Source organism: Paramormyrops kingsleyae, chromosome 5, assembly GCF_048594095.1.
Source record: "Paramormyrops kingsleyae isolate MSU_618 chromosome 5, PKINGS_0.4, whole genome shotgun sequence".
NCBI lineage: Eukaryota > Metazoa > Chordata > Actinopteri > Osteoglossiformes > Mormyridae > Paramormyrops > Paramormyrops kingsleyae.
In genome coordinates, this window is record NC_132801.1 from 20,716,914 (window position 1) to 20,788,818 (window position 71,905).

General features: G+C 41.1%; 3 protein-coding genes across 14 annotated transcripts; 2 read left to right on the forward strand and 1 right to left on the reverse strand.

The window, feature by feature from the left end:
- Positions 1-1,358: 1,358 nt before the first annotated feature.
- Positions 1,359-19,761, reverse strand: mylk5 (myosin, light chain kinase 5). 4 transcript variants are annotated; one of them, XM_023809191.2, is made up of 15 exons: positions 19,641-19,710; positions 19,249-19,354; positions 15,883-16,054; positions 9,963-10,090; positions 9,691-9,844; positions 9,165-9,476; positions 8,764-8,860; positions 7,630-7,833; positions 5,993-6,210; positions 5,564-5,687; positions 4,642-4,794; positions 3,606-3,735; positions 3,410-3,497; positions 2,871-3,011; positions 1,359-2,026 (listed from the first exon to the last, which is right to left on the reverse strand). In XM_023809191.2, exons 2-15 carry the CDS (start codon positions 19,267-19,269, stop codon positions 1,821-1,823), a joined length of 2,148 nt encoding a protein of 715 aa, XP_023664959.2. In that variant the 5' UTR covers positions 19,270-19,354; positions 19,641-19,710; the 3' UTR covers positions 1,359-1,820. The 4 variants fall into 4 exon arrangements, with proteins under 4 accessions (XP_023664959.2, XP_023664962.2, XP_023664960.2 ...); XM_023809194.2 differs by lacking the exon at positions 19,249-19,354 and having other exon boundaries at positions 19,641-19,761; XM_023809192.2 differs by lacking the exons at positions 19,249-19,354; positions 19,641-19,710 and adding an exon at positions 16,386-16,474.
- pus3 (pseudouridylate synthase 3) lies at positions 18,438-25,715 on the forward strand. 8 transcript variants are annotated; one of them, XM_023809204.2, is made up of 7 exons: positions 18,438-18,525; positions 22,527-22,910; positions 23,425-23,696; positions 23,881-24,064; positions 24,173-24,282; positions 24,471-24,643; positions 24,983-25,715. In XM_023809204.2, the coding sequence occupies exons 1-7, from the start codon at positions 18,523-18,525 to the stop codon at positions 25,228-25,230; spliced, it is 1,374 nt and encodes a 457-aa protein (XP_023664972.2). In that variant the 5' UTR covers positions 18,438-18,522; the 3' UTR covers positions 25,231-25,715. The 8 variants fall into 8 exon arrangements, with proteins under 8 accessions (XP_023664972.2, XP_023664967.2, XP_023664970.2 ...); XM_023809199.2 differs by lacking the exon at positions 18,438-18,525 and adding an exon at positions 21,882-21,987 and having other exon boundaries at positions 22,424-22,910; XM_023809202.2 differs by lacking the exon at positions 18,438-18,525 and adding an exon at positions 21,897-21,987 and having other exon boundaries at positions 22,499-22,910.
- Positions 25,716-26,843: 1,128 nt separating this feature from the next.
- Positions 26,844-30,639, forward strand: dcakd (dephospho-CoA kinase domain containing). 2 transcript variants are annotated; one of them, XM_023809205.2, is made up of 5 exons: positions 26,844-26,989; positions 28,583-28,695; positions 28,783-28,986; positions 29,078-29,165; positions 29,811-30,639. In XM_023809205.2, the coding sequence occupies exons 2-5, from the start codon at positions 28,584-28,586 to the stop codon at positions 30,094-30,096; spliced, it is 690 nt and encodes a 229-aa protein (XP_023664973.1). In that variant the 5' UTR covers positions 26,844-26,989; position 28,583; the 3' UTR covers positions 30,097-30,639. The 2 variants fall into 2 exon arrangements, with proteins under 2 accessions (XP_023664973.1, XP_023664974.1); XM_023809206.2 differs by having other exon boundaries at positions 29,847-30,639.
- The last annotated feature ends 41,266 nt before the right edge of the window (positions 30,640-71,905 follow it).

Here is a 71,905-nt window from a genome sequence, read left to right on the forward strand (position 1 = left end):
ATGTCATTGTATTTTTTCTTTTAGATTAGTTTAGTATGTTTGTAGGCTGGAGTTAGTGGTGGATTCTGTTTATTTTGGCCTTGCTTACTCCCTGGAGATATGGCTGTGATGCTCCAAATAAAGTAAGTTGATATCAGGGTTTGGTGTAGTTTGTTTGGCCCATTCCACAGAGATAATACCCCCCCCCCCTCGTCTCTCTCTCTCCCCCTCTGGTATGGTATGGTGTGTGTCGGGGCCTAGACTGCTGTGTAACAAGATGCTAACAGCTCATTGAAGGGAATCTGTCACGCATTCTTATACAAGTTTTTTTTCCCCCACCAAGCTACCTCCAGGTCTTGTTCATTCCGTTTCCTTTGGTAACACCACCCCCTGACATCGAAGTGCTCATGACATTAAATGATCAGCTTAAGAAATGAGCTACTCTGCACGCCTCTGGGGGCCTCCTAAGCTGGCCATTTGAGCTATTTTTTGGAGCTGAGGGAGAAATGAGAGGGAATTAAAAACAATGCAACATCAATAATATGCTAATCGAAGCTTGGGGTGCTAGCGGTAAAACTTACTGATCAAAGCGGGAGCATGAGCGCCATCTATAAAATGCACTGATTGCGGGAAGGGGGCATCACACGGGCGGATCAGTCGGCCATATTTAAGGTGTTTATTTGCGCCCCTTCTTGCCGGGGCCCTACACCATAGCCAAGGACAGCACTTCTCAACCCAGTCCTCAGGGACCCTGAGACGGCCCACATTTTTGCTCCCAGCTCCACAAGGACAGGTATGAGAAACACTGGCCTAGGATAGCCTATGCCTTACTCCGCCCCTGAGGCTACGGCTAGTTTTCAGTTTTTAATCATACCTTCATTAAATTTTGTTCTATCAAAGTCTGTTTACAATTTGTCTACCGCTCCAGCGGGATAGTATCAAAAACTCAGGAGATGTAATGTTAGTCTTGTATCCTTACACTGTTTCCTTCTTCTGTTACACTACTTTGTGCCTTCTTACTTGGCAGTGAAACAGTCGGTACCACTAGAATCCAGTGTGTGAAGAAAGTTGGGCAGCGTGATGGTTCAAAATAGGAACAGTCCATTACAGCTGGGATTGCGGGGGGTCAGCTTTGTCTGTCCTGAACACTCGCTAAAAAGGCAAACAGATGTTAATATAATTTTAATTATCATATTATATCCATAAATGTAACTTCTGGAAATTCCATCTTCATGGGGCCCCTAGTTTTCAGCTGCCTAATGGCAAGTCCCCCCCAGGTTTTTACACAGAGCAAGGAAAAGGACCAACCAAACAATCTCTGTGCAATTTGCTCTTCAGAGTTGCACTACTTCCCTTCTTCAGCAAAGACAACATTCATCTGGCTTTTCATATAGTAATTTTATTATGTGAACAATTATACTTGTTAAATTGAATAAAATGTATTACTAGTTACAGAAATTACCAGAATACCACTGTTCTAAAATACACATAAAATGAATACAAATAATGGTTAGACAAATTTAAAATACTAAAGTCACCCTTAAACAACATTGTGTCAATGGTTAAGGCAATCAAAGAACCAAGTACTCCATGCAATTCTGGTGAGCAAGACCTCAATCTGAACTCTACATTGACCGTGCACTGACATTCCAATCAAAACAATACAATTCACAGCCTAGGTGACTGAAGTGACTCGTAATACAACTAACTTCTAGCTGAGGGAAGACTTTAAAATGTAAAAAGTGTACTGGACACCCATATCTGCTGGCATTCAGTACAAAAGGATGCAGGGAACCCCGTAATACTTAATGCTGTGAATTCTGGGTATTTCCACACCTTGCCTATTTTTCTACTGTGAGTCTGGCTGAGCTTGTGGCTACCCCCAGGCTGTTAGAGGCTCTACAGGTATATGTCCCAGAATCCTCCAGGGTCAGACTGCAAAGGACCAGGGTGCAGCTGCCATCGTCCCTCGACTCCATGTGCATTCTGGGAGATTCCGTTAACGGGGTTCCCTCCAGCAGCCACTGCACCTCTGGTTCAGGGTACCCTGTGTGGGGAACAGAGGCAATGCACATTATCCCACAACTGTGACAGGCTGCTTTTCTAGTAGGTGTAACTAGTCTTAGTCAATAATCTGTGCTACACCTTCCAGTTTGTGTTAATTTAAAGCCTATAATAGAGCAGTTCCAAAGGCCAATCATATGCATCCACTTTTATAAGCAGATACTAGTTTGTCAAGGATTAAAAATTTCTTTCTATATCCTTTAAAACAACAGCTCCCGATTTAAGCAGATGCCAAGTAACATATCTGCTAAAATACTGGGCTGAGGAATCTTAATAGTGCTGTGACCTGCCGTGTACCTCTGCAGAGGCACCATTCTCTCATGAGAAATTCCAGAGTTTGGCGCTTTGAGTGTGATAGAAAATTGCAGCACTAGGGGATCATAGCTGCTAACTGGGACTGCAATGTCATCATACCTGCTAACTGGGACTGCAATGTCATCATACCTGCTAACTGGGACTGCAATGTCATCATACCTGCTAACTGCTAACTGGGACTGCAGTGACACATGGATTAAATTACTATCTCACATAAGGCACTGTGGCCATTAGCAACCTGGGTGTCTTTCTTCAGGCTTCCATGCTACATCACAGGACACGTCACACCCTGAAGCTGCTGCCTCAATTATCCGTATCTCAGAGGACAACTGGAGATCATCTAGCCAAGGTAGCAGCCTGTCCAGCATTTAACCCTTACTACAAGCACTCCTCCGCCAAAGCACCTGCCCTCAACAATACTTTGCATGCCTCATGTGCTCAGGTATCATTTTGTCAAAGCGTAGTAAAGGTACAATACCACATTTGGCCAGCAGAGGGAAGGAGTACCATACCATTAATGCGACATGAAAGGCGAACATCGGTGCCGGATGCAGAGGTCAGGTCTACCAGCGTCTGTGAGAACTGCGGCATCTGCTGCAGCTGCTCCTCCAGCGCCTGCAGAGCCAGATGCGTTTCCTGCTCTCGGGTTAAATCTAAGGGAAGCCAGGGGATCAGCATACATTTGACCAGACTTTCAGATGCCTAAAAAATGTTTTTGTTTAAAAAAAAAAAAAAGATTTTCCAATTGATGTGAAAGCAGGACTAAAATTCAGCAACTCAAGGGAATTAAATATGATTAAAAAAATTTAAATTCCGATTAATCTCTTATAAACTGTGAATGTACAATCTCCGCATCTTACACACCAGAAACTTTATGAATGAATGCAGTCCTGGCCAGGATACAGTCAAATGTACGAAACATGGCCGTCAAGTGATAGACCAGGGCTCCTCAACCATTTTTCCCCAAGGAAATTCACACGGTCCAGATTCAATTATAGCTTGAGCAGAGTCTGACAGCTAGTGTACACTGTGACAGACGGACAAGCCTCACCTCTCGCAGGGCTGGTGGGGGAGTCAGAGCCATCCGACTTGGAAAGCAAGGCCATTCTCGTCAGTGCCAGTAGGGCTTTCCCCGCTTTCTAAAAGGGGAAATTCAGGGATGGATCATTAAATCAGAATAACCAACCTGTGTTTAGACAGCATTCGAAACCCATCACTATTAAAATGTGAGGTTAATGGCAATGAACCTTCCACTTCTGCTTGGCCAAGAACCTCTTCATTTTCTCTTTGGAGAGAGTTTTCACAGTACTGGGCACTGCGGAGTTGAAGTCTTTCATCCATGGGTGGTCCAGCGCCTGCTCACATGACATCCGCTGCCTGAGTGACATGCAGATGCAACAAGCCCCAAAGATGTGATCATCAGATATGAATTACCATATTAAATAGAATTAAGATGCAGTTTATGGTTATCTGTGCGTGGAGACTGACGCTACATCAAATGCTAGTTTGAAGGCATTGGATGGGCTTTAGTGGATGAACAAATGTTCATACTGAGCTGACCAGCATAAACACAGCTGTTTGCCCAGCACATGGGTTCCCGGTGGGTTGCAGTTTGGTGCTCCAGCCCCCTTTAAATTAGCAACATCACCTTTGAGATTGCTTCAGTTTTCCGAAGCAGACAATCTAGTGTTTACATCTAATAAAAGGTGATGCAAAGGACTGTGCAAAAGAACAGAGAATGTTTAAAGCTATATATCTGGGTAGTACGTGTATATTTGGTCTGAAGAACAAACAGGAAAACAACGTAACATTACAACATATGCAAAATAATTTGTTCTATTCTACATATCTTGTTGGATGTCTAGATGAACCACTTCAGTTCCCAAACATCTCCTCAGGGGCACCATAACCATTTCAGGCATATTAAATTTTACCACTCTCTCACATAACTCATTAAATTAATTAGTTAAATAACTCAACGAAGTATTGATTAGCCAGACATGGTATGCTAGTAGCTGAGTCCAAAAATACATGGCTGTATTGGATGGTTGCCGCAAGTAGTGGGATGACTTTAGGAGAGTTTTTGAAATCGCTAAGCTGACACTTTGACAATCAAAATCATAATTATACACCAACATGAAGATCATTCTGTCTGTATAATTTTGTTTGACTGCCTAGGATTGTACATTAGCCTGCCAGGGACAGGTGTTTCCTCGCCCAGATTTAGGCTCTCAGAGTTGCACTGTGTTAGGGGCAATGCTAGTTAGATGAGCCATGACTGACCTTTTGTCTTTCTTGAGCAGTTTGCTGATGAAGTCCTTAGCCTGATCGGTAATCTCCTCAAAGCTCTCTTCATCAAACTCCCACTTCGCTCCAGTAACCAGTGCCAGTGTTTCAGCGTCGTTTTCGCCCTGAAAGGGCGACTCGCCACTCAGACTGCCAAGGGAGATGAGGAGATGGAAGATACCACAAGAACTCACTACCAGCATTCATCAGGCCTATAAAATGGCTAATTCTGCTTTGTAGTTCAGGCAAACATGATTCACATAGAGCATCTTCTTTGAAGGCCATGCTTCTGTCTACCATTTTGAACCTTAATGCAGCTAAGTTTGTAAAAATTAACAAAAAAAAATACATCCCATTTGATTTTATTAAAACAAAAAGTGCTCAATTTAACTCAATGACCTGTAGGTGGCAGAAACAAAAGGAAAATAATTGATGCTTTATTGATCCCTGTGATCTCTTTACGCCTCCCCCAGCTTGCTCTTTGTAGGCAAGAGTAAGCTGGCTGTGAAGGGCAGCCACCTATAGCAGCACCCAGGGAGCTGGGGGTTAAGGGCCTTGCTCAAGGACCCGCAGACATGCTGAAGCTGGGTTTGACTGGCGACCTTCTGATTACAGACACGGAGGCTTAGCCCAGAGCCAAATGCTGCCCAAAATCATAAACAGCCTAGCATAAGAATGGAATGCAAAAGACTCTCAGACCTCAACCTGCTCCAGTTTCCTTCCCAATCTACTGTGACTTTACTGGAAATCAGCAATGCATGGAAATCAAAGTTCATCAGCACTACAGTCCCATAAACTGACAAGACAATGGCGGATTGGCAACAAAATGTGTGCAAATGATTTACTTTTGTCTGTTCACTACATCTTCCCATTTAGACAATAACTATATATGAAAAGATGAACCTGCACAGGCCCTTACAGAATGTAGCAGATGACCCCGATGCTCCACATATCAGAGGCCAGGCCCACTGGGTCATAATTGATCACCTCTGGGGCCACAAACTCAGGTGTTCCATGCATCACCTTCAGGGGAGTCCTGGGGTCTGTGAAATGAAGGGTTAAGTGGACAATCCAAGCCACTCACCAGTGGTATTAGTTAAATGATATGTACATATGCCCAAAGCTTCTTTATGTAATAATACCCATCTACTTTAACTAGGAAAAATCTCTCTAGCATAAGAGCAGAATTCAATAACATTAAAGAAATCAAGACTAAAAACACACATGCACACAAGATAGAGCTGTATTGCATTATAAATAGTGCATTATAAATTGATGTCTTTGGCTTTTCCATCAGGCAGAATAGTGTGGCTGTCACACAGTAGTAGTACGGACTTCCTGTACTTACCCAGCTTGCTGGCCAGTCCAAAGTCAATGATCTTAATGCTGGTGCCGGTGCTGTCGACGCACACAATGTTCTCAGGCTTGAGGTCCAGGTGCACAATGTTCTGCTGGTGCATGTGCTGTACGCCCTCCAGGATCTGCTGCATGTATTGCATGCAGGTGGACTCCGTGTGCTCAAAGTTATCATCCACAATGCGCTGGAACAGCTCGCCACCAGCAATGCTGTAGACATGAGGTAAGAACTCAGGGCTCAGACTACATGAGCTTATTCCGACCTAAGAATGGCCTCCCATTTTAAAAGACCAATTTTAATCACATAATACACGCCATTCAGGTGTTAATCATGCAAGACTAGTCATAAGAACATAAGAACTATACAAACGAGAGGAGACCATTCGGCCCATCGAGCTCGCTTGGGGAGAACTTAACTAATAGCTCAGAGTTGTTAAAATCTTATCTAGCTCTGATTTAAAGGAACCCAAGGATTCAGCTTGCACTACGTTATCAGTAAGACTATTCCATACTCTGACTACACGCTGTGTAAAGAAGTGCTTCCTTAAATCCAGTTTGAAATGTTCTCCCGCTAATTTCCACCTATGTCCACGAGTTCTTGTATTTGAACTAATGCTGAAGTAACTATTCGGTTGAACAGTCACTAAATATTAAGCAGTACACGTATGCTTTTCACTCTACAGTCAGGACCATAAATATTTGGACAGAGACAAAGTTTTTCCAATTTTTAAACAAGTCAGATGCAGCTGAAGTGCAGACTTTCAGCTTTAATTCAGTGGGTAGAACAAAAAAAAAAAAAATGTATAAAAATGTTAAGTAACTAAAGTAATTTTTCTACACAATCCCCTCCTTTTAGGGGCTCATAAGTAATTGGACAAATTAATATAAAGTTAAAGTACCGTCACAACACAGTAGCTAAGGCAGTGAAGGGGCAGGAGAGAATTCACCAGTCACATGTAGGGGATGATCAGGAGCCCAGGTACGACAAGGGCCAGGCCACAGTGAGAAAGTTTCAGCCAGGACATTGCGGTATCACCCCTACTCTTTCAAAAGATGCCCAGGGATCTTTTATGACCTCAGAGTGTCAGGACCTCGGCTTAACATCTCATCTGAATGACAGCACCATTTTTACAGTGCCAAATCTCTGTCACTGCACTGGGATCCACAAAGATCACAGGATGGGCTAACCTGTTGAGCACACCAACACCTCTTCCAGCAGCAACCCAGCTTTCCTAGTTGGTCTCCCATCCAAGTACTGGGCAGACCCAAACCTGCTTAGCTTCAGATGGGTTACCTAGCCTAAGTGCAGGTGGTATGGTGCCAAGTCTATCATGGCTGCACTGCAGAGACAGGAGTTCACCTAACTGTACCTCGAGTATTATGCGAGATGACTGGAGTGGCCAGAGTCACCTACACACAGACAAGGAGAAGATAAAGCACATACATACAGAGCCAGTATCAGAGTGCTGTCACAGTCCCCATCTCAGGAGGCCTCTGAAGCACAGAGCCCCCCACTCTACATACCAAAATGAGCACCGATATCAGGATATGAAATCGATACTTTTCATTCTATTAGAAAGTTGAAAGTGTTTTTTGGTAACAGGACACTAGCAGGACGCCTTCACTCACAACTCCATCACCATGACCATCTCAGAGCGCCTCTCATAGGCCCCCAGGCACTGCACCAGCTTGGGGTGATGCATGTGCTTCATGAGCTCGATCTCCTTGCGTGCGGCCTCCCTATCCTTTTCCAAGCGGGCCTTGTAGAACTTCCCAGCACACACCTGGCCCGTCTCCTTCTGGATCAGCCGGAACACTTGGCCAAACTTCCCCCTGCAGCGAGGTGAACAGACAACTTTGCACGACGGAAATATGCAGAGGTTCAAACAAAAAAAAAAAAAAATTTAAAAAACAAAAACATACAGCGGCCATACCACTGAAAAGTTACATTTATTAACTAATTGGTTTTTAAAAGCATTAATGTTAATGTTTTTGGAAATGTACATTTATCTAAAGATAAGCTAATTCACAAATTTTACTCGGTTCATTTATACAGTTAGATATTCAAAGCAGGCCAGTCATTCTGAGAAAGTGGCACAGGCCACTTTGTATTAACAGTCACGCAAAATTATGGCCATTTAAATGCGAGTAGTTTTCCATAGAAAACACAATATACTGAGGTAGAGCCCACTGAACAAAACAGATATTATTCAAGATTCTCAAACTACCTTTTGAATAGAATATTACTTTTCAGTCCATTCTGATGGTCATGGTTAGATGCCTATCAGGAAAATTCCACTGACAAGAAGCAGCCTGTGTAGGTGTAAGGGTAGCATAAAAACACCCTGTATGGTCAAATACCACACTGCTGACAAAATATCCCTGGTTCCCGGTGTAACTGGTCTCAGGGGCAAACCCAGAAATTCTGGGCCCTCTGACAAAATGTCACCCTAGGGTCACCCAATTTTATTACCAATTCAATTGCTGACCCCTCAGAATCTCCCGGAGTATCTATGCCCTGATAGTACCTCTTGTACTATACCAAAAAATGTTGTTTTATTTTGAATAATAGAAATGCATACCATTATGAATTAATTCAGTAGATTACAACCATACGCTCACAGAAAGAGGCAAGGATTAGCACACATCAAGACACATCCAAGGTAGACAATTCAGACCATAGTCTCTACACCAGCAACTTAAAGGCTAGATAAAACGCAGAGTTTGGGAGCATCTAATAAGTGACAGGAATACATGACTCACACTCCCAGCCTCTCCATCACAGTGTAGTGGTCGGACACTTTGTGCTTCTCGTCGATGGTGACATTAACGTGTGACTGAACGTTCTCCTGTGGCTCGCCTTGAACAAACATGAAATGGAGGCATCGTTAGTAGGCAATTACACTGGGCAGCAAGCTTGGCTACGAGGCAGCTTTGGTGCTCTGGGCACATCAAGGAGAAAACCATCAATTAACCTCACAGGAACACTGGTTCTCGGAGAAGTTACTGAAGGAGACTCAGACTATGCAGATGCATGACAGAGATGCATACCAACACGAGATAAGCCACTGGAGCACACCCTAATCCGAGCATTCATCTTGCAATGACGGCATGACAATCCAAGCATCTTTCACAACCACGCATAGATAATAGGAGCATATTACCTGTGGTGTCCATCTTGATAGTGTCAGACTCTTGGCTAGGTTCACTGACTCCTGCTCTGTTGTAGGCCCTCACACGGAAGCGGTATTTCCTGTTGGACTCCAATCCTGTCTGTACCCGGTAAGAAGTACTTCTACAGCAGCCAGTCAGCTCGGTCCAGTCCCCAGGATGCTCTGAGCTTTCCGTCCTTACTTCCACCACATAACCAGTGACTGCGGCACCCCCATCGTAACTTGGGCCTGACCAGGACAATACTAGAGAGCTGGAAGAGAGCTGGGACACAAGTGGAGAAGATGCAGGGGGCTGGGGGCGATCTAGATGAGAATGGGGGGGGGGGGGGCAGTGGGGATTCCAAATTAAAATCTTGGCAAAACACCACCCACACTATAAACCTTGGCATACATCTTAGAATCCAGCAATTGTTTATGTGGAACTAACTACGTGTTTATCCTGCTCATGCAAAAACGGCTCATAGTACGTAACCCAAAGCAGATTGTCAGGATGGTCATACCTGCAGGACACACTCACCTACAACGCTGAGGGAGACTCTGTGTTGGATGGAGTTTCTCTGGTTACGCACCACAATTGTATAGCTTCCAGCATCAACTAGGTCAGCCTCAGAAATCACTAGTTCACTTCCTTGATTACTGCTCTCTAACTTGGTTCGAGGTCCGCTTACAACCTTTAGGTTAAGACATGCACATATACTGACGTCATTCCTTATATCCTGGCAGAAAGATCTGGAGATTTGGTGCACTCTGCAGGTACATCATGTAAACCACAAGGTGAAACAACAGCACCTGATGTTTGTTGTGCATCCAGCAGCAGGCCACGGGGAAGCTGCTTTTGAAGGTACACTGCAGTCGTACCGGTTCTCCGATCCTGACCTCCACAGACTGGGGTGTTTTCTCAAAGCTCAGCACAGGTTCTGAAGGAGATCAAGACAGGGAAAGATCACAGCAAAGCAAGAGCACACCTGATTACTGTATGTGCTACAAATCATGGAATTAAACCTGAATACAGTGAGAAATTCCCAGCTCTCACTGTATGTGGTACACATCAGGGAATTAAACCTGAATACAGTGAGAAATTCCCAGCTCTCACTGTATGTGGTACACATCAGGGAATTAAACCTGAATACAGTGAGAAATTCCCAGCTCTTACATTTCATCATAGTATCATGAAGGGTTCATCATTGCTGTTCAGAATGGGACATAATACAGTACTGTTTAAGATTACATCAAGATTACATTATGATTACATCAGGATTACGTCAATATTCTTCTTGCTGCAATTGATATAGTTTCAACCATAATAGTTAGCAAAACTGAACTTCTCTCTCTGTCAAACAATACCATCACAAGGCATATTTTATTGCAAGACATCCAGGGCGGTGGTATTTCGAACTGGTTTAGCTTAGGGGAAACAAGATGCAAGACAACATGTCCACAACTCACGTTGAATCCACAGCTGGAACTGGGGATATATTAAATATTAAAAGATGAATATAATGAATTGCACCTGCAGAATATATACTTTTTGTGCTGAAGCTTAATCTGCAATACCGGAACCCTATGTTTACAGAATAGCTGTGTAAGGATCACATTCAGTGCAGCTTAATGGAAACCTCTTCAATACTGTATCTTCACATCGGGAAGCTCTCGTCAGGACATTCAGCAGAAACAAAGGGCCATGTATCACAGCCAAGTTAACCTTGCAGATTCCCAGGAAACCTCAGATGAGGAACAGTAGGTGTGTGAAATGCAACATGCTTTCCTTCAATGTTACAAGTCAGCGCTAATTGTAGACTCTCTTATTTAACTGAATTTGCAGCTATTGCTCCTCTGGCAATCATTATGCAAATACAGAAGTTCTGTTTTACTTGTTTGACCTAAGGCTGTATTCTACTTGTTTACAGTATAATCATTTACTTAGGTAAAACTCTACCATAGCAGCCGAAGCTACATTAATGAACGTAGTCTCTGCACAATAAAATTATCATTAAAACTTAAAACTGGTTTATCCTTCATATGGAAACTGCCACATTGTTTAACATCAGTTTTACCACTCCTGCAAAGCAGCATCATATTTGGGATTTTATGAACACATTGTGTGACATTGCACAGAATGACACACAAAGTTCATATAAATGCTAACGTACAGTAACTACCCAAAAGCAGCCAAGAGTTACATGAAGTGATTGAGTTAACCCAGGGGTCTCTAACTCTTGTGCTGGAGACCCCCAGCCCCACACAGCTTAGTTCTTTGCCTGATCCACCACACCTGATTCAACTCAAGAAATGAGTGAGAATTAGCAGAGAAGAAGTGTGTTAAATGAGAGGAAACCCCAAACTGTCCTTTCCATGCAGGGGAAGCATTTCCAAAGATGGAAAGAAAGAGCTTCTGCCAACCTTCACCAGTCCTGGGCAAACATTTGTAAAATTTGCATGCTTTTCATCACATATCACAGCACAGAATGATATAAATGTGCTAGAACTGTAGCCAATGGCGGGTCAGTGGAATCAGCTGCTAATTTCACAGGAGAAGCTAAGGATGCATGTGGATGCATAGGTAAAGACACTACTGTTACTGTCACATTTATCCTATCAACCACGCTAATGACCACCAGTCTTCTCAATGCAAGCCAAAGCTATACCTATTACTTGTTTTCTATGAAGGATTCAAAGACCCCTGGGCAGTAGATTCTGACCAGCTGGAGTTTTTTGCTGGGGGAGGAATCTCTGGGGAGGATGGGTGGCTCTAGCCCTGCTGTGGATCTCAGAAACTCTTCAAAAAGACAGCAGGGGAGGACATTTCATACCCCAAGTAAACTGGAAGATCCCCATGATAAGCCTGACACTACAAAAGAAGGTAAGGTTTGATTTATTAGAGAAGCATGCAGAAGTTTGTGACAAAATGTAAACCAGATGTCGAACAAACCCCGACTGCTACAAGCTCCAATAACACATGAGAATATGACAAGGTATACCCCCCCCCCACCTTGGTTTCACAAGTACTATGGCTAGTAGAGAAGACCACAGTGCTTTGTGTTAGCCACTGGCAGTCTGAAGCCAAAGAAATTGAGATGCCATTTAGATACTTTACATTGAGCACAAAGACAAACCAAATGACTTCTTCAGAAAACTGCAGAATTGCCGTACTCAGCAAAATCAATTAATTAAAACAGCATTAATCTTCAGATGCTGTTTGCCTCCTACAAGGTAGCATACTGAGATGCCCAGTGTGAAAAGCCCCCCAATACACCTGAGGAATTAATTCTTCCTGCAGCTATTGATATGATTTCAACCAAGTATACCTGAACTTTTCCCAGTGTTAAACAATACCATCACAAGGCAGGTCAAGAGACTTAATGAAAGAGCTTTTTGACAAGGTGAGAGATGGACATCTTGCTCTTCAGATGGACGGAGCAACCGACAGAAGCAAAGACTGTTTACTGATTACGTCAGGTATGTTAGTCGATGATTTAGCAGGACACAAGCTGGAAACTAAAAAGGAACTAAGAGTGAGGATCTCAAAACAGAAGCCCTGCCTTTCAGAGAATTTGCAGCACACACCAGGCTCACTACCAGCATTGAAACTATTGCAGAACTAGATGTACAGTTCCTACAAATAAAAGTCAAGATTTATTATTTTTTACCAAATTTTTTCTCCTTCCCTACACTGAAGTTTCTGCATTTGCTAACTTTTGGACAAAAAAATTTGGACAAATTTAATGATGTTTCATGTAAAGTTTAATACATATTGGCTAAAACTAGATTAATTAAAATGTGGGCATAATTTCAGAAAATCCATGTAGTATTATTTGGTAACACTTTACATTAACTGCACTTTCATAATGCATTTATATTGCGTTCATAGAACATTCAGTGCAACTGCATAATGCAAATGGGTCATCTAAACCCTTTCAGATGAAGCACTCTTATTACAGGCATAATCCTCAGCCTATCAGAGCCACAAAATATGAGCTGAACATTTTAATGTCTGAAGGTGGAGTCGCCCAGCATCTAGTAGGTGCTTATAGAGTGGTTTGGATTAGGTTGGATGATATTGAATAATTAAATAATGAAAACTATAGTTTTTGAGTCCCTACACTGCATTGTAAACATCATTCCCATGGGAACATGTGAACATATTAATAATAAAACGAAACTGAAAGTTGGCCACCATGTGATTTCCGTCCTGTTCCTGTTTTTTCACATCACAAACTACATTTTCAAGTGAAACACGACAACATAAAATCACTTTTACGGCACCTTTCAAATGTTAGCTGTACATGTTTAAGATTATACTGTAGTACTGGTACTTTTAATAAATAAGAGCCCAAAATAAAGGTGAACACCAAACAAAAGCACAAGACAAAGGTTTTCAAACAACTGCTGACATTTTTCATGAATTTTTGAAAATTCTAATGCATATTTGAACTTAAAATTGAACAACAGGACTTAACTATATAAATATAAAAAGTACAAAACACTTAAATATAAATATAAATTTAATAAATAAATTATTGTCGGTGGGTTAGGTTTTAACATCAAATAACTTACCATCTTAAAATATCAAGATTAATAAATACAAAACACTTAAATGTACATAATGTCCTGGTGTTGGAATCCTTTTGAGTGAAATACAGCCACACATTAGACTGTTTAACCATGTTTAACGTAGCTACTAGCTAACAGTAGGCATTTGCTAACAACAGAGCAAGTGTAATACCCGCTAGCGATGGCACGTGAGGTGCAGTGATGCTTCTGTTGCCTGAGCACCAGAGGGCAAATATTTCAATCGACAGGTCAGGCATTTAAGTGGCACTGAAATGAGGCACTGTAATCTACGCTACCATATGGTCTGGTACAATCCGATCACATACGAACTGCTGCCATCTTCGGCACCAGGCTTCAGCACTCAGCCCTACTTACGCTACCTTTTCAGATCATTGACTCATTGCATGTCTTTCACTCCACATCTTAAAATATCACCAGTGTGTATAAAAAGTTATGCAAGAGCTTCCTGACTAGCATGTACCGTAACTGGTTATATCGTGTGGAGTTAAGGGTGAACCAGGAAAAACAAGGCACAAGGCAGGACACTCTCACACATGCTACCCGAAACTTAGAAACTTTCTTCTTAAAAAAAAGTGATTTCTAAATCACTCTTTCTAAATCACTCACTTAGGGATGTAGGAGGAACCTGGATATCATGGCAGATTCTGGAGGTCCAGCATTTTACAGGGGCCTCTCTGATACAAAAAATTCTTTATTCTGAGGTCTACTGGAGGGACCCCTACTCAGCAATTTCTACCAGGGTTGGGGCCATTCTGGAATGCATTGATCAATTCCAGTCCAAATCAGGAAATGGAACTGGAGTTGGAACTTGAATTTGAATTTCAGGGAAATTTAACTCCAATTCTGTTCCCCGTAGTTTTTTTTCCAATCCCAACTCCAGTTCCATTTCCTGATTTGGACTGGATCAATGCATTCCGGAATGGCCCCAACCCTGATTTCTACCACGGTGGGTGAATAACCCCCGCCCCCCCCCAGCTCAGCATTTCATTTGTGTGTTTTGTTCTAAAGCCAAAGTACATTTGCTACCCAGATAAACAGCTTTAAACATTTCTTTGGACTGCCTAAGACTTTTGCACAGTGATGTAAATTAAAGGTTAAAAGAACATTATGAAAAGTGATGGACTGGAAGTATAAAGTTTAAAATGCTGAAATGAGGCATGTTTCTATTATATTTCATTTTACAATTTAAGAAATCCCACACAGGAGGGACTGGTTGTTGAGAGGTTTGATTTTGTGAATTTCGCAATATGTTGGACTAGTTCCTATGGATATATCCATAGAACTGGGACTCTATAATCCATACCGGATGTTCTGTGTCTGCCTGGGGGTTAGGACAAAATTAAAAACAGGAAGAAATACTACAGGAAACTGTTTTAACACAAACCAGGCTTCAGGGAAGGAAGTTTATAGCACTATAAGAAAACATTAAAATGTAAATGGTGAAAAGAACACAGAGAAAAGAGTAAAACTGTTAATCAGAAAGCCAATACTTCCATTAAATAAGAGATATGAGAGAAGCTGCGGACATGTCTGCATAATGTCATTACTGCTGTCATAAGGCTGTCACTGCAGTCATAATGGTGACATCATCCAGGGTCAGGAAGATCACGAATATGGAAGATACTCAGAGGAGGGGAGAAAGGACCTGAGCAGAGGGGGGGCATTAATGCAGAGACTTACCCCCCCCCCCCCGACCCCGCCCCCCCAGTGCTCAGGTTCATACCAACACTAAACCCAGCTGCCCCCCCCCCCCTGCATGCTTCTCAAAAAGGGTGTTTTTCCTCAGAGAACTTGAAAATAGTTTCTGCTGCAGACTTCTGTGCTTGTATGATCCACAACCAAAATTCACAAAGGACAACTAATATTTTAATGAATGTCAAGTTGTCAATGCATAATCGGGCAAATTAGTTAGAATGTTGGTTAATATACAGACACATATCTGCAACTGAACCTCTGAAAAACTCTGGAGAAAAAAGTTCAAATACACACTAAAATTAACCAGAACAAAAAAGACTTAATATTTTTTTAAGTTTTACTATGTACTACCCAGCTAGAGGAAATAAAAAGATATTTCCATAGTTCCACATTGTGCTCTCAGTACTGTAGTAGTGTCAAAATGAACAAACTATTTAATTACCTGGTTCATGCATCCTTTCCATCCTGCCTTCAGGGACAGACGTCCTGGAAAGTAACCCGTTCCTCAACACCTCCCCTGGGCTGTCATCTTTGTTCCTGCCCGAAAACTTCAACTCAATCTTGAAAGTGGACACATACGTCTTCTTCAGACTGCAGCCGCTGCTCATATTCGCCTGTAGGAATGAGGCGAATCCTCTTGACACAGCAAAATATGGAGCACTTCCAGCCCTGCTATCATACACAACTGCTTCCTACTGCCCCCTTCCCCCGACTGTGCAGTTCTGCTCCGTCTACAGCTCTGTCAATTGCCCATTCGCTTCCCACTCTGCACAGCCCCTGTTCACCCTTAACAGCCTTTTCACACTATCTGCTCCACAGGCTGCTGCTGGCCTTTTTACAGGACGCTGCACGTTTATCAGTTATTTATCAGAAGAAAAGAAAGGCAAGTAAATAAGCAGTGTGGTAAAATCTCAGGGTCTTACCGACAAGCCGGCCTCTCCATACCTGCATTCTCTAGATGCATGGTAGGGCACTTCTGCTGTACAAGGCTGTAGCCATGCAACACTTTCAGCAAGTAGGTGGGGGGAGGGGGGGGTGAGAAAAATAAGCCCAAAGCTTTGTTCAAGTGACAGTTTCATTTCCTTTCCTATTAGCATCACGGGAAAGTTTACAATGCAGTGGTCACACTGATAACCCCCACGCAATAAAAGCTTGAACAGAAACATTTTATAATTAGCAATTAGCTGCCTTCCTTTACTAAGCCATAGCTACCTAGCCATGCACCATGAAACAAGATAATTATACTCCAACATCAGAGGAACTCTCATTAACACGACATTTAAGATTAATTGGTATTGAACCACTTCAAACCGCTACTTTAGAACCACACAATCTAAATTCATGACAGGTGGGTGAGTGGAGACTGTAAAATTTGTTTATGGGGGTCTCATCTCACCAGTTTAGAAACACAGCTGTAGAATTTTGCCCTAATTTTCATAAAAGTCACAGCAGATTTACAAGAAAAGTCTTAACAAGCCTGACAGGAAAGAGTAGTATAACCACATTCTGCAACACCAACTGTGAGATCTTCCCGTATTTCTTTCATTGTATGCAGGAATTTGGCTTGAGCATGGAAAGACGTCATGTCAGGACTTGTTTGCATACCAGAAAATCTGCTTTTGTGATTTTGGCCCCAAAAACCCAGCAATCATCACAAGCCTCATAGACTTGATGGACAGAAAAGAAAAATACCAGGCCACATCTCAGAGCTGCAATGGGAAAAACTGCAGATATATCCATTTGTAGATCCAGCTAAAATCATAATTAGTTAGTACTAGACTACATTTATAGCTGTTAATCCAACATTTAAGATTAATACATTAGAAAAGCTTAATAAGATTATGATAGATCTGTCCAAAATTGCAAATACACACCTTAATTGCTTCACATTTTTAGATGTTTTGCCTTAACAAAAAGCATTTTTTTTTGTTTGATAACATTTGGGTTTGTTTGCATTTCAGAAGGCCTTGAATGATTTGTTGAACTTAATACATTTGGCTGAACTTAATTTTTGAAGATTCCTTCAGACAAAGCTCAATCAATTAACCACATCTAATTAAAAATACAGAGGAAATAAAATTCCAGCAAACGCTGCAGCTTATGCGGCCTGAACTAAGTAACTTGTTCTAGATTCAGAGCTCACACTAGCAATTTAGTCAAAGGTCAAGATTCCATGTTAAAAACAGCATAACTGAACATTACAGCACTATTCTCTGCGCCCATATCAGGGTTACATGACAAGGACATATGACAAGGGTTTCAAAAGACAAAGTGAACACAGATAACCTTGTCATCTGTGGAAACTTAAGGAACCATTCTAAAGGGAATATATCAGGCAATTAGGAATTTCACCTACAGCAATGAAGGACCATCTAGACTTCCCAGTTAATGCCATGGATTTCCTTGAAGAAAAAACTGTGAAAACTTACATTAAAATTTATGGAACTTTGCAAAATCCTATAGCTCTGCTACAAATAGCTTTTTTGATTATGAATTTTTTAAATTTGGCCCTCCACTTTTTTGCGATTCTTTGTACAGTATGTGTATTCTCAGGCTCAGCAATTGCAATTACAACACAATTTCCAACAGAAGACTCTGAATCTAGTAATTTCGCACCCAGGTTGCAGATCTGGCACCTGGAAGGTCTCGCCACCAGAAATATCCTAAGGGACAGCAGGGAATTTAGACATTTATATGGGGTCTAATCAGATCTCATATCAGCAGACCCTGACGTGCCTGTCATTTTCATTAGGCTATAACCAGTGCTCTCATTAGAATAAGCAAATTCTAACAATTACCAATTTTAGCCGTTTAACTGACATTCAAACAACTAGATATTTTACTGGATCAGTTCGGGATATATGCATTTTGCTCACAGTCACTTCAAAAGTTAAAGCTTACATGCTAAGTTAAGTGGTTTTGAGTCACTTTGGATACCGGAAAGGCCATAACGCAAGAGCTTATCAGAAGAAACAGCTGTTTAAAAATACAAAACAGGAAGACATTCTAAACAGGGGCTGAAATTTAAAAAGAGGGTTAGAGCAAAGCAGGAAATGCTACTGTACGTTCCTCACGCAAAGTCATGGTATGTACTCCACTACACCGCTAGTGCAGTGTTATTTCTAACAGGAAGAAGCAATCATTGTCCACCACTGACCATATATTATGCTGATAATTACTCTGAAAACACTGAAACAGCCCGCACAGCTTTGGGCAGGGACAACGCAATTGAGCGCTTTGAGACAAGGTAATGTTGTGAAAATGCGCTGTACAAAGTAAAATTGATTGATTGACAGCCAGAAATAATGCAACGCGGTTACTTCAAATCAAGTTCCTCGCCTGAAGGATCAAATTTTAAGATAAAGCGATTATTTTTGGTTCATGGGTATAAAATTAACCATCATACATTGAGTATTGAAAAGAATGCAAGCGTTTAATTGAAGGTACGTATAATATTAAATGCTGAGAAAATAAGACTTATTACGCATATATATGAAGTAGCACAATTCACAAATGATCAGAGAATTAGAAATAACACCGGCATATTGGTATCCTATGTGAAGACGTATCCTCATTACTCGTCCAACTGGTGGCAGATTTAACGTTTCTGCTAAATTATGAATTATTCGCTGAATTAACCCACGTACAATCCACTTTTAAATTAAGCACTGGATCAAAGTATTTGAAAAGATAACGTTTATACTTGTATTAAAACATCAGTTCACAAGTTATTTCCGGTTTATAAAAACATTTTAATGCCGCGTTCACCTATATCGCTTAATCCCAGAAACACAGTGTATAAACTCACCTGTACGAAAAGAGGCTCCATCTTGTTTTTGCGTTGGGACCCAAACCCAAGTTAATTGCATTCGACCAACACTTTTGTTTTATAATTGGGGCAATTAGATATGATTCTGCAAATGAATGTACTTCAGAATTTATTCAAGTAGTATAATGTGTCAGATTATACTTGGGTAGCTCTCAAACCCTAAAACGTGGTTTACCTTTGTTTGAATTTTTATTATTCGAGATTCACTTTTTAAATTATATTTAACCGAATGGTTATTTGGAAGCAGCTATGTGTGCGTCTTCTTATTAAGGCATAAGTATTTTTCTGTACACTGCAAACTACATAATTAAGAAGCCAACTGGAACGAAATCGATATTTACTTGTTTTTCATTAAAGGGAAAATCTCTTACTGCTGTTCCTGGTCGGTTTCCAGGTAAAAGGTGATTCATCTGCTTGGAATAGACTCAGGAGAAAGTCAGCTGTCCCTGCGCCCTGAGACAGTACCCACGTAGCTGGGGCGCCGTCAAGGGATGGGATTCGGGGGGGTAGGACGATTCCAAGTGCCCCAGAGTGACAGGGGCCCTAAGACATTCCAAACATAATTGAATTGGTCTGGGTTGGGGGTCCAATATAATATGCTTTCATGGGGTCCAAAATGTATGCTCCTTATGCAATGGAAAAGTGCTTTACATGAATGCTGAATCACCCATTAGGCCACCCCAGTGCATAGTCTTAGTTATGGGATATGTTAGTAGTAGTAACAAAACAGTAACATTGTTATTATTTTAACCTTTGTTTACATCACATTTGCCAAAAATATACTTTCTATACATGTTTCACATTGTAAATTAATTTTTTAAATGCAAGTAAACTTATTTTGTGCCATAGTGAAACCTGACTGCTTTATACACAATGAAGTTTGTTTACAAATGTTCAATTTTGAGGAAGCTAAACATTTTCTGTAAATTGGCCATCAAAGCTAGTTAACCACCAATATATGTCAATGTTCACACAATGTTTAGGATTGTAGTTTTAATAGGTCACATTATCTGTTGTTAACAATGTTACAAAATGTATTCTTTATTTTTGCCATGGTGAAACTCAAATCAGTCCTTCATTTTCTTCAGACAATATTGTATTTAACCTGTTCAAACAACATTCCAGTGTTGTGAGATTGATGTTTAATTTGTGATTTGATGTTTGGTGATCTTGATGAATTTGTGGTTATGCAATATGCAGGCCTGACCTTCTTTGCCTATGGCGAACATGTCTGGGCCAAAAATACTTAATAATTACTGGATGGGCTTTGTGTATTCTTGTTCCTTGTTAAACATGCTTGAGGAACAAGCATTATCAGATTTCTTCCTCCAGGCCTGTATTCCAGCTTTGAACACTATAAACACAACCTCTTTTTTTATGAGCAAGTGGCAGAAGAGCTGGATAGTGTAAACTATTGGAGATGTTTATTTTTTGTCATACTGGCGGTGGATGGGTTTTCAAAGCTGCTGGTTGAAGTCCCTTGGTCAGCTAGGCGATCACACTCTTGGGCCCTTGAACAAGGCCCTTAAACCCCAGTTCCAGGGATAGTCTGAGCCTGGTGTCTCACTTTGGATGAAAACATCAATAAAATGTAGAAGATAAGACTGCAGAATCATATCTCGTCACAGTGAATTTATCTTCCACCATAGTAAAGTTTCGGTGATGAGGTACAAAGGACAAATGATAAGGTTGCGGTGCTGGGTCATCTCAAAGCTTCAAGTCTCCTATGGCATTTTTCAAAGAAGTAAGAAATATTTGTCAGTATACAAAGTGCCCTTCCAGTCTCGTTTCAGAGAAATAATCCCGAAAATTCGGAAGCACTTATGCTGCATTGATTAACTATTTGTATTCCTGCCATTCATAGATAGCAACCCATGAATATTCCAGTTACATATCTATTTGTATCCGCTATTCTACCTGCTTCCTTACAGTACACAGAATACCCAAGCAAACCTTTAAATAAAACATGTCTACAAAACCCATAAATATACCAAAACTGAGAAAAATTATACATATACTGTAATGACTTGAAATACACTTCATAGGCATTGTACACCTTTGTTGCATAAGATGCATTTTTATCAGATTTTAAAAATTACTTAAATTACTTGATGTTCTAAAGTATGTAATCGTTTAATTTTTTTCTTGGAAAAATTATTTGGACAGAATCAGTACCCAGATATATTACATTTGAGAAAAGTGGCATCTGTAAGATTACATTCACATCCTTCTACACTAACCACTTTTTAGGCGATTACACTTCTTGTCCTTGAGCCTTGCGCTTACTGGGATAGTCTGGAAATGGAGCATACATGGAAGAATGGATTTACATTTGTCTCTGCCATATCACCTAAGCTTCTACTATTATACTATAAATAGATATATTGCTGAGATAGAGGCAGCACTTGACTCATTTGCAAAATATACCCTTTCCATCTTTGACAGGTGCCATTGTAAAAAGATAATTGATGTTCAGTTTTAATGTTTTAATGCTATGACTGATTGGCGTATGTGTAGGGCCTTTACATAGCTAATACTGTGGAAGACACTGACACCTTGAGGCCAAACATCAAGAATCCAACACTGAGATATGGTTAGAGGTTTACGTACTGCAACTACAAAACTACAAATCCCATAAATACTTGGAATGACGGAAGCAATTAACTTCCGGGAATAACGCGAGTTCACGTGAAAGCAAATCGTACGTTAAATTATAAGGTGAGTAAATATTGTTTTATATAGAGTTTATTTTATTTGTTAATGGCATATACGGCTAGGGAGCAAGAACGTAGAAGGGTAAGTGGAAGCAAAGAGTTTCAAAGCCTCCTTGTAAGTTTTTTTCATTATTGTAATTTCAGTTTTGGTGGCCAAACATTGTTAGGTACGTTTCTTGTAGTATGTTTAAAATCTACAGATATTTCATTACACTAGATAGGAGGAAAATGCTTAGAGAAGGATTTCCTCAGTCATCTGTTTCTGTTCTGAAAGGCTTTGCCTACTTCGTTTTAGCGACGGTGTTCAGGCGTCGGTCATTTGATTTATCATAACTTTTTCTTTATTTATTTATTTTACTTTTTTATTGTTTACTATTGACTTTATTCAGTCTAGTGGGTTTATAAATACTCCTTGTCTGTCCCGCTGTTATTGCATGTAGGTTTCCTGACACCGCATGACTGGATTTGCACGTGCTGTGCTATTAATGTGCGCATAATTAACAATCCCTTTATAGTCCAAACATGACGGATGCTTTACTGCAGCAAATAAGGGACCTGGAAGAAGAAGTCAAAAGCTTAAAGACACAGCTAAGACAGGAGACTTATCCCAAGGCTGAGACTGAGGCAGCAGCAGAATCGGGACATGGAGGAAAGAATATCTGCGGCCAGGAAGGCAAGAGAAAGGGGAAGAAAGCTAGCCAGGCTCGGGAATTTGATTTCTCTGTGCATCCCCGTCGCCATGTGGCCCTGCGGTTGGCCTACCTTGGCTGGGACTACCAAGGCTTTGCTGTGCAGGAGAACACAGACAACACTGTGGAGGCTAGGCTGTTTGAGGCTCTGCTCAAGACCCGGTTGATTCAAGACCGACAGAACTCCAACTATCACCGCTGTGGTCGCACGGATAAGGGAGTCAGTGCTTTCACACAGGTCTGTCTCTCGATTTCTGCTTCATATCTTGTGTCTTTGAACTTTGCATATGAAACACCAAACTTGTCCTAAAAGTGCACTCCTCCTGCATCATTCCTGTGGTCAGGTAATTACGATTTCTCTGGCCACAAGGGTCCTACTCATATCAATTGGCAATGCATATTTTCACCTTTTCATATTAGTTAGTGATTTTAACCGCATAGTATACTGTCCAGGGTAACTTTTGTGGCACATTCACAAATACTGAAACTTGGAGTGGTATCATTTGAGTTCAGTTAGGAAGACCTGTAATGTATGTGAAGATAAAAATCCTATATGGAAAAATTCCACCTTTCCTACTTTTGTATGTGTACCATCTTTGGCAGCCAGGTTAAAAGGCTAATCTATATTCATGTGTCCTGTAGGAAGACCTACTCTGGTGCTGAAACTTCATTTTGATTTAATTTCCATTCCCTTTCTCATTAGACATGTCTTTGTTCATGATCCCCTCAAGAGCCCTTTATTTTTTTTTCAGGTTATTACAATCGACTTGCGCTCCACGCAGATTTGTGGGGGCATGGGGGTGATCCTTCCTGCCCAGCCCAGCAGCAAACAGAAGCCCAGTACCGCAGAGCTGCCCTATGTAAAGATGCTAAACAGAGTTCTGCCCCCAGACATCAGAGTGCTGGACTGGGCGGCGGCGGAGACGGGCTTCAGTGCACGCTTCGACTGTCAGTTCAGAACCTACCGGTACTACTTTCCGCGTGGTGATCTGGACGTGGAGCTCATGGCCAAAGCGGCGAAACGGTAAAGCTGTGTCCTTTACACACACCCACACTGTGTTGAATAAGATTAATAAACTGTGAAGCAGATCAGAGATTGTCACAGTGAATAGGGTCGTTTTATCTGGCTTTTAAACTTTTGATAGCAGGGAAATGATACTGGTCATTGAAAGACCTGTAATTATATTGTGTCCTGCATTTCACTACAGGTATGAAGGTACCCATGACTTTCGCAACCTTTGCAAAATGGATGTAGGTAACGGGGTCCTCCAGTTCCAAAGGACCATCTTGTCAGCCTCAATCCAGCCAGCTCAGCCCTCTGAAGCAGTTCCCAGTGACCCGTATGACATCCTCTTTTTTGAGGTCAAAGGGCTAGCCTTCCTGTATCACCAGGTTGGTAGGTGTTGCTTGGAAACACATTGTCAACCAGGCACATGACACAATCCGCTCCTTCAAATATGAAAAAATGTGATGACTCTGGTATACTGTGTGGTTTCGCAGGTACGGTGTATGATGGCTGTCCTGCTTCTGATTGGACAAAAGCTAGAGACACCTGAAGTGATCGACCAACTATTGGATGTTGACAAACATCCCAGGAAACCCCAGTACAGGTGGGTTCAACATGGCATATCCGGAACAGGTATACAGCTGTTCTGTATTGTTAAGCTGATTGTGTTTTGGGATGTCTTTGGAATCTCCATTTGAAGATGAAGTCTAAGTGCTGCATGTCTTAATGATAAGAGGGATGTGCCCATTCATCTGTGTGCTTCTTTAAGGGAGGTTAATTTTACTTTGCCAGCATGGCTGTGGACTTCCCGCTGGTGTTGTATGACTGCCAGTTTGAGGGGCTGAACTGGCAAAGAGATCCTGATGAAATGAGCCACGTTCTCAACACGCTGCAGCAGCATTGGACCCAGATGGCTGTAAAGACCCACGTCATACGGGGCATGATCCAGGGCCTCCAGAGTGCAGGTATGTGAGCAGGTTGTTCATGGAGGATCTTAAACATGTCTGCTGATTCCTGAATTTGCCCATACTGTCTGCACTTTGTGTACACTTCACATACCTTGCTGCTGTATGCAGAAGAATTTCCTCCTGGGATCAGTAAAATTTCTTGTCTTGATGTTGCTGCCAGATGGTTGAGGGAGTCCCCTGAATCCAGAAGCTAGTTTGAAATGTTACTGTATAGAGTGGAACACTATCAGGGACATAGCCATGCAATAACATTATGGGTTTGAACCTCCTTCAATTTGTTGGACCTTTCATTTAATATCTGGCTATGGGTCTGAGCACTATCTTCTGTTATTTCAGTTCTTACAGCAAATTCATCTCCGACCTGGCTTCTCATGGAAGGATCCAAGCAGCGCAGTTATCGCCCCCTTCTGGAGAGACCATGCTGTGAAAGCTTGGAGTCCAGGATAGAGCACTTTGTCAAAAGAGGGAGGCTTGAACGTGACATGGATGAGGATGGGGAAGAGTTTGTGCACAGGGGTAAAAAGACAAAACTCCAGGACACTTCCTCTGGTCAGTCCAACGCAGCCAATATGTCTGACCTTTGACTGCCTAGGATGATGCAAACCACAAATTGACCTTTAGTCCTGTTTCGAGGACACATTTGTAATTTTTAGTTTTAATGCAGAAAATGTATATGTTTACCTGCTTTGACTGTGTGAACAAATCTTTGTGCTGGAACACTACGTGTGAGAAGTGTTTTTAAAGAACAAAACCTATTCAAATGTGTAAAATCTTGCAGGAAAAGTACAATAACTTGGATTGGTTGTCTTTAAATGGAAAAAGTTACTTGTCACATTGCATAACACAAAATTGTATAACTGCTGTGTTGTACAGTAAAGGTCATGCTTCTATTTTCACAATTATAAGTTAACATTTACAATACCCAGTGTTTACATTTAATCATTAAGCTAACATAAATTATTGAACCTATTTGATTGCTTCCTGGTCCATGAACTCTACTTGTGTTTGATTTTCAGTTCAACAGAGCTGTTAAGTTTGATTGAATTAAACCAGCAACTTAGCTGCCTAATCGTTTTCCCAATCGCTATTACCAACACTTTGGTTTAACGCAACTGTAAAATGAATCTTTGAGCTCTTATGGAAAAGAAAAGCTTTAAAAAATCTTTTTCACTATATAGCTGAACTTTGTGAATGACTATTTTATTATCATCATCATCATCATTACAAATATTGTTACTGAAAGGAAATGGTGTGATTAGCCTCTACGTTTAAGTGAAATTACAGAGAACTGCAGATGGTTAAGAGGTTTTAACATAGGACTTTGCACAGGAGAACACCAGAAAAACCTAGAACTTTACCCTGGAATTCATGGGTCTTGCTAAGGCATTCATTAACACTATCAGTTTAATAATAATAATAATAATAATAATAATAATAATGACTGATGCAAACCATGGCAAGCAGAAATGGCAGCATCTGCCTTTTTTTAAATAAATGTCAAAGATAACGAATTTTATAAAATTACAACCGTTTCTAGCAACCGAATTGCGCGGCAGCTGGAATTATTTATAGTGTTAGCCGTCATTTAAACCAAGACAAATGAGCCACAGTGGAAATTCCATTTAAAGTCAGTTGAAGACTTTTGATATCAATTGAGATGAAATACCCTGCATCACCAACCAGTTTGCAGATGAACTTACTTAAAGCCAGTCGAAACATCCAATGGAATCCGTACTTTGAAACTGACATGTCAAACTGTATTTGGCAAATAGTTGTCACAGTACCAGTGTTGCCAACGTTGATCAGGTGGCTGGCGTGAGATTTTTTAATTCGAGACAAGTCTGCACACACATGCAAACGCATTTACATTTATGAAACAGTTTAATTACCTTGTCAATAGTCTGTAGGGTTTGCAAAGTACCCCAGCGTTTTTGGTGCAGCGAATTTTAGGCTTACAATGAAATATACATTGCCCGTAAGGCTTCCTTCGCGTGGTGTGAGTCAGAAAGCGTGATTGTCACGCCAGATGCGTGACCGTTGGCAACCCTGCGGTACGCCGTAGACTCATGTGTGCACCTTAAAACAATGTTCCTTTCATCATTATGGTGTAATAATATACTGTCACAAGTAATATGGAAAGCCATATTTTAGTGCTCGCCAAGTGGACTGATTATAGCGCTGACAGCATCGGACGCCGCCATGTTGGCTCCATGACGAGAAGCTGTCCTCAGCGGACGCCGCCATGTTGGCTCCGTGACGGGAAAGGTGTCAGCAGTGACTGCCAGAGCGACTTCCGGTGAAACTAAACGCAGTTTTCGCAGGGAAGAAGTGGATCATATGAAAGTAAGTACGAGGTGCCTAGGTATGTAAATAAAATAATAATATAGAATGCAAACAGTTTATCAATAAATGCAATTGAATGCAGTCCAGAATATGATCTCAAATATACGTATTTAGGGGGTGATTTTGATGGTGGTTTGATACTTCAACATCTATTAGATAGCTAAATACCCCAGTTAAACCTGTTGAATTATGGAGCCAGTTATTATTACAAATCCGTAGTAAATGAATAGTTCCATTCAGCTCTGGGTCGGATACCACGGACCAGACTTATCTTGTCAGTGCCTAAACTAAAAAACTGCACAGCCGAGCCTTCAGCCCCATAACCTTGGGAGAAACCAGGTGCTCTGTGCTGATTTTACAGTACAGCACCGACATATATGCTTCATATAGCTTGACACTCGCTTCCACTTCCACTAAACGCAGCCTCACGTTTCGGGGGATCGAGGGATCCGTTGGCTAATGCGGCATTATGAGAGGAAGACTTACGTGGGTTTCAGTAAAGAGAGACAAATCGGAAAAGCCTGGATAGCAAGCAAGGACCTCATAGGGTGTGCGTGAAATTTCTCTTTTTTCACGTTTTGCATTACTTTAAATGTGTGTAAGTAGAACATTTTTATATAACATGTATACTTTGTAAGGCGCCCCGCCCCTCACGCGTGCCACTCTTATCTTGCATTAATGAAGTATAAGTAATATTCCGATGATTCGGGGAAACCATTTAACTTATTAGTATATTAGGCTTACTTTGATCATATTTTTTCCGAGAGTTGTAACACATCATGAGGAATGAAACAATCTGTGCAGCAGGGACGTGCAGGCGGTAGGTGGGGTGGTGGTTGGGGGGGGTGGTGTCTCAGTACCTGCCCCCATTGCCCGAACGATTGAAACTGCCCTTTTTCGATCCCCAGCGATCACGCAAAATGTAACGAGGGTCCTCCCGCCCAGTCTGCAAATTATACCGATAGCAGACATTATGATTTCTGTGTTCTGCCCCACTAAAACGCACGCCTGCCATTTTCAATAATACTTAAATTTGTAAAGCAGTTTCGTGATAATTTATTCCTGAGATATTCTGACTGTTACACACAATATCCAAAGGTTTGGAAAGTCTATTTATAAAGATCAGTACCTATGGTGGTCTGTCAACCCATACAAGGGGGGTCTTCTGCCTTGTACCTTGTACTTTCTGGTAAGCTATAGACCTCAGGCCCACCAAAACCCTGTACTTATTTACAGAAAAAGGATGGATATGTAGTGACCAGTGACCCTGTCCAATTGGTTGGGCAAAGCCAATGTCTTGGTGTTCCAATAGCTTTTTTTATTTTTAATTTTCTCCTTCCTATCTACTCATAAATGAAAATTATTGCGAAAATATAATATGACACTATTTTGGAAGAACAGTGACCATATGTAAAAGCGATATGCACCCCCTCCCCACTGTCCCAGAGAGCTCTACCAGAAACTTTAGACCACACCTGCAAGTAACTTTAGCTGACGGAGAAATAGGCGAGTCAGGTAGCATAACATTATGTTCCAGGCGTCTCTGATGGCATCATGAGGACGCAGTGTGTGTGAATGTGTATGCGCTCGCAGGATGTTTCTGGTGGGGCTGACGGGCGGAATAGCTTCGGGGAAGAGCACGGTGTCCTCGACACTGCGTGACCTTGGCTGTCCCATCATCGACGCCGACGTGGTGGCCCGACAAGGTGAGCCGGCGGTTGACCTCGGAGCGGTTCGGCGTGGACTGACCGGCGTGGCGTTCGCCTGACCTTCTCCGCTCTGCCGTCCATCAGTGGTGCAGCCCAACAGCCCGGCCTACCGCAGGATCGTGCTGCATTTCGGCCCGGAGATCTTGCTCCCCGACGGCGAGATCGACCGGCAGAAGCTGGCCCAGATCGTCTTCTCTAGTGTGGAGAAGCGACGCATCCTCAACTCCATCACACACCCAGAGATCCACAAGGCCATGCTGAAGCGCATTTTGTTCTACTTCTTCAGAGGTGACGGTTACCCTCAGTGCTTCCCCAGCATTGTTTTAATGCCTCTGGAAGCAGCAGTGCTGACATCCATGGCCTCCTCACTCTCCCCCAGGGTACCGCTATATCGTCCTGGACGTGCCACTGCTGTTTGAGACTCGCCGTCTCGCACGCTTCCTTAACCACACGGTCGTGGTGTACTGGTAAGAGTCTGACTCCCTGTTTGCGGTGTAGACGCTGGTGTCGTGCTGCATGGCGTCTGCATGATTTGTAAACGTGTGTGGACACTTAATTGGACAGATAGATTCTGTACAGCTCAAGTAAGAACTGATTGGAAAAAAGGCATAAACCTGAGCTGTTTACGGTTTAGCTGTGACGTATTGTGACATATTAGAACATGCTGCTTATTATGTGCACCACAGCTGGAAGGAATAGGGAAATTTAGCATCAGTATTGGGTTTCTGTCTTTAGCAAAGGGATAGGTTTGGGTATGGATGGTTGGGACTTGTCCTACAGTATTGTGGAACCACCATGTGTATTTAGGGGGGTGAGGTGTTTGGGCCCGATTTGGTCCCTTCCAGAGTTGGGTAATTTAGGTCCACAGAGTAAAAGTCTAGACCAGGATTTTGTTTCAACCAACCAGTTGCTCTGTGACTGTGACTCTTTATGCTCAAGTGGTTGGTCTGGATTTGTACTATTTGGACCTGAATTACCAAACTCTGGTCCCTACCCATGTTGAAACCAAACCTATGCCCTTGGTTTTTGGATTTTTTTTTTTCTTCTGTAACCTTTCCCCCCCACAAGATATAGGATTCACGTGTACTCATAGCCCACTGCTGTTATTTCAGCGACCCTGCCACTCAGCTGTCACGCCTCATGCATAGGGACAGCCTGAGCCAGGAGGAGGCGCAGCAGCGCATCGCCGCCCAGATGCCCCTGAATGAGAAGCGCGGACTGGCTAACCACGTCATCGAGAACTCAGGCAGTCGTGAGGACACCCATAGGCAGGTCCTCAAATTGCACACCAAACTAGAGGACTCTATGGAATTCCTAGTGGTGAGAGGCCTGGTTATTGCTGTTGCTGTTGGGCTGGGCGGCTTACTTCTGTATACCATGAAGCTACTGATATCATAGCATGAAATCATTGTTTCTTCACATTGCAGTACAGTGGAGTATACTTAATTGTGCAAAATGCACTGAAATGCACCTTTTAATATAGTTTGTAATAAATGTAATGGTTAGATTTTCTATTTTTGATGGACTATTTTTAATCATTATTTTAACACTATATGGGATGATAACTTGTCAGATGCTAATAACTGACAAATTGTCAAAACTTACTGTTTATTGTTTCATTTCTCAAGTTATTTAATGATTTGGGCTGTGCTTCACAAATGTAAATATATTATGTGAGTTGTTTGGTATCTTACATAAGCTACTGAATTTACGAGGATGTATATGTGCATACAATATTTCTTTCGTTGCCAGTGAAACACTACAACAGCACACTGAAAGTCTATCTCACCAATTTTGTGTTTGGGAGTAAAACAAATATTCACCACTAGATGGGAGTATCACAAACCTTTATTTCTTTGCATGGCTTCATGTGGTTGGAAAACTGCAGTTGGCTAGAATAGAAGAGAATAAGTTGTTTAATAAAATAATATCCTATTTGGACATGTGTTGACTGCTCCATAAACACAATAATTATATAAAATTTCAGTTAGAAAATGGTAGAGAATTACTATCTTCAGTTTCTTTCAATGACCGGGAGACCTTCTAGGTTATGATTTTTTTTTGCCAGTGTTGGAATAAATATTTAATACTTTAAAACCTCACATCTTGATATTGCTAATGTTAGAAGGTACATTAAAGGAGACACATTTTATTTTCATTTACTGATTTGATTTCTGTTCTCACAAAAATCTGCCGTGTGTTAACGAAACTAATATATTTCTTTTTCGATGTAGTGCAGTCTAGTTGTAATTGGCTACTTGGACAATGTCCTAAATCTGGGGGCTGAACATTATCAGGATTACTGGTTTAATCTAAAAGGTCCCTCTGAAGGGAAACGTAGATAGATAGATTTTATATCACAAAATGTTTTAATTTCTATTGCAATTTACAGATAAAAACACAGGATGCAAAATTACATTCACAGACAATAGTATAATATCCAGCATCAAATAGAATTTGCTTTTCAGGTGTCTTTTTTCTGCCTGTCTAGTGTACCATCTATTATACAAGCTCATAGTTTCTTTGCACAATTTCACTTTTTGAACTCTACTGATGCAGTTTGCTGTGGACCTACAAAACCAAAATGCACATCAAAGGAAATCAGAAGTGAGACTACGCTTTGACATTCAGTCTTCAGCTTTGTTCCTTTGTACATTACTGTTGTTTACTGCCTTGCTTAAATAACGGTGTAGGGATTAAAGTCACATGATCCTTCAGTTTCATTAAGCACAAGCGTTTGGCTATGAATATGTAAAAGAGCACCTGCACACATTTGCTCTAGCAGTGCCGCTTGATTGTTGATGCGATGCTTTGATACAAATTCACTGATAAAGATCAGCATGAGTTTGTGCTTATTGCTTTATATTAAAGCTGCTCCCCACTTATCAATCATCACCCTTTGTAGAGTCAATTATTCCACTAATCTATGAGAAAATGAGTCATAGCATCAGCCCATCTGATCGCTGTTTAGGCAAATCCCTTTCTAATGAATCTGATATAATCACATTGTGTAAAGGCTCCCAGTCTATCCCCTAACATTGTCCCATTCCACTTAAATGACTTGCTTGTCATTTATGGGCATCAAATTAGGACACACTTATAGTATGTACTTATAGTATGTACTTGTAGTGTATTAATACCATTTTCACTGTAAAACTGTTATTCTGTGTAATTTCACGAGTGAGCTTTTTGTGGTATATGTGTAGTATCTCGTATTGACATGGATTATGTGATATTCACATATTCTGGGCATCTATACAGATGTGCTGTATTAATAGACTGAAATTCTTTTTCTTTTGAAATTGTAATTGTTGCCTCACCCACCTGCCCCCTTGATGTGTGTGTGTGTTGTGACATTCACCTCATTATGGTGTCTCCTGGTTACTAAAGACTGCAGTTCAACAGAGTAATATTTCTCCAGTGGTTAATTTGCTCTCCCTTCAATCCTGTTTTCACCCAGATCTTGAATATTAAGTTGGGTGTTCTTGGTTTAAGCCAGTGAAAATTTATAGGTGAGATGACGATAGTGGAGCCCAGGGGGTAAATGGTGGACCTACTTGTGATCAGAGCACTAGGAGGCTAACCTACGTGTTCCATAAACAGGACACATATATTTCAGAATAAAAATCTATCACCAAATAAAGACTGGGATAAGGATGGACTGTGAGTGATCTTAAACCCCAAGCTTTATAGATTTACAGGAATGTGATGAAGAAGCAGAGAGACAAACAGGTCAGTTACAGAAAGTTATAGCCCTTAAAGGATGCACTGGATGAGAAATCCAGAAGGATGCATACGTTTAATAATTTCTTGATATGTGCATTATGCATTTTGCGTTTTAAGTGTCTTTTTGGTTAGGTGTTTTTATTCTCTGAATGCGGCACGTCTTGCCTGTGGATACACACATGTGTCTCGGTCGGATGCTGCCTGCTATATCTGAGTCTTCTCGCAGGCGATGGGGCTCGGAGCTGGCCTGCAGTGTCAGTCCCTGCTTTGTGGTGCCACTGAGGGTCTGCGCTCCTATTTTTACCGAGGGACTGCAGACTTGATGCGAAGTGACGAGGGCTGCGAGGCGGCATGTGGGAGGACAACCAGAGGCCATGCTCCCCCGTTCCTGCCGCCCCTGTGATCTCCGTCTCACCCCATTCCCAGTGCAACCCTCTGGAAATCGCCACCCAGGCTCCATCCGTAGTACGGTATTTGTCATTAGCCTTTAGGCATGCGCCTCAAGGTGACAGCACCACGATCTGTGTGTCAATGAAGCTTTTACTGACAACCTTATATGCAACACTGAGAGAGACCGGTCAGGCTTGATGTTGGGCACCTGCTTGTTGGAATGGAGGGATAGAGGGAGCAGACTATCGCTAACATTTTGCCTGAGGAGGTAGATGAAAATATGAGCAAAGCATCAGGGAAAAAAGAGTGAGCCCAACTCTCCTGGACTGGAGATTTTTTGATGTGTAAGCTCAGTGCACCAATCTGTGACAAAACCTCCTTCACAGCCATAAATGACATAAGTCACAAGAGACTCTCTTAAGTTTCATCCAATATCAGATACCCTGGGAAGTCACCTAAACGGAGGCTGATTAGATAAGAGCAAGAGGCTGAGGATAGCATTTTATTTTGACAGGGCTCGAGATACAGATAAGCCTACTATAAAAATGATGACGGCAATTGAGATGCTTTCGCCTTTCACTTTTGCCGTACGGAGTTAGTTCGCCATTGTTCATGAAGTAATGCATTCGTGCAGCTTGGTGGCACTAAATCTCATGTGATTTTGAGCCAGGTCATAGAACTGAGCTTGTCAAGTTCATCATCCTCCATAGATAATGAATACATTACTGCCTACAGTAGTTTTTGCAAGTACCCTTTAGGATTAACAAGAAAAAGAATTTACAAAAGCAACACTAGACACTTTTACGTTTAGGTTTTAGCTGATGCTTTCATTCAAAATGACTTAGATTGCGCTTCTCGATTCTTGGTGGCCAGAACGCCAAAGCTGAACGTTCTTTTATTTTAAGGTGATTTGCGCTCATTTCCTGTCATCCTTCCCAGACCTAGACAGACAGATCCTAACCGTTTGCCTGCAGACACAACCCGGACCATTTTTGTTTCTGCTGCTGGCACATCGTATTCAGGGTCACATATCTCATTTCAGGGATAATATTTCAAGTGGTCCACAGAAAGGAGATTAAATTGGAAGAGCTTGCTTGATGTCTAGGATTTGGAGGGCTGAGGTGGGTGTTAAGGGGGATTGTATCGGAAATGTTGCCGGTGGTTGTTGATGGTTTTACTGACAAGACAAAGTGCTACAAAATAACAGCCCATACATTTATCTCTGTCCATCTCGCCCTGACATATGTACACACCCTCCAACTTTTCCAAGCATTGCCCTCCGATATTGTATAGCCAGATCTCCATGGACTCTTGTCCATTAGTATGTTCTTTTCTCATTTCGATTAAAATCAAATGCCTAATTTGAAATACAAAAAAGTGTGCGACTGAGGTAACGCTATATTTCGGGGATTCCGCGGCTTTGTCAGATATGACCCAAAAAGCCCGTGTCTTTTTCGGCAGGTTTCTTGAAGACATGACAAAATTTAGCAACCATGCCGATCTCTCAGCAGGCCACTGTCACCATTGTGATCAAGCCAGTGGCTGTGAGGGCAAAGCTTTTCCGCGTTATTTTAAGTCAGAGCGAAGTTAGACAAAGAAAGCCGGGACAGTGGTGAGGTGCTCTTCAGAGTCAGACTGTTTGCAATGTGCTGGTTCAAATATTTGCAGAGTTCTCAAGACTGGCAACTTCAAAGGTCAGAGCCCACTGAAACTCTGGTGTCACCTGAAAACTTTTGAACTGCAGCGAACAGACACACTGGGGCGTGATCCCTCCTATTATCTGGTAAGATCAGTGGCGAGGAATGAGAGCTGTTGAATAATTGAATTGCACGGACGTGTGTTTTTTAAGCAGAGAGAAAGTGACAATTTTCCCTGGGCAGAATCGTACAATTGTCCATGTATTGGGACTGCACCCAAATATTGTTACATTTGTTTTGCCAATTATCCAATTAGTGTTCAAATACCACCTGTGCAAACCAAAAACAGTTCTGCCTAGTTTCATTAAGATGGTTTGTGTTCCCTACCAAGGAAGAGTCAAGCATAACAGACACATGCACGCACACACACATACACAGAGATTAGGTATCTATATCTTTGTGGGGACTCTCCATTCATTTCTATGAGCGTAACCCGAATCCCAGTTATGAGAACTTTAACCCCTACCTAGCTGTAACTTTAATCATACTAACTCAACCAGACTTTTGGCATTTGTAGTTTTTGATTGCAGTCACAGACTTTTATAAAACTGTGTGTCCCCTTGTGGGGTCCAAAAAAAAAATGGTCCTCAACAGTTTTGATCATACCCCCCCCCCAACCCTAACCCCCAAGTCAGCATTAAGAAACAAAGAGAGCCACCTTTTCCCAAACAGCAGTTGGGCAAAGTCACCAGCAGAGCAGCGGTCAGCCCAGGGTGGCAACCAGGCATCACCCCGTAGGCCAGTCTGCCGTTAGCGGAGGTCATGTGCTCATACTCAGGTGGCAAAGGCAAAACATCAAAAGAGATTTGTTCGGGGTTCCTGGAGATACATAAAGTCTACATTTTCATAAAAATAACATGACATTGCTACAAATTTTATTTTGGTCTCAGTTCTGGCCAGATCCTGGTTTCAGTTTGGTGTAAGGTATTTCCTGAATGTGAGATCTGTAAGATGTATCAGTTAGAACTGGCATTTCACACCCCTTTCCGTCCTTCCATGAGCAGCTAATACAAACACATATTAGTACCACTAATAACAGAGAAATACGAACGGACCCTGCGGTTCAGTAAGGGCATAGCTTCACATCTATACCTAGTCTTTATGAAATTTGACAGTGGCAGTGCTAACTACTGTGCCACCCAAGTATTCATTTTAAAATTAATAATGATCCTCAAGTACATTTGCCTCAAAGCCCTGGTAAGAGCACATGGTATTTTACAGTAGGTTTTACAATTCTGTAGAAGCTATTACTCACTCCTACATATGTTATCAGTTTATTTCAACCATATGTGTAATTTAAAATGGTTATGGGTGTGATTAAATGAACAGCATTTTAGATGATTCAAATACATAATGTGGATATGTCATACAAGGGCTGAAAATCCCAAATTTGACACCCCCAGGTTTGTCGAACACATCATGGCAGGGAATCATCAGGCTATCGTTACTAAACTGTCTTTTTTTGCCGTAAAATCTTGTTTGATGTTTTTCTTCCAATACTCTCAGGAGTACCTGTGAGTCATAGATAGTGAGATATTGGAAAATATAACTTTTAAATAAAAACACAGAAATGTCTGATTGTAAAAGTATTCATTCCTTGTGTTGGATAAACCTTAGGAAGTAATTCTGATGCATAAAATTGCCTTGACAATTCAGAAAGTTTTTGATGGTGTGCAATACAACTGGGAGATTTCAGAATATAGATCATTCATTTTGAATGGTCATCCTTTAGGTAATGTACCTGTACTTAAGGATCTGTCACAAAGGTTCAAACATGAAGACTGAGGTGCTTTAAAAATGCAGGGATAATGTCAAAGAAAGGCACACTGCAGGAGAAGAGTGTAAAATATCAAAGACGCCTTTGAAATTGATTATTAAGAAATTGTGGATATGCTTTGCATCACCCCAGTGCTGCGTACATCATTCCTTCTAAACTGAAGAGCTTGCAAGAAGGAATCAGCTAATGTTCTCCATGAAAGTTCTCAGTGGCTGAGGTGAAAACATTTTCATTTTGATAAACCATCCACTTATTGTGAGGTATCCGGAGTTGATTAATCCACGACTTAATGGAATTTTCCTTTTACAAAAGTATCCGTGTGTCCCTTTTTTACAAAAGTATCTGTGCCATCTTCCGCCCCACAAACATCCTTATAAAATGGGTATGGTTAGGATTCCCTATGAGCTAAATTTGTTATAGCATTATTTTTTACGTGGGAACTTACATACCCTGTACTTTTAATGTTTTATGCATGCAGATCTTGTCTCTGGTTGGGACAGCAAAAGGGACCTCATGACAGAGGGCTGAGCAAAAGATGAGTTATTTATTTGGGGAAAACAGTGTTTTTAAGGACAAGGACGGGGCTTGTAGGGATGGGGCAGGCAGTACAAAATAAAACTCAGAAGAAAAGGAAGCTTCCATTTCAATGGTGACCGAAAAGAAAACCAAACAGACAGAACATGGCAGGAAAGCTTCTAAATGCAGCTGAAATTGGACTGTGAGTTCATGGGGTTGCTAGGTAGCAGACAACAGTACATTACTATATATATATATATATATATATATATATATATATATATATATATATATATATATATATATACAGTTTATACATACACACACACACACACACATATTGTTTGGAAGAAGTAGAACCAACCAATAAGCGAAAGCCTCATCACTGGCTGTCCCTCCAGAGTCTCTTTCTCTCTTCTCATGACCCACTTCAATTTCAAACAGAATATATGTTGCTAAAGGTTATAATCGCTGAATTTTTCGGAAGGCCTCCAACTTAGCAATGGCTGGATCAAGAAAAGATGTCAACATCTCCACATGAAATAATTTGCAAAAACAAAGAATTTAAAAGCTACAAGTCATGTTATAATGGAAAGTAAGATGACTAACTCTAATACTAGCTTGCCAGGCAAATCAATGCTTATTAATAAACAGTTGTTTAACCGTTTAACCTAATGTAGGAATGAGAGTACTAAAAGAAAAATTTGTGTAACTTAAGCACTGCAAGTGTGCATTAGGCATATAAGGTTTAGCATGATTTATATAAACTAGTGAGCAACACAGTTTCAAGGTGATCCTGGCATTAGACTCCAAGAGGCAGATGTTGTTTGTATGCGGAGAGAGTATGAGCTTGGGGTCATTGACAGGTCGCCAGGTGACAGGCTTTCAAATCAGTAATAAGCAACATTGTGAGCTTCAGGGACATTACGTACCTGCGGAGGGAGCTGGTCACCACGGCCTCCGCTATACAAGTAATAAAACCGGACATCTCTGAAATAAAACAAAGTCCAATTTTTATTTTTAAATAGGAGCACATAGAGGACTAAACAAGCCAGTGTGGCTGAGCCTCAAAGCCCAAAATAACAGGTGCAGACACTAATAACTGGTTTAAAAATGAACCGTTTTTTAAAGCCAATAGCAATGTAATTTATACAAATGCCGAAGTGCTGCTGTGAAAGGTACAGTAATGAGAATTAGTTATAGCGACCAATAATACACAAATAAATCAACAGAAACACTTTAGAACCTCATCTGGAAAACTATTCTTCACATTAGCTTGTTTCTTCAGCTTGCAGATGTACGTGCACCCTTGAAAAATGCTGACATTTTCCATACCATCAACCCAAAATCAAATCAAATTTACCTTTATTTACCCAATTGTAACACACAAGCACTCCAATGATCTCATGTATCACTGATACTCCACAAAATTGACAGGTTTTCACTCTTCTCCTTCAGAACCCTAGACAGTTCCCACCTGTCAAGATTTCTGCATCCATGTTGTGGGCTGACCACCACCCACTATGCACTCATTCTTCCCCCTGCCTGGGGGTCACTAATTACCCCAGCTGACTCCATTCTCCTACTGGATTAGGAAAGAAATGGGCAGCTTTAGTAGAATTATAGTGATGAGTGAAAGATTCCTACCAACACAATTGCTGTAGTAGTAACATGCCCATCGGAGTTTTACTTAGACAAAAATGTTCTGAGGGCAGAATGAAAAATGATTGGTTCAGACATATAACCAATCAGATTGTAGAGGAAGTGGAACCAAAACATCTGATCTTTTTGTGTAAGCAAAACTCCCATGAGCTAGTAAGATGCCCTAAACAAGGCAGCTGACTGTTGGCTGCCTTTGATGAATTGGTCACAGATCTACATTGCCCCAAAGCCTATTTTGTTATTTCTCTAATGACCCTCACCCAACCCTGGACCACCTAAACCCACCTGCTAACTCTCCAGTTCCTTACTTTATTGTATATTTGTGCTGCAAGACTGGTTTCTAATAAACCTCACCTCTACGGGGCACTCATCCATGACACCTCTATTGCCCGTGCGATTGGCTGACTGATCATCACCTTTGGCACTTTTCTGGGGGGCAAATAAATGGCCTAGTCAGCATTCTGACCCCAAGCTTTGCTCTTATCTGATCGTATGCATGTATGGAGAATCATTTTATACTTATCATTATAACAGCTTGAACATACAGACTGGAGTAATGTACAGGTACCTGGGCACGGACCCCAGCAATTTGAAGACAAGGTACCCATCAGCATAGCATAACTCGGGAATGTTTGTCCATAATGCCTTATAAAGCTTCCAGCTCTGATAAATTGCAGGTAGACCATCACTAGACTGCCAGCGTTAAAGAATTTCACAGGTTGGCAGTGGGGCTGTGGTCAGGCCTCCAAACGGGCCTCTCCACTGTTGCTTTTATAGCATGCTTAAGGTCTTTGTTGTTCTAAAAGAAACTGTAATTGAGCAATATATTTAATATTGTATAGGAAGATGCCAGTTTTTTTAAGCACCCTCCAGGATCTGTTCTACATTACATGTGCTGCCGGACCAGTGGAGGAGAATAAAATGATGCATCATGATTAACAGAGAGAATGGTGTTCTTTGATTGATGCCCTAATGTTTTTCACTGAAAAAAAACCTGTTTTATCTGATGAACAAAGCTTTCTTCTACATGATTCTTTGTACAACTTAAATGAGTCTCAGTGTGGGATTTTTCAGTAGCATTTCTCCTAGTGGTAGCCTTCTGTATAGCCCAAATTTGTATAGAACTTTTTGCAACAGGTAAAAATGGACCATTCTTTGGCAGGTTCTGAATCTGGTTCTGTCCTTGAATGTGACTGGATGACTAGATCTGGATATGGTGCTGCTGGTCCCACCTGCCATGTACTCTTTAATAACAGAGTAGACAGTCTTCCAAGGGGTATTAAATCTTTTATGACTTCATGACATCTCATGAAGTTCAATTCCAAAACATTTTACTGATCTTCTGAATGTTCTTATGGTTCATTGCTGAATATCTGAGACGCTGAAGAAACTTTCTGAAGCAGGTTTAATTTATTCAGATGCAGTCTTTACGAAATATTCTAAAACCATCATAGTCCTCGCAATTGAATAGGCTAAATACCGATTTAGCTTTATGTATAACTTGGAAGGAAATTGGTCATACTCATACCTAAGGATTTTCTCAGTTGGTATTTTTGAGGTGGGGTACCGGTATTCAGGCAAGATCTTTATGAATGTTGTTTTAAATAATTTTTGGAGTGTTTTTGAGTTTTTGGCTTTGCACATAAATGATATTAGTTCCCATGTGTAAACGAAGTCAGCAACGATATTTTGAAACACATTTCGATGCCAGTGTTGAAATGTAAATAAAACAAAAGTAGCACAAATTAAAGCAGGTGTGTAGACTTCCTGTATGAACTTTAGATATTTATGTCCATTGTAAGCAAAGTTTTGACACTTCCATTTCTCCCAAACTAAATCCCATTGTGACTAGAGCACACCTCCACCCCCCACGCATACACCAAACCCTGCATTCAGCATTACCATCTAATACAGTATAAGCTGTACTGCCAGCAGAAAAACACCCCTGTCTAGCTCTACCTGTCAGCAATAGATGCTTTTCCGGCATCCATGTGGTGTTCCTCTGGCCATATGCTGTAAGCTTTGGGAATCCTGAGAACTCCCTTCCACCTTCAGAAATCTGCTCCCATATTCACGGCTCCAGTAGTAGCATCCAGACTCTGTCCATGTGCAGTAAATCCCTCCTTTCTGGGCTTAGGGCCGTACCTCAGTCTGTCCAGTGAGCCTGAGGTCTCTCAAGCACATTGCCTTCTTATGCTGTGACCTTTCAGAATATTGCAAACCTGGCCTTTGGGACAGGATAGTCATTATTTCATAACCACCAAAGCATGAGATACCCCAATAAGCTGGGGGAAAAAATCCCAGTTCTTAGCACCCATTAAAATGCAGAGCGATGTAAGACCTAATGTATTTAAATTGATTAGCTTTTTAGCTATGAATGTAATTGTTTACCAGTGCATATATCAAAACAGATTAGAATAAATCATTCTAGCCCTCTATGAATTGCATTATAATATTTCACAGTTTTATTGAAAGCTAAAACAGATACCCCAAAAATGTGCTAGATGCAAATTTTAATGATTTATTGTTTAATTTGTTACCAGTGGAAGTTTAAAAGAAGTTTTCAGACCAAGCAAGAACCTTGCAGAACAGGTCTTGAAAGACTCATGCTTCTGTGGCACTATGTAGGTTGAACACGGCATCCCTTACCCATCTCCATGTCCAGATGGAATCTTCTAGAGAAGACAGGTAAGCACCAAACAAGCAGTGCTCAGTGACACGTCGCTTGATCTAAATAACTCTACTGGAGTTAATTCAGTAGCTACAGTATACATCAAGTTAGTACTGTGCAGAGCTAGCATTTTCATATTTTGCAGGATGCACTTTTTTGTGTTTATTACATTCAACGCAACAAAGCAACACCGACACAAAGAAAAATGTCCTGTCCTATAGAGATGGTGCAAACCCACCCTGTGACAATGAACAGTCTTACAGGAGCACAAACACTGAAGGATTCTTATTCTGAAATGAACAGGAACACTCAGTCCACTATACATAGCACAGCCTTTTCATACTGAGTTCAAAAATTAATTTTAAGTTACACTAGGCTTCCTCAACAGACTTAAAACATTATAATAAACCTCTGTTAATCAGTCACATTAAGTCACTTAGTTTTTTTGTATATTGACAAATTACCCCACAGTGTTTCCATAGAGAATGTTTGATATGACACAATAATAAAATATAAATAGATTATAGCTCAGGGGTGGGCAATTACAATCCTCCAGGGCCTGGGAAGAGTTCATTTTTATTCTGCTTCCTCTCTTAATTGTTTCAATGAAGTAATTATTTAAATAAGTTGCATCACCTAGTGCTTTAGGTGTAAATTAGATGCTAATTGAACTTTTTTTGCTAAGCCTGCCAGATTCTGGACCTGGGGGAACAGAAATTCCCCGCTGTTGTTATTATAGATAAAAGAAACATCATTATCCTGGCCCCATTTAATGTATTACATGTCAGCTGTGCTTAAGATGTCAGTATTACAGCATTGCCTTTCAGTTAATATTAATATTCAGTTTACATTCTATTTAAATGAGGTCATATTATGTAAAAAGTGGAGTGCTCAAGTTCAACATTATAGTGTCATTGCATTTATAGTACCAGAATTGCTGCCTCACTTTCGATTGATCCAGTCATTACAAATGCCACAACATACTAATGCTAATTGTGCTATAGCCATTCACAGCTTCTACATGCCACATTGGCATGAAAGGCAGATGACAAATGTGTTCTGATGCGGCCAATACGCCGGCGTCGCCAGGCCGATGTGCGTTGCAGATCCGCGAGAGCTTCACGAGCAGCACTGAAGTCTCACTCGCTCTAAAGCCTTTTGTTCACCTGTCAGGACTGTCACCATTTCGCCATTATACTCTGTGACATTTTTCTGCTCTTGTCTCCTTTCAGCGCCGTCCGGCCTGCTTTGTTATGTGCGGCGATTGGAATCTCCCGCCGCTATCGAGCGCCTGCCGTAACTCCTGTTCTTCTGGCTCTCTCTGCGGCCTCTCGCACCCTGGCTCCGATATATGGAGTGGGGAAGATAGCTATCTGTGCCAGGGACCAGACACGCTGTCACATCAAGTTACATTTAGAGGCCTTTAAAAAGACACTTCAAAAAGGAGCTTCCCCTGTGGAATTCCAGGCAGTAATTCACCCCTAAGTTAAAGCCCTTTTAGGTCCTGTGTTTTGCACCGAATTCGCTGGTGTGCATCTTTTCATTTGTGCCAACAAATTGTACTCACAGCACTAAAATTAGAATTTTAGCTTCCTTGGGCTAGGTAGATCATGTACTTTCTTGGCAAACAGGCCTGTGCCCACTGTGTCCACCCAAATCCGGGGTTGCCAGCTTTGGTTAGCTGGCTAGCATGAGATTTTCAGTTTGAGACAAGTCTGCACACACATTTACATATATGTAACTCTTTTAATGATTGCAAATAGTCTGTAGGGTTTGCAAACTATCTGCTTTTGATGTAGGTCCTTTTAGCAACAATCATGTCAGTGTTGCTTTGTTGTACTGAATATAATAAATAGAAAAAAGTGCATCCTGTAAAATATGAAAATTCTAGCTCTGCACAGTAATAATGATGCAGAACTGTAGCTACTGAATTTATTCTGTTAAAATCTGATACTTATTTAGTCCAAGCGAAGTGACTTTAAGCACTGCTTGTTTGGTGCTTACCTGTCTTGTGCAGAAGATGCCAATAATAAATTTGCTGTAAGATTTCTGAGGCTGAAGGAGTCTGAAAGCGTGAGTGTCAGGCCAGATGTGTGACGCCTGGCCACCCTGGAAAGCTTGCTTTCCTCTCTGCATTTTGATCAATTCATACTTCACGTTTGTTATCTGCTTTCATGATTTAATGACATCATTTCCCGTCTTGATTTTTGATGACATAGATGATGGACCTAGAAGAGCGAAGTATCCCCTGTTGAGGGTGTGGGAGAACATGGAGATCAATGGGGGAGAAAATGAGGCCTATGAGCAGTCTATAGGTGGAAGAGCTGATTAACACCCCATTTACAAAGTGATACTTCAGAAATATACATCTTGAAATCAGCAAGGAGCCTTTCATGTTTATTGCTTTTGTATGTGTGTTTTTTCATGTGTGTATTAGTTTAATATTGATTGCTAATGCTTTTTATCATTAGTTAAGTAGGTAGATAAGTTTAAATAGGCAATCATTTGCAGGTCTGGAACGGATTACATTCATTTACGTTATTTCTTAAGGGGAAATTTGACTTGGAAATTGACCAACTTGCAACTCGACCAGCCTTCTTGAATGAATTAAGTTCATGTTCTAAGGAACCACTATGTTATATATGCTATAAAAAGTTATAGGATAGTTATATGGATAGATATCATTCCATCATCCAACAACTTATCTTCAGGTGTGGCCCAGAGTCTACCTTCAGTGGGACAGAGGGAATGTTACGCATTCTTTTGACCATTGTAATGCATTGCTATGTGTTTCATGCATTCTTAGCTGTCTTTTTACACATGCATTATCCGGGGCTCATAAGGGGGCAAAGAATGAGCTTTGCATTGGGCAGAACTCCTCTGAGGGACCCCGTGGCAACAGTGATCTTACAGTCTCTTGCACTGGGGGATGATGGAATTGCATCAAGCGTACAGGACATGCTTTGTATCTTTTTGTATCCGTGTTCTGTTGTGTTCATGTATTATTTAGTTAAATCACATTACTTTTGCCGAGCACTTGCAGTGTAGGTATTTTCTGAAATGCTGTGATTATGATTACAGGGATATTAAATGCCTTGGGCACACCTGCGGAAACGATTGCCTCCTAGATGTGGAGAATGATTTTACATTTGTGTTTTAACTAGTGTTGAACTAAGAGGAACTCGCAGTAAAACTTCTTTTATCTGTCTAGCCTGTGTCTTCATTTGAGGAGGCTTGCGGGGTGGGGGGGGGGGGGTAACTTTGACCCGATCCCAATAAGGGATCCATCAAATAGGAGACCAAACCAAACAACCTTCATAACGAATGATATTTGCTTGTGGTGGTGCTGTTAGCCAATCGGCAAAAGAGAGGGGATTACTTTCACGGTAACAGAAATGCATCTGTTCTCTCTACATCGAGCACTTATATAACAGCCGGCTCATTTCTCATTGTGACTGAGACCTTGTTTATGGTGCCTGTAAGGTTCCCAGCCTCCACCTCAAACCACCCTTCCAATCGGACCCTGTAATTAAAATTAGGACAAATTAGGACAAATCAGAATTAAGACAAATGCCCGAACCTCCCACAATCAATTGGCATTGAGCAAGGCTACACCATAAGGCCTGAACAGCTTGGATATCATTTATATCAATTGCCTTGTTTCTCCTGTCTTCCCTCCTTACCCTGCCTTCTCATACACCTAAATCTCGGGGATGCACATCGTGTTGTACAGTTATGTTACAACTGTAAGTCTGTAAAATATTATTCTTTTTCTGGCCCGTCTACACTCTTGGGAGGAAAGAAGGTTGGAATACTGTATTTCCCCACTGTTGCTTCCTTGGGTTAACCTTTATAGGACAGTACCTACTACATGTCAGCGATTTTTACTGCATCTCTTCATTCTAAAAAAAGAAAAAGCTGATTTTCTCTTCTTACGACGCTGTCTGGGAACAACAAATTATTGTTTTACTCATGATGTTTCAGGCAGGCCGTATTTTCCTGCACTGTGTTAACTTAAAGTTTCGCTGCCTGTGTCAAGTCAATTTTCTAGAATTCATTACACAAACCTCCTCCGAAAAAGGAAATCTAATTTGAAAGATAAACACCTTGACGCTAAGACTTTTGAAAAATAACACACTCCCCTGTTATTCACCAAAGTGAATATTTTGTGCAGGTTCTGTTTAAAAATGTAAGCAGGGTGAAAGATAAAAACGCAGCCTTCATGAAGCGACTCGGATTAGCTAAGATGCATCAAAGGGGTGGTTAACAATTGGGGCATCCTGGATACTCTCAAATTAACCTGAACGAGGGAGAATGGACTGAAAACCCAGTTGCTTTGATGTTCTTATGGCAGAGGAGCAAAGCTCGAGTCTGGGTGGGTGTTTTCCAAAGACTGAAGGCATGTCTTCTGCTACAAAGGATATTTCTCAGTGCCCAGTCTGGGCGTGTGTTGGGGGACCAGGCGACAAGGGCCAGATCTCCTGGTATGAAGCCTTGGGGTAAAGAGAGACAGCAGCTGGGAAGCAGGGAAGAATGCCCTTGTGTTGGTATATGTGTATAGATGTGCACACACTGTGTTGTGGGAGTGTATGCAAGGCAGCAGCATCCCCAGGCAGCCAGCATGATGTCACTACCCACATTCCAGTAACAGCAGACAGGTCTTTGGCTTCTGCAGCCCTTTGCCTTGCCCCCTCTCCTGCCATTGCACCTCCAGGACCAAACACTGACCCAGACGTGCGTGATGAAAACTGACTGCTGTCACAGGCTGTGAGATCCTCATTAAAATAAAAGCCTTTGTGGTCACTTGCATTCCTAAATTAAATGAATCCTCTGGATAAACTTTGGCACCCCCCACTTCACGCACCAGTGTCTGGTTTACTTAAGCATTAATTTGAGGTGTGAAAGATCTCTGCTAGAAACGGCTAAAGCCAAGTTCACTCATTCGGAGTGTGAGAGCTTCACTACAGGCCGAGCAAGTACAATGACGGGCAATATCAAAACGTGCATTAAAATAAGCATACCCCTAAGTTACCGTTTCTCCTTCTGCAACAAGCCTTTCTGTTTGGCTGAGCTAATGATGACAAAGTGCCATGCATATATAAATCTGTGGCCTGTTATTGAATTTCAGTTTGTCTTGATTGTTCTCGCTCCATTTTTTTGTCAGTGCCGTTTGCAATAAACCCTGAGAGACAGTGACTAACCTCTTCTATTCACGGAAGACTCGCTTTAGTCCAGAGTCTGTCGTGTCATCTCAGTTTATTTTTTAACCAGTTTATGACTTACTACTGTTTTGCGTGCCTTTTAGAGGACAAGCAAATATTTTCATTGTACGACAAAAACTGAAGCATCCGGGAATTCGTGGGAATGACTGGGAATGATTAAAGGCAGAAGCAGACGAACCAAAATAAACTTCTTGAAATAAGAGTTAAAATTAACTACAAAAACAGCAGTTGATTTTTACATGTAATAGTGAGACATTACATGCTGCCCCCAATGCAGGTGGCAATCTCCTAAAATAATTAATTAAATGCAAACAATATTGAAAAGACCTACAATAAACATAAGATGGTGAGTATTGTTTTGTATGCTCATTTATGATAGTAGGTTAGTGTCACCTATAACATTGCCTCATTTCCTAATGCTAAACAGTATAGCTGCACCATTCTGTGATGACCTACCTGTTTGTAGGCTTGTTCTTCATAATGTTTGTTGTGTGTTTTGACTTATAGCCATTATCCTTCTAGAACATGAGTCTTTGGCCTGTAAGAAGATCTCTTGATGACTGAAACAGGTTTTACTTCAGTAATGGCCTATATTTGGCTTCATCGATCTTGCCTTTGGTGGCAGCAAGCCCCCCCCCCCCCCAGCCCACCTGCCCAAAATCTCCCCGCCACTGTTCCTTATGACAGGGATAATGATACTTGTGGTGATGGATTGTGTTGGGTTTGCACCAAAAACAGGACTTCGCTTTAGTTTCATCAAACCACAAAATTTTCTTTGAGAAGGTCTCAGGGTCAGTTAAATGGCTACTAGAGAGCTCCAGGCTGGACTTCACTTCGGGCTTCCTTGTTCAAGCTTGTCTTGCTATTCTCTCAAGGAATATGGATTTCATTTGTACCATATTCTTTCCTTTTGGTTACAAAAGACTTAACTGTTCTAGGGAAGGTTAATAGGTTTTTCAGTCTTTTTATACACCATTTATGACCTTCTTCAAGATTTTTTTTTACAACTTAATGAGCACATGTGGTCCTTGGTCATGTATTAACACTAAATCTTATGAATTGTAATGTAATTTATTTGACCCTACACAGAGATTATCAGGTAGGTATTTTTAGGATTTCATTTTTAATATCATTCTGCAAACATATATGTTATTACAGTTACACTTACACAGATTTACGTGAGTAGAAAAAAAAATCCCATATATGTCTATTTTAATATGACCCTTTCAATACAGTATAAAAAGGAATAATATATGAGGGTGAATACTTTATGAAGACATCACATATCAAAATTTTTCCACATGAATGAAAAAAAATCTGAAAAGCATATAATTCTTTTTCCCTCTGTCATTCATAATTCATAAAATCATTTCCCAAAAAAGTGAACTTGAAATCATTTTTCCATAGTGCATAGCATACACTTGTAGTGTGTACTGGTTACTTCATAACAATCTCCCCACATATCTGGTCCTGTTCAACAAAATCTGCATCACATGATTAGACCTCACTGTAGTAAAAGGTACACAATTACAGGAAATGCTCCCACCAAATAAATCATTCATGCGCTTCAGTGGGTGACTCGTTGCATAGATTTTCAGTTCTGAGCCAGAGGGCCCATTTCCCCTCCCAGTCTCTGTTCATCTTTCTTGCCCTTCCTTGTGTGGGTTTCCTTCCCATTGCCCATAAACATACATTTGTCCACGGTATGTCAGTGCGTGGCCTGTGATGGACCATCCTTTCCAGGGAGTCCTTCCTCTAAGAAGATGGATGGATCTAAATGGCTTTCATGAAAAAATTTTCAACATTTAAAGTATACAGAAGTGCTGAAAGTTACATTGGTAGTTTGTGCTCCTTTTCCACCTGAAGAACATTCCTCTTGTGGATGTGGTCACACCTCTTATATTCTACTGGAAAGAAAATATGTTTTCACATGAGAGAATGTGGAGGATGTTCTCTCTGCTGCTGCTCTTATTTTATTGTTGAGCATGAGTGAAATATAACTAATGCATCTCTGGTAATAAATACCCTTTTCCACATTCATTCAGTCATTGCCACAGATTTGTCCTGATTGCTGCATCCTTTATTCTAGATGTAAGACTGCCAGCTGTTAATATAGAAATATTGACCTTTTTTGTCTTTCCTCTGTACAGATTTGAAGGAGCAAAAATCTGTCTCCCACTGCTCCCTGTTTGCGGCACTAAAATTGTCTCCAACTTGTCACCCTGAAGACTTTCTGCTCAAGGCAGCCATTTAATTCATAACTCTGCAAATAGCAGTATTTCAAAGTTCCATCTCTTGTTATAGTCCACTTTTCCTGCTTCTCCATTATCATCCAATAATTTTGGAGGTGGAACACTGGAATCCTTTGAGGTCTCTGTCACTGAATGGAGGAAGCTATCAATTGCCTGACCTCATCGCTGCCGTTAAACAAACAGTTGTGCCGGTGAAAATGGTTTTTGTGCATCGCACAGCATTACTGTTAGCTGCTTGCAATGTCCAAAGTAACTGTTCTATGAGTGAAATAACAAGGTAGGCAAGACAGAGGCCAAAAAATGAGCTAATTTTACCCACCACTGCCAAAAAAATGAGCTAACCTGCCATATGCAGCATGCCTCCCTTGTTGATCCGTGTCACGACTGTGACGAGGACAGCATAGTTATCAACTTCTGCGTACGCGGTCCGTCAAGTTAGGGAAAGTATGTAATGTTTGACCCTCACGCTCCATTTTTGCATTTTTCAAGACCTTAAACATGTGGCTTTGTTTTAGAGATTGGCTGATTATGTGTGATTGCTTCTAACTCAAAGACTATCGTTCCTCAGATGGCTTCACAGTGGTCCCTCTGTTTTGTAGGCACAAATTTAAGTAGCGTGCCAAGCAATGCAGATTAAACTGCTAAAAGTTGGCAAAAAAAACTCTCAAATGCTCACACACATTAACAGTGCCAGCATATGTCTGTTCCCTCCACAGTCTGAACAATATATAGTGCTGTATCAAAATGTCATTCAGCACTATGAAATTGGTTGCTGCATTGGTTTGAGGCAAGCCAAAAAATGATGAAATCTGAATTGTCCACCCAGTGAAATAAAGTCGCAAGCTGTTTCTTATCTGAAATGTCCCTGTTTCATTTGTAAATGCAACATAAAACATTATAAGTACTGTAAATGACTGAGCCTTTCATAAAAATATCTACAAATACCAGGTCCATTAGTTTGTTAATTATCTTCTGAAGGTTTTTTTCAGAAGAGACTAATTATTTCTGGACAGTTTGCCTGTCCTTGTATGTTTTCTTGTATGTCTGACCTCACTCACCCATCAGATAATGAAGACGTTAAAAGAAATGTAGCTCTTGATAGTGAACCATTACTCTTTGTTGTGATGTATGCTGCCCACATGCTCACTGTACAGTGTAACTGCATTTTTGTTGTTTAGGAAGGTTTTTCAGGGTTCCAGGTTTCTACTCAGCCTTAGACCTACATAAATTGCACCCTGTACAGATATTTAACCCATGCACTTGAAACTGAACAAGGGTTTGATGAATTTTTGTTTCTCTGCAGCACAACTGGGTCAACCAAACTTAAGAGCTTTCGTAATGTCCCAACAGCACTTGAGGAGTTGATTTTTGCAGTGCGGCAGACAGACTCCAAAGTGACGATAGCGATACCCATTGGGACAACAGGAGGGCCAGAGGACGGGCTACATAGCGACAAGCTGGGCAAGCTGCAGGGGAGGGTGTCTAATCCATCATGAAGGAGAAGCGCTACAGACTCCATGAAAAAACAGGACTCCTTGTTTCATATAGAAATAACCGCAACATTAATGACCAACAGCCAATCAATTAAAGATTTCAAATAGAGATGAAAACATCAACTGTCTCATTCTTTAGCATCTTCGTACTGCCAATGGGTTTTATATAATTGCTTAATATAAAAAAATTACAAGAAATACACGGACTCTCTTCTAACTATATTTGTATTTATGTTTTGAGTCCTCCCCCCACACCCTACACTATTACTGTAGTTGACAACACACTGTCTTTCACTGCGTAGTGTAACTTCCTTCCAGTGTCACTACACACTGTCCTGTTCAGGGTTATGGGGGTCTGATGCCTATTCCCGACGCTACAGATTAGAAGGCAAGTTATAACCCAAGATGGGGTGTCAACCCATTGCGGAAGATGAAGAGTATTAGATAATACAAATTGCAATAGCTTTTGTATGGCTACATATTTGGATTTGTCCTTGTGGAGACACATTTGGTCTCATTATTTTTGTTAAGCACAACAGCTTCTTAATTAGCTGCCCTTTGTTCTGCTGGTAGCTATGCCAAGCTAATGCTGAGTGCCCCAAGCAGCCGCTTCCTTCGCATCACTTACCAGTATTTGTCTTCCATTAACAATGTAATTTCTAGCCTATAATTAACTTCATAAGCTCACTAAAGCAAAGAGGTACAAGTCTTGACTTGCTGTGACACTATTGATAGCCTCAGTTAGCCAGTGCTAATCAAGGTGCACTTAATGTGTCTCACCTCAAAGTGAATAGATTCAACAGGGCACTTAGAAATGAGCAAAGAAGAATCAAAAGTGAGGTTCCTCAGCACAGTAGGACCCCACAGATCTAAAAGCACAACAATCACATAGCTAAGAGAGTCAAACTATTTACATGCCTTGTGTGTTCATGCACAATGCTGTTTCCTAGTCAGATGGTCTGGTGGAAACTTCACAGTTATCAAAGATTTCTGCCAGGCAGCTCTTACTCCCTCCTAAAGGTTTGTCTTGTTGCTGTTCCATCCCTGCTTCCTGCCCCTTTGCTTCAGGAATCTCTCTTTTTGATTGTCTTCATCTCTTCCAAATAACAATGACTGCCTATGTCTTATGAACTCAATATACCCCCAACATATAACTTACATCAAGGTTATTTTAAGGCAGATATCAGTCTGTTCTTTGTCATTTGGGGTCAGATCTGAAGTGTCAGCTTCCAGTCAACACTGCCTATTACCACATCCAACTAGAATGCCCTGCCTCACTGGATTGGCACACCTTGCCTTACTGGAATGGCACGCCCTGCCTCACTGGAATGGCATGCCCTGCCTCACTGGAATGCTAGCCACACCTGAGACACATCCCTCATTAGACTAAGGGTAATATAAGGACCCCTCTGAAGTAACGCCTTGTGTACTGTGCTTGCATATCATTAACGATGTGGCTGCTGCTGGTTCCTTGACTTTTCACTCTATTTTGTTCCTACTGTTTTCTTCTTCTGGATTGTTTGCGCCTGGGTTTGGTCTGTGATTCCTGGATTTTAATTTGTGCCTGTTAGCCCAAATCACATTTTTCTCAATTGAATAGCTCTTCATTTCGACCTTTGATTCATGGATTGAAGGATTTTTTTTTGTTTGCTGCCTGCAAGGTCTACAGTCAGACTCTGACTTGCAGTGCACTGAAAGGTGGTAAAATCCACCATGATAATATAGTGATATCAACTAAATAATAAAAATGGAAAAAAACAACATAAATAAGGAACATAACATGGAAATAAAGAAATGAAAAAGGGAAAAAACAGAAATGTGCAGCATAAGTCAAAAAAGTACACGATGTATACATGTTACAGAATAACTGTTGTTGAAGTATTTAGTAATCTGATGGTCTGAAGCTTGTTAAACTTGGCCGTTAATATTACAAAACAACTGTTGGTGAATGAAATATTTCAAAAGCAGTTATTCAGTAAGAATATTTATGTCTAGCAGAATCATAGAATCCTAAGCCAAGTGGGACAGAAAAACTACTGGATAGTAGCTCTCCAGGACCGGAGCTGGAGACCCCTGGGCTAGTGTTTTATTCTTATTGCCTATTGTTATGACATGAGACAGATGACTGGACAGGAGAATGTAGATGGATTGCAGAATGGCAGACAGTGAGACATGAAGTAATAACTCTGAAGGATGATGTCAAAGGTAGGGTGGGGCAGCAGCTTGGTCATGTGACCTGACCAGTACACCCCCCCCCCACTCACCTCAATTTTGTCTATGAACAATTAGTCATATTGTGATTAAGCTTCTTGCTCTAACTCATTTTCCATCATCTGAGAGTTGACACCAGTGCATTTTTAGGTCACTGGCAGTCTCACTTAAACAGCTATGAATTGCACATTTTTTCAAATACATTTTATTTGATAGAAAAACTTGAGAGTGCGGTACTGAGCCAACAAGAAAGCACATAATTCATGCCATATGTATTAAGAACAGTAAGGAACAGATTTGCAAAACATATCAATCCATATTTTTGGAGTATTTGACACCTTTCATATTTTATCAAGTGTGCTTGCAGAGTAAGAACTCTACTTTTTAGCACTTTTTAAATTTTCCTTTGTTGACATTTCTTTTCTCAAAAAATGTAATTTAAAACTTGATTCTTACTGCTTTCTTATTTCTTCAACCAATCAAGCATAGGTTTGCCTTTTACTTAAACCAATAGTAAGACTAAAAACTAACTCCAGTTTCATAGTAAGTGGTAGTTAACAGGAGGGGTTATTGAGATGCTCATACTACATAGACTGTAACTTTTAAGAACCGCATTTACACCGTCTCTAATCTTTTTGCATACAAATCGAATAGAAATGGGGTATAGAATCAGTGCTTAGAGAAACAAGTCTAACTGTTTTTCCTAATCTTCTGACTTGGTTTATTTGAAGTTACAATTAGATTTTTTTTTTTTTTAAATGGCAGCTGCAGGATTAATTTTGCTCAGGTTAGTTTTCCTGGTATATCATTTGTCATGCATTACCATTTGAAAGGCATTTAACTACCTTTGCTAAGTGTGACTGCTGCGTTTATGATTATCCTCTTATTTGCATAACTATGTTTCCTGGAGTGTATTTAAGGATATTTTATTTTGAAAGTTGCTGCAGTGGTACATTGGCTAACAATTCAGGACATTTTTCATATAATTGTGTAAAGAAGCTCATGTTTCACAGTTGAAATGTGGCTGTCAGTTCAGGACAGAATGTGATATAAGAAAAGTAACTGTCACGGAAGGACTCAAGCAGATGGATGGAACCAGTTTTTTTCTTCCACGATCTTGACAAGACACAGACACAAAGCACAATGAACTGGACCGCACCGCACCGCCCCGCCCACTCCATCAGGCCCCTGAATTCACTGGGCAGAACCCCACGGGAAACGGGCGTCGGCTGGGATGTGTGGCTGCTAATTGGATGGGTGGTTCCAGAATGAGGTGCACCGGAGGAGGGTTCGAGTGAAGATGATTGATGGAATCGGGGGCTGGGAATCAAGTTGCCGGATCCAGTAGGATGAGACTAGAACTAAAACCAAACCGAGGGACTTCGGATTACCCACCATGAGCATGGAAATGAGACTTCAGCCGACAATTTGGCAGCACAAGGCTTTGAGAAACAACTTATCCCAGAGACTTTTAATAATCATAAATCCACTGGTACCGTCCCTAGATAAAACAACATGGGGGCATGGATGTAACAGCAACACAGATAAAGTGGAACCTGAGCAATGTTTATATGGTTCTTTGTTCTCTTGTTTGTGTAAAGCTCAGGTGTGCCGTACTCCTTTTACTTCTGCTTGAGCCATTTTTTGAAGTAACAATACTTATACCTGGCATCTCGTTCAGGGTGTCCCCCCCAACCTCGAACCCTGTGCTGCCTGTGATGGGCTCCTGGCCTCCACCCTCCCTACAACAATGTATCAAATGTATCAGTCAATGTATCAGTCTGTCAGCAGATGGATGGATCAGTGAAATATTTATACGTCTGTCTAGTTTTTCATTGTTCTACCTGCCCCTGGATGTCGGGAGTAGCTGACACGAGATCAAATCATTTTGTCAGGTTCTTTGTTCTCCTGGAATAAATCGCTACACCAGACTCCACTTATTGCATGCGGTCTCAAAACCTCCCATTGAAATATATATCAGAAACTTCATTATATTTATGATTATTGCTGCCATCCCTAATTAGTGAAGATGGGCAGGCAGTGGGGCAGCACAGCGGCGCAGCAGTGGGGCAGGCAGTGGGGCAGCACAGAAGCACAGTGGGTGTCACCGTTACCCCACATCTGCAGGGTGTATGCACTTTGTATGTTCTTCCCGTGTCCTGCGGGTTTCCTCTTGGGGCTCTGCTCTGGTTTCCTTCCACAGCCCAATGATGTGTAGTTTGGCTAATTGGCATCTTAAATTGCCCATTGAGTATGATTGTGTGCAGATGTGCTGTGTGATGAACTGGCATCCCATCCAGTGTCTTCCCCAGCCATCTGCTCTATGATGCCTGCAATAGGACCCTGACCTCCTCCCCACCCTGACTATGGCAAGCGGTGAATGAGAGACTGGTGGTACTGGTTCCCATCTCAGTCTAATAATGCCTTTCATTTATGCTTCTCTTCACAGAGACAAGGAGGTGTGCATCAAGTAAAGTAACTGTCTGATAAAAAGGCCCAACTTAATTACATTCCCCCTCTGTTTGAGCTGCGTTTCCATGGTCGTTCACATAGAGAGCCGCAAAGCAGCTTTTCTGTCTTTAGCTAAGTAGGCAATCTGTACCACGATGCTGTGAGATTCATCTGGAGTGCTGACATAACTGCCACGGCTTCCTTGGGAACATACTGGGAAATATTAAGATGGAAGCACATATTTACATACAGCTTAACAAGGTCGGCATTTGTAACAAGACTGAATGTCCAAACTGTCTCATAATGTGTGTCGCAATCTGTAGCCTGACATTCTGTAAAGTCTTCTGTTTACAGGGATCGTGGTAGGATGTGACATGGTGATGCAGTGGTTAGCACTGTCGTCTCATACCTCTGGGACCTGGGTTCAAGTATCCATCTGGCTCCGTGTGTGGAGTTTGCATGTTCTCCCTGTGTCATTGTGGGGTTTCCTCCATGTGCTCTGGTCTCCCCACCACAGTCCAAACACATGCTGAATGTCCATGTGAATGTCATGCCCAGCAATGGGTTGGCAATATCCTGTGGCATGATTTCCTGCTTTGGACCCCCCACAACCCTCAATAGAACACGTGGTTACAGAAAATGGGTGGATATAAGCCCTCAAATCGACTTTTAATCCTGGCACATATTCATTCAATGTATTTCCAAACTAAATCCTGTCCAAGTCAAATTAGGATTCACATTATAAATGCTACAGTGATCGATACGTGACTGTTTTGCTTTCAGAACAACGCGAAACCTCTGAATGGCTATTGTGACTACAGTTCTGTAATTACAGAAAATGAATATAATTCAACTGTTTTGACAATTTAAAAGTTTCATTTAAATATATTACAGTAATATATATCTTAAGACAATTTAAAAAGATCTGCATGCTTTCTGTGGAAGCTGAAGATTTTTTTTGAATGTTGATGTACTTTTGAATTCAAAATAATAATGAAAAAGTGAAATCCTTCACACATGCTGTGCCATATCTGCAGAGCCTTATTTTTAAAGCCATTTATAGATAAGAGTCAGAAGACAATGCATCAAACCAAATCAAAACTGGCACATTTACCTGCATTGAATGGCAATAACAGTATTTCTGGTGAATAGCATCCGGCTTCCGCAAATGATGCATCTCACCTGTGATTAAATCGCGGTCAGGGCTGGCTAGCAGTGGCCAGTAAAACTGCACTACAGGAGGGGCTGTCTCCTTTTCCCATTTCCTACCAAGGATGCATTTTAGCCTCAGAGACTTTAAATACTGAGCTGATTAATTCATCTCATTAATTTATGACATAGTCCCACCTCTGATCTTGCCCGGGTACAGAAATTAACAGGCATTTATTGCGATTCATTTGTTTATTTGTAATTTTCAATTATTTACATTTAATTCATGCGATGTACTTCTTTTTACTTTTAACTCCTGCTTTTTAATAAAGGAAACTTTGTTGAGGCAGAATTATAAATTAAGACTTGTTATAAAATGTGGTTTCCTTACTTCTCTGCACTTCTGCCAAAATAGAAAGGAACACCTAGTTGATGAAATGTCCAGCATTACCATGGTGTCAATTAAATGATCCATTTTGGATTGCACTGTATTAGAATGTAATGCCACTAATGTTTAAATAAAGAATTTACTCATCATTAATATTGCACCAGAGGAAAAAATATGTTCTTCTTGCAAAATTTAATAGAAAATATGACAAGGCACATATTAAAAAAAGGTACACGTACTACCAACTTAAAACTAGGGTGCAAATTGACACTCAGAAGGCTTAAAGACAGCGAGAAACCCACTCATGAGGAGGGAGCAGAGTGAAAACTCAGCAGGAGCTCAACACGGAGTTCAAGCAGCAGGTCTCCGCCTAAATAAAAAAGAGGGCCACTGAGTTCTTGCCAGTCTTGCCAGCATCTCCCCTAATATCAGCTACCACAGCACCATCATCCAACTTGTCAAAAACATTTTTTTCCCAGCGTGGGAGCAGTCCTTTTTTTCTCTCCCTTTTCTCCTTTTATTGTTTTCTCATGCATCAAAGTTCTTGATGGCTTGACAGGACGAGGCTCCGCCCCCCCACCTCCCCCCAGATCTTCCGGTCCTCCACAATCGCATAGAACCGTTATCTGGCCCATTTCTGCCTTTCCCATGGCAACTGAGTAGAGCCCCCCCCCCCCCGCCGGAAGGAGAGGCCCCTGACAGCTGCCTGTGTGTGCAGACAAGAAGGAAAGTGAAAGTTTGCAGAGCACCACTACTGTCTGTCACCAGCTGAAGACAGGAAGCCATTAACTACTAAAACCTGCCTGCTGCCATAATGTTGTTTCTACAGTAGCTTCTCATAATATTAGTACTATTCTATGGCTCAGTATTTTTCAAATGGGGGGACTGAGCACAGAACTCACTAAATTGTAATACTTGCATGTCCTACACCTTACACTTTATATTCTTCTGTCATTTCCGCAAGACTAAATACAGCAGGATGCTTCTTTGTTCTTCTGGGCTCAAGTGTTACAGGCGGCTAAAGCTGATTGATGGAGGAAATCTCACCGCTCTTGACTTGTTTGACAGGACAGGATCTCTGTGGAGGCAACCCAAATAGATTACAATCCATAAATAAATTGCTACGGCGGTCGCATTTGTGGGTGAGGCGTAAGCTTGTCTCTAAGCTTTTATGTCCATTAAGAAGCTGATGGTGAGGATAAACAATGCAAAAACTTCGGGCTTTGGGCCCTGGGTCTGGTCTGGGAGTTACGTGACTCTCAGATGGTTATGAAAGCTGACATTAAAGTACACATAACACTACAGGATAACAACAAAGAACCTTTGTGCTTATCAGGCAGACAACAAAAACTAAGGTGAGTTTGAAGAAAAGGAAATGCGTTCGGCTTTAGCTTCCCCAAATCTCCCAATCTGCAGTAACTTTTAAAGCATCAAACAGAAAACGGAAAGTTTTGCAAAGAATTATGATTAGAATTCTTCTATGTCTGTCTGTGCTAATTCATTGAGGAGGTAGGAATATGCAGCTAAGCCTCTTTGCTTGTATTTGGAAGGTTGCTAGATTGCATCCCGTCCTTAGTAGCATAATTACATGTCTGTTAGGTCCTGGAGCCTGGCCTGTAACCCCCAAAATGCTTGCGGGGCACTTGATAAATAGCTGGCCCTAGGTCACAATCTTCACTCTTCACTGGCACCTGTTTATATATTAGAGATGAGTCAGTATTGTCAAATATTCTAGAACAGTGAGTTTCCCTACCCAGTTCTCAGGGATCCCCAGACAATCCACATTTTAGGTTCCTCCCAGCTCCCAGACATTGAGTGTGTGGGTGTCCCTGAGGACTGGGTTGGGAAGCACTATTCTAGAATGTTTATAATATAAAAAACAATCAAAAATTGAATAATAAATTAGGTATTTTACGAATATTGTTTAGCAGCAATTATTATCATTAGATTTTTATTTGCTGTGTAGCTGGAAGTGCTGCTAAAACACCGAAATCGCCACGGTGTAATAAACATTATTCTATGTCACCACCCTTGAGCTACCTGTTCAGTTCAATTTAATTTCAGTTTCAAGGTTACTACTTAATGTTTTGTTATCCTTTTGCAGCAATAACTGATGGGTCATTTTTAGGAAATTTTACCAATACCAAAAATTTTGGTCTAATATCACTAATTCCAATAATTGGCTACTTGTGGTGGCAGTGAAACTTGCCGAGGGGGAGGGGTGTTGCCAGTGAAACTTGCCGAGGGGGAGGGGTGTTGCCAGTGAAACTTGCCGAGGGGGAGGGGTGTTTCCAGTGAAACTTGCCGAGGGGGAGGGGTGTTGCCAGTGAAACTTGCCCAGGGGGAGGGGTGTTGCCAGTGAAACTTGCCGAGGGGGAGGGGTGTTGCCAGTGAAACTTGCAGAGGGGTTGGGGTGTTGCCAGTGAAACTTGCAGAGGGGGAGGGGTGTTGCCAGTGAAACTTGCAGAGGGGGAGGGGTGTTTCCAGTGAAACTTGCCGAGGGGGAGGGGTGTTGGCAGTGAAACTTGCCGAGGGGGAGGGGTGTTACCAGTGAAACTTGCTGAGCTTGCCAGTGTTGTTTGGCAGAATATCGACATTATATTGTTTTTTAATTACCTGTGAAAAACAGAAGATCAATCAGGTAGAAAGATTTAATAATGAATTCAAAAAATGTCGCAGGTAGTCCAGTACTTTGAGATCTCTTCTGTGTTGAATGAGCCCATAGAATCCCTCGTCCTAGACTTCAGAAAATGACTGATTGCAGTCATCACCGATTTTTAGTGTGCTTCAGCTCTGTTTCCACTAACATTGAATTCTAGTGTAAATATCAACCAAGATTGACACATTGGACTGATGCAGGTGTCTATCGTCCAGTACCAATAAGTTAACTGGTATTTCGCTATTCATTGCATATCTACTATTTTTTAATGGAAATAAATTAATACAACAGCCTATAAGCCAGATAACTATTAACTATTATTATTATTAGAATGGATATATCATTTTATTTATATGGATATACAGTGGTACCTCAGAACTCAAACTTAATCCGTTCAGAACTCTGGGTCGAATCCTAAAAAGTTCTGATCGAATTTTCCCCATAAGAAATGATGGAAAACCAATTAATTGGTTCCTGGCCCCCAAAAATTACAGATAAATATGTTTTTGTTTAGCATTTAAACACAAAATGCATCGGATTAAACAAGAAGAGCATATACTGTACTAAACACATCTAAACACATTTATCAAAACAGTAATTTGTAAAGTAAGAAAATAAATGTATCCAAACAATGTGTAAAGAAAAAACAATGTGTCCTGCCCCGATCGTCCGCTCCTTCCATGTGCCATGCCCCCTCATTAACCCCGTTTGGAATCCCCCTGTGATCAGCTGTTTCTGCTTGTCATTGGTCCTCTGTATTTCATCCGCGTTTCAGTTTCTTTCCCCAGTCTGGTCATTGTATTGTCCGTCTGCGTTTTGCCTGCCTTACCTGTAATTAAACCCCATATTCCCTGATACCCTGACATCTGCGCCTTTGTCTTCTTTCCGTCCCCGCTCAGCACGACAATATTATTATAATAAAATGTATTAATGGTTTATTATTAATATTAAAATAATTAATAAGAAATCTTTATTTTTAAATGTATTTTATTATATAACAATAATTACTGCTACAGTCTGTCATTGTCTAAATCTATTTTTACTGTCTAAATATATGTATTCAGCTATAGGGTAAACATGCACGATGCTATCAGAGCGAATGCGAGGCAGAGACTGAAGCGTTACCCTTTGTTTCCGCTGAGAGACGTGCCACGTGACTCATTTCCCGGCGTGTACAAGTTATCTTAGGTCGGCGTTCACGGTTTGACTTCTGAGATTCAGATCGAGTTCTAGGTAATTTTTTTTCCAACTGGTTGGGTCGACTTTTAAGAAATTCGAGTTCTAATGAGTTCGAGAACTGAGGTACCACTGTATATTAATAATTAATTAAATATTAATATATAAATAACATTTGGATCCAGTCATCGTTTTCTCTCTCTCTCTCTCTCTCTCTGTTGTGATATATGTGATAAAAACCTGTTATTTTGACATTGTGGGGACCATTTTTGTCTGTGTGTGTGTTTGTGAGTATGTATGTGTAGTGGGAGTGGGGTTAAATAACTACTATCTGAATAATGACTGAGGAAATTCAAGTAGCAATTCTGCCTGAAATGTCCAGTGGTAGTACACATGTGTGCGCATGCTTCAAAGGAGAGCAAGAAGAGATATGCGAAAAGACGTGTTCTATGTACTTCTGAAAATGACAAATAAAGCATCTTTTCATTTTTAAAATTTATCTCTATGTGAAAACATCTCCTTCATCTCCATCTGCAAGTGCATCATCTTCACGCTATCGATTAAACCAAGACCTCCGTTTAGTTCTAAGCTAAAAGAACCAGTCATCTCCTGCTATAACTCTCACACATGGAAAGCGGAACACAAACTCCCTGACCTCTTTTTTTAATCTTTGCCCCCTCCTTTTCATCCGTGAAGCTGCTATATCGGTCAGCCTCATGTTTGAAAGAGATTCCAAGTGCTGTCCACCCGGCCCCCCAGGCTAGAGCCTGCAGATGCCGGGATCCGCATGAAACGGAGTGCCTGACGACTTCAATCTTCTGGTCAGATTTCTGTTTCTGCAGCAGAAGGAGGGCATGAAGGCCAGAAGCAGATGAAGGCTCTGGCTGCCCTATGAATGAGACAGGCTCCCTGGGGAGACAGTAGAGTAGGGCTGCCCTGGAACCACCACACAGAGGGAAGCGTCTGGCACTGATCCTCCAAGCACAAGTCACCCGTTTGTCCTCATGTCCTGCAGCCTTGTGCTGCAATCAAACCTCAGAAGTCATTTTAGCTATTTTTAAATACATATTTTGAGTTCTGTTTTGTTAAAATCCTGGTGCTTGCATCTTTCCTTGATGTCAGACCATTCTGAGTGGAAGTTCTCGGTGGTGTGGAACTCTGTTGTTGTGTAACTGGGTATTTTAGTGCAGTTTTTGCAGAGTTGGTTTAGTGTTATGACTGCTGTATTCACACCCTGGGGGTGAAATCTGTACTGAAAATGATAATAGCTTTGGGCTCTCACACTGTGAACATCAAGTTTAATTACTTTTCAGTGCTAATAGAATATAACTTTGTTTTGCTTGGAAAAAGTTTTTAAGGACAGACATATTTCAGTACTATAGTGAAAAACGTTACAAGCTAGTTGTTCTATTAAGCGATCCGATCCCAATGATTACTGGCAAAATTTCCAAACTATTCGGCAGATGTTGTCGACCGGCACAGCTGGTCAAATTTCGCAGCCGTTCTACAGCAGCCTCAGCACATGCCAGTCCTCTACAGAAGCATTTCTCAGCTGGTGGGTCGCGACCCAAAAGCGGGTCGCAAGACCATTTTCAGAAAATCTGGCATAAAAATAATATATTGCCAGCCCTCCACCCCCGCTGTACAATTTCTGTGCCCAGGCAAGACGAGAGGAGGGACAGTGTCATAAATTAATGCCAGTAAATATGATTAATATGGCAGGTGCCCCCCCCCCAATTCCACTGTTCTGACCACAGAATAATGTGGATCTTGAAGCTAAACCACCTGAGAACCAGTGCTCTAGAGTACCCATATTCTGCTTCATCCTCCTAGAAGTGTCTGGAGATTTTGCAAATGCTCACCATCCTCCTTGCGTCCCACAATTCTGGCAGGTCCGACCAAGTATCCTGGTGAGGCTCTCTCCTTTCTTCAGAGCCCAGAAACAAGTTACTCCACAGCCATCAGTGCTGGGTCTTCTCTTCTTTTCCTCATATGCAACACCTCTGGATGCTGCTGTAATATGCCATGACTTCTCATATCATTGCTATGCCAGCAATGCTCAGCTTTATCTCTCTTTTTCCTCCTCTTTTTCCCATCGGTCTCCACCTGCATCACTGCATGCCTGGCTGTCATCTGAGCTTGGCTGACTGACCACCTCCAGTATCTAAACCTGAACACGACACAAATCCTTCTTTTCTCAACCTGTCCTTTTCCCTACCATGAACTCACCGTCTCGATGGGCAGCACCTGGGGTGTGCATAGGACCAGGCTATTGGAATCAAGCCCAGGATGTTTTTTCTATAGCTCCCAATCTGTCCTGTTGTAGGATACATTTCCTTTTGAATGGCGAGACCATGACATAGATTGACATTACTATCACATACTTTTGACGAGGTTGACCATTTGGATGCTGGAATCTGACGCTGGGCTTAGCCCCTGGCCCCTGGCCCCTCCCCCAACCATTCTCCTTACCTCTGCAGGGCTGCTGTTCGACTGTCTCACCAAATGCAGATATGCACACGCGCACTCATCCAGACGATGGCCCTTGATCTCTCCAGGTGTTTGAAAAACTTATTAGGACGTGAGAGACAAAACTTTTGTTGACATTATAGTTAACCAGGTTAACCTAAGTACAGTGTTATTTAGTTGCATTGTAGTTAATCCATATAAAATCTGAGATCACCATCATTTGCTATCAGGCGGATTAGCCTACGGACACATAGCTGACTACGTTAGCTGGCTAATGTTAATGGCTAAGTATGTTAGCTGGCTAATGTTAGAGACTACTTTTCTGCTCAGTAAAACCCAATGATTTGTGTAATAAAAAAAAAAACATACTATATGTTTCCTGCTATGTTTATTTTGTGTATTCCCTCGAATTCTTTATTTAGGCTAGCTAGATGTTAACAGACATCAGGCGGTTGTTTGCTGCTCGTTGAAATGCTGGTGCAGGAGCTGAGGGTGTGGTTCAGCAGGAAACCGCTGTAGCTACAGGGAGAGCCTTTTAAGCATGTTTAATCAGACGAGCTAGAACAGACTGACTTAAATATATCGTCTTTGATAAAACTTGTGCTTGAAATAAATCAAGAAGGCTGTATAACAAGTGAAGTCATTGTCAACTCTATGAGAAAATAGGGTAACACTTTACTTTGAGGGGGCAGAAATAATTAACCAGAAACTAAGTGTTAGTTTCATACTGATCCCATGTTTGTTCATCATTAATAAATCATAACGGTATTTCATGCAGTTACTAGATTTGTTCATGATATGTACTTGAGTAACGATTGAGTTACTAAGTTACTGGTGCCCCCTCAAGTAAAGTGATACTAGGTATAATTGTCTTTGTAGCTTTGCAGATGAACTCCTGTACTAATGTTGAATATCTAGGAATGACATGAGTGCCCTTCTCTTTCCAATGAGGTAGCAAAGGAAAGGAGATGCTAAGGGGGTGGGGCATGTAGACAACATGTGGGTTAATCCCCTGACCTCAGTACACTATAGTCTAGACTCACCCCTGGGTAGCACAATGCCAAGATCGACACCATCAGAAAAATAACCTTTCCTAGCACACAGAGTCTATAAACAGACCTGGCTATGCTTCTTCACGGCCAGTCTACCAGCATGTGGAATCAGAGCAGTCCTGCGCTTCCGGAACGCCACAGCATGACGTGTGTTTGACCTGCCTAAACGTTTCCACATCTCATCCCTCTTGGTCCCACTTCACTGGCTACCAGTCATACTCTGGATAAAGTTCAAAATCCTGGTAGCAGCTTTCCATGTTTCTGAGGCGCAGCACTCGTTAAGCCGCATACTCCAAGGAGATCGAAGTGATCCGAATCTTTGGGTCAAACTCGGGAAGGACTCAGAAGTTATGCCTTTTTTTGCTCATTTCTCTTCACAAGGTGGAACACTAATTTCTGCTCAGGACTTCTGAATCTCTACCACTATTCAAGAATGACCAAAACCCACACCCAAAGGCCATATTTCACCCTACATTTTTTTTTATGTAAGGCCTAGCTGAATAAACAGCTAATCTAACTTGCCAGTATACTTGCTTCACCTCTTACTGCCTTTATGATTCACTGTGTGGAGTAAAGCTACACTTTTATGACCTCTGCTGTTTCTTATGCACCCGCCTATATGCAATATACTGCCACATAGGACCAAAACATCTGCTGACAATCAAATTGTTCATGGAAGTTCACACCGTCACTTGCACAGTCCTTGGAAAAATTTAATGCGATACTTTGTCACATGTTTTAATTATTAATGTGGATCATTAATATTCTGGCTTATTGGGAAGATATGTTTTTTTGACTGCATAAATGAATAACTTAATACCTCTGTTGAACCACATGCATATTCAGGACCTGGTTAATAGATCCCTTTCTGGGATTCAGTGGCCCCCTCATGGTATTATATCCATAAATGCATTTATATATTTTAAGACACAATACGTACAGGGCGAAAAGGCCAGGAAGTTTGCATAGGTGAGGGCATGACGACGCTTCATTCATTATTTAGAAAGCACCTCTGACCCAGGCAGATGTATCATGGGATGGACTTGCCACTGTTCTCTACTAAGACGTTCAGGAGTTTGAGCCTTTCTCTCATGCTAGAATATTGATAATGCATTAGTTTAGTGTTTCAACACTGAAAGTACCCTGGGCTAAGCATTTTAATGCATTTAAGGTTTAATTCTTCAAGGAGGTAGTAATTAGTTAAGGAGCTAGACTTGTGGCCTAAGTGCACTGTGTTTAAATGCCCCGCTCCCCTACAACTAAGTAAAATAAGTAAAATATCCACATGAAGGCTTCCCTGCTGCCATACAGTTAATATGTATTTATTACATAAGATACCTCTTTACGGTGAGTGATTGTACACAAGAAACTTTACCCAGAAATAGCTGGAAAAATGTATACATTACTAGCCTTGTTGTTTTTTTCCATTTTTCAACAGTATGTGCATACAATGTGTGTTTTAATGTATCATAAGGATACTGGAAAAAAATTCTGCAGTCTATAGCAAAGACTCCCCAAGGACCTCTTATTAGAGCGGGACTTTATATTTACAAATGAGTTAAACCCTTTTGTCACTTTTGACTGTTTGGAGCCCTTCAACCCTATAGTGAGAGATCAAGAAAAGGATCCAGGCATCTGGCTTCTTTCAGTGTTTGGGGGGGGGGTGTTCATGTGTTACCATGGTCCAGGACGCAGTCATTTGCATCACCAACCCCAGGCTAGAGCGGCAGGATCACCTCACCATGATCACCGAACTGAGCTGTCTGTCACCATCACCATCAGTTTTATATAGTTTAAAATTTCATTTGTCACTTGGATTTTTATATATGCTTTTATAATAAATGCTCCATTCCCAATAAATGTATGCTGTTTATATTGTTTCCTAAATCCTTCAGAATTACTGTCTGTAAAATCTTTGGGAAATACTTATTGCTGTGCAAAATGTATAATTCTGAATTAACTAAATGTGTAATCCTAAATTAATATCCTAATTTGACTGATCGATTTGTTTATAGAAGTCTTTGTTGTAATTTTAGCATATTTAATGAGTAAAATAGCATAATAATAGCAAAAATAATTACCCCTTAACCAGTTATTAACAAATAATTCCGCATGTATAGTAATCAAGATGGTAGAGAAAAAACAATGCAACCAGAAACGCTGGCATGCTGATGAATGATAACAAAATGCAAATCAGCACGTGTAGCTCTCAAACTGGAATGTGCTGGTCAATGGAAAGCTATAGCAGTTGGTACGTATAAGCGAGTTATTTGTAAATATTGTGCAAGTGTAAGAAGGATAGCATATGCAATTAACAAGAACAACAAAAAAACCTCATTAGTAAAGACTGTCCATACAGGACTGACTTAGAGTCTGGAAGAATAAAAAAAGAATAGAAATATTACGGGATGGCAAGATAGAATGTGATGGAGAGAGGTGAGCGATAAGATAAATGTAACGCAGGCAGTGCAGGAGGTTCTTTTCTGTTGAGTTCATGAATGACCTCCAGGTACATTGGCCTGGCAGTTGAAAATGACCTTCGGATTGCTGTTGCCTCTTCTGCGATCCGCCATTGCAGCCGGCAGCTCCTGGGCTTCCCCGCCTTTATTAGTGCAGAAACGGAGGGATTACTGTCAGGGTCAGGCCTAATGGCTGTCACAGCCACTGAAAATGGATTTATGGTAGCTGCTGTAAGGCATGAAGGAAATATCCTGCGCTTAAAATGTCAGGGAAGACCACTAATAAAGCCAATATATATTTTATTTCTCTTGAAGCGAATAATTCCTCCGTTCTGTATTGCACTCCTTTTTTTCTTTTCTTACTATTATACCACTGCTTCTGCTGTGCTCCTATCAGACAAAACACATGTGAAGGGTTATAAGTAAATGAAAGTACATGTCCTACAAGTAAAGAAGCCACAACTACAAAATTCTGGAAAATGGAAGTACATGGATATTGAAGAGTCTGGTCCATGAGGCAATTTCTCTAATGTTATTTTCTTGGCTGGATCAGCTCAGAGCTATTAGGTCAAGAAAAGTCATACGGGCATCACATGTGTCTGAAATCTGAAAGGCGATGTCTCTCGAGTCACCTTGACTGGCTCTTGTGCTGCATGTCTAGACAGCCTGTAGAGTATCCAACCTGATCCACTCTCCTGCTTTCTCCTGCAGTTACTTAGCACACCTGGACTGGCTTACAAAAGGTCTACTTGAAGGTATTTGATGTATTGATGGCATTAATGGAATAAAGGCAGAGAATCACATAAAAAGACATGTAGATGCTGCACTTTCAATGGCACCATAAACATAAACAAGAACCAGAATATTTCTCTTTAGGGGAGGAGACACTCATGTGCAATTACATTTCTGAGCATCCAAGCGCGACATTTTCCAGTCACTCACCACCACTTTGCACCATCCGTTCCCCCCAGGACACTGCATGTAACATCGATCGTGCTATGACACGCATATGGTCTATGGAGAGGCCTCGTAAAGAAGTTCATGCAATCAATCTCTCGAGACAAGGTGCAGGAAAAGGTTCCTTTTATACTACTACCCAGCAGAACAAGCAGCAGATTATGCAATAGGATTAAAGTAAACAACAGAAGTGAATGCCCACATTTATCAGAATATATCTTTACATGGAAGCCTGCAATGTCCTTAGTTATTTTATGATTCCTAAAAACACATTTAATAACATATATATACTGACTACTAAATAAATGATATATAAACTAACTCCAGCCTTTTGTTTTTAGCAGAGCAGCTTTAGGAGAAGATGGCTCCAAGTGTGGTCCAAATGTGGTCCAAGTGTGGTCCAACCTGGCAGGATTGCATGACGTCACAGGATTGTGAATTTGCAGTTGACAACGTGATCTCTTAATTCACTTGTGCGATAGTCCCATTTCTCCAATACGCAGTCTGGCCGAGTTCTCAGTGGATAGAATCAACAGATTTAGATCTGTATAGAGCTATACTATCTCTGCAGAGTGCTGACCTTCACATTATCAGTAACGCCCATCTTCTGTGCTCATGACAACTCTTATTCTAACTGTGATCTGCAGATAAACACAAGAGCTTCTGCCAGTATATACGGTGGAAAACAGCACAACTCGCGCAAAGACGCCTCAAGCCCGTACACCTTCTGATAAAGGCTTATTTAAGATTAGCGCTCTGCTTGGCATGCTTCCCGTCTGGATGGAAGAATACGGGGGAGGACGCAAATGAGACTTATCTGCTCGTAACCACCAGAGATGGAAAGATGACACATGTGTTGATGGGCAGGACACAAAGTAAACAGCGCGGTGGGGGCCAGCGCAGGGCCCGGAGTTATTAATGAGAAACTGAGAAGCAGCTGCACAGCAGGCAGCAGGCAGGTGTCATAGACGAGCCCGCGGGACCCCACCCTAGCTACCTTCTCCAATCCCACTGTAGCTATTGTTCAGCTGCAGTTACGATATTCTTAATTAGCAAGGAATATCAATGAGAGAGAGAGCTGATAGAGAAGGAAGGCAGACAGACACTGAAAGGCTTTTTTGAGCAGTGCAGAAATATATACGAGGATGCTTCGTGGTTTTTTTGTGTGCTCTGGGCTCCATTTCTCCAGGAGTTTGCAAGCTATCCCCATTCTCGCAGAGGTTTCCTCCTATAGCACACAGACATGTGACTTAAATGTGCCAATATCTACATGCGCACCCTGCTATCCATGAGATTGACTCCTACTCCATCAAGATGAAAAATGGATGGCTGGACGTTTGAAGTTAAAGAAATTTAAATGCCATGACATCATATAATCAGGACAGAGTTATTAGGTGGGACCTCTGAACCATCACGTCAATTAGTGGTGAATCCACAGGAGTGATATTGTCTCAAAGCAATGGTATTTTTCTAGTGGCTTTTTAAGTATTTGTATTTTTGACCCTGTGTCAATTAATATGTTAATCTAATTCAGCATTCCCTGTTCTGTTATGTCTGTGTCAGTATCAGTTGACTGATGTTTAATAGAATGAATCTTATGAGACCATCAGTGCTGAGATAAAAGTCATACCCTTCAGTGCCGTTTATAAAAACAGATATTTTACAACTTTTCTGCTAGTTAAATCAAGTCACTGGTTTTGTTTAAATTTTGTCCCTAAGCGATGACAATAAATTAATAATGTAATTAATTGTCTATCCGCCCACTTTCAATGCTTGCTTTACTTGTGCAGGGTTGGGGGGGGGAGCCTGTCCTGGAAATTATAGGTGCAAGGTGGGGAATATCCCAGGATGGGGTGCCAACCAATCACAGGGTACGCACACAGCATTCACGGATTGGCAGCTCCAATTCACCTCAGCATGTATTTGGACTGTGGGGGGAAACTGAAGAATACAGAGGAAACCACATGAAGACATGGGGAGAACATGCATGGGGAGAACTCCTCACACATGGAGCCAGGGCAGAGACTCGAACCCTGGTCCCTGAGGTGTGAGGCCACTCTGCTACCCTCAATAATTAATTCTTAAAAATAAGTTTAAAATGCCGGCAGATGCCATCATCACATACTCCAGCAGCATATTTTTATTCTAAACATGCTTTGGAAAAGGTTAAACTGAGAGACAGTGCTATAGAGACAGTGTGGAATTACAAATGACATCTATGCATATTGAACAAAGCGATATCTATTTTTATGACAAGACCATAGTCAAATTATAGAGTTTAAATGCTTGATAATTAGAATCATATGGGAAAAGACACCTAGAGGTAACAAAGCAGAGAAATTATTAACGACATTTTGTTTTTAGGGGTTGACATCCTGACATTTTTATTTCTCGGTACACTGTAAGCTACTACTGTACCATGTTTGTGTGTCTCTGGCTGCTTGTCCACCTGTCTGTTCTACTTAGCTAGCAGTCCTTCATCGAATGCACCAGGAGAAGCATTTTGGGAAAAGAGGAACTAAAGGCAATAATATGAAACAGTCAATGACATACTGGTGCCTCACAGTGAAGAGGTTCGCTGCTTGGGAGATTGGCCCACTCACAGGGGACCTGGGGGCCACTCACAAGGGCTGTGGGGGCCACTCACGACAGTTAGCATGGCTCTGGAGGCACAGCTTTGCTACAACAATCAGCAAGTGGCCAGATGGCAGGAACTGATCTTCAGTTATTGATTAATTATGGTGTCAGATCTGGTATTTCCAATTACTTTCAATTACAAACTGTCTTAAATTAACTGAACCCACATGATGTACGATAGAGTTGCTCTATGAAAAGTGAGCTCTGCGTGGGCACACGGAGAACACTCTGTGGGTTACATTTAAAGAATAATTATTACTGTGAAACAAATCCAATTAAAGCAGAGAGTGTCGGTCAAGTCTGTGCCAATGTGAAAAGTGATTCTTGTCGGACTACCAGCATGTTATTCTTCTTTATATATTTCGAAATAAATTTGCTACTGTAGGTGATGGTGACTTACTGAAAGAAAGTCCTTCTAGGCAGACATGGCAAAGAATTTATTGATTAAATGAGCTCTGAGAACAGAGAAGAATCTGCTTCCTTTCTAATCTCAAATGATGTACTATTTTGACTGGATTTCAGTCATCACCTGGTGAGAGCTGCTTAGAGCATGTGGGGCACTTTGGAGGAGGTTAGAGTGATACTATCCGTGAGCCAACACTCCGCAGCCTGTTTGACTGCTCAGTGCTGTGATTCCACCTCTTCAAATCAGTCATTTCTCATGCTCCTTTGCCTTGGCACTGTTGGACACCGTAAATGAACAGGAGCAAAAGAGAGATCAAACACCCGCATCATATACCCTAAATTAAATTGCCGTTCTGCTTGCTGTGGTTGCCTGAGCACAAAACAGCTCAGCTAAGCAGAATAAACATGAAACTCAATACTGAAAAGGCACGGTGATGGTGCACCTTCCTTTCTGTAGTGTCTGCTTAATGGAATGCCTTTATAAGAATGCTGATAGGCACAGGAAGCCAATGGCCCAAACCTAGACAAACACAGGCAATACAAAACTGAAACAAAGATATAGTACAGCCTCTCCCCCGTTTACAATGGGGTTATGTTCCGATAAATAAGACAAAAGTAAGACAAAAATATTGTAAGGCGAAAAAGCATTTTAATACAGTACATCTAACCTAACATCATAGCCTAGCCTACCTTAAACATGCTTAGAACACTTACGTTAGCCTATAGTTGAGTAAAATCATTAACACAAATCCTGTTTTATAATGAAGTGTTGAATCTCTCATGTAATTTATTGAATAATGTACTGAAAGTGAAAAACATTTACCCATCGCAAACTCGAAATACCATAACGCAGACCATCGTAATCTGGGGAACGTCTGTATGTGTTTTTCTAAAATAACATAAGAGAAAATTATAAGAATTATAAGAATTACATCAGAATTATAAGAATTATAAGAATTACATCAGAAATAAAACAAGTCGATAAGGTACATGGAAAATACAGCAATGTCACTATCAAAGGAACAGTTCTAAGAGGCATAAGTAGGACAACATACTAGGGCAACTGACTAATTTAATTAAATGACTCAAGCCCATTTGCAGCCAATAGCTTCAGCCGTCCACAGTTTTATTCTTTTCAAGGGTGAACAAGGATGTTTAACAGTGCGTGGCTCAGGTTGAATTCCTGTGCATATCCGTGTCACGTTAGGGTCAGGTAGTGCATCTTGGGATATCTGTCAGCCTATATATGGCGGGACCCTTTCCTGTCAGGTGTGTGTGAAGGGTTGCATCGCGTGGCTGATATAGCTGCAGTACATGCAAGTTGCATGTTGACCCAGAGCTGTATGCAGTGTTGCATGTACTGTACTTGCTTGAGCTTGTTTTATCAGTAAATTATTGCATTTACGTATCATTATACATTAATTTATTTGTTATTTAGGATATTGACCTGTAATTCATACCATATATTACTTTGGGCAAAAAAAGATCAATTTAATTAGTGTTTCTTAACCCAATCCCCAGGAACCCTCAGACAGTCTACACACCAGTACTAGGTTTTTTTGTTGTTCTTGATTGTTTGGTTGTTAGGTTCAGATGTCTTAGGAGTTGGGATGGAGTAAAAATGTGAACTGGGCTGAGAAACACTGCTCTAGATAATTAAGTAAACAGGCAATGTGACATTCTGTTTGGTGTGGTATTTGAGAAAAACATAGTGAAGGAAGATGGATGAAAAAACAATAAAATAATAAGCCAAATAAAGACTGTTTAAAAAAAGCCATTTCCCCCAAG

Coding starts and splice junctions, on each gene's coding strand:
- mylk5 (XM_023809194.2), bottom strand. CDS start 19,679: ATGAATCACCTTTTACCTGGAAACCGACCAGGAACAGCA. Junction 4,795..5,563: donor GGGGTCATCTGCTACATTCT/GTAAGGGCCTGT, acceptor CTCCCTTGGCAG/TCTGAGTGGCGAGTCGCCCT. Junction 2,027..2,870: donor CCTTTCATGTCGCATTAATG/GTATGGTACTCC, acceptor TTCCCCACACAG/GGTACCCTGAACCAGAGGTG.
- dcakd (XM_023809205.2), top strand. CDS start 28,584: ATGTTTCTGGTGGGGCTGACGGGCGGAATAGCTTCGGGGAAGAGCACG. Junction 28,696..28,782: donor CGACGTGGTGGCCCGACAAG/GTGAGCCGGCGG, acceptor GCCGTCCATCAG/TGGTGCAGCCCAACAGCCCG. Junction 29,166..29,810: donor CACACGGTCGTGGTGTACTG/GTAAGAGTCTGA, acceptor CTGTTATTTCAG/CGACCCTGCCACTCAGCTGT.
- pus3 (XM_023809197.2), top strand. CDS start 22,030: ATGGCATATACGGCTAGGGAGCAAGAACGTAGAAGGGTAAGTGGAAGC. Junction 22,911..23,424: donor GAGTCAGTGCTTTCACACAG/GTCTGTCTCTCG, acceptor TTTTTTTTTCAG/GTTATTACAATCGACTTGCG. Junction 24,065..24,172: donor TAGCCTTCCTGTATCACCAG/GTTGGTAGGTGT, acceptor GTGGTTTCGCAG/GTACGGTGTATGATGGCTGT.